This window comes from Aegilops tauschii, chromosome 5 (assembly GCF_002575655.3).
Source record: "Aegilops tauschii subsp. strangulata cultivar AL8/78 chromosome 5, Aet v6.0, whole genome shotgun sequence".
NCBI lineage: Eukaryota > Viridiplantae > Streptophyta > Magnoliopsida > Poales > Poaceae > Aegilops > Aegilops tauschii.
This window is the reverse complement of record NC_053039.3, coordinates 558,482,897-558,543,844: the sequence shown is the minus strand read 5'-3', so window position 1 is coordinate 558,543,844 and position 60,948 is coordinate 558,482,897. Positions and strand designations below refer to the sequence as shown.

At 45.5% G+C, this 60,948-nt stretch overlaps 1 protein-coding gene across 1 annotated transcript; it reads left to right on the top strand.

Moving 5' to 3' along the window:
• The first annotated feature begins 5,427 nt into the window (after positions 1 to 5,427).
• Positions 5,428 to 6,312, top strand: LOC141023162 (uncharacterized). Its single transcript, XM_073499496.1, has 2 exons — positions 5,428 to 5,895; positions 5,995 to 6,312. The coding sequence occupies exons 1-2, from the start codon at positions 5,428 to 5,430 to the stop codon at positions 6,310 to 6,312; spliced, it is 786 nt and encodes a 261-aa protein (XP_073355597.1).
• The last annotated feature ends 54,636 nt before the right edge of the window (positions 6,313 to 60,948 follow it).

Below are 60,948 nucleotides of genomic sequence, written 5' to 3'. Positions count from 1 at the left end.
TACTGTCTGCTCTAGATATGTTTAGTTACAGTTCATATATGAAGATGCTGTTTACCTTCTCTTTGTCAAATCGCATGGCTTGTTTTATCACTACTATTCTGGTCATTCTTTATCTAGTATTTCTGTTAATAAAATCATTCGGTAAATTGCTCATATTTCCAACAATCCAAAAACCTTATTATAGGCAATTTACACCAAGTGGTTTTGCTGCTTCCATGAGACCTCCTATGTTTGAGGGTATCCACTATAAGAGGTGGCGCGTGAGAGCAGTCTTATGGTTTCAAACCATGAGTTGCTATGACGCCACTCTCGGCAAACCTGAAGGAGAGCTTGATGCTTAACAGGGACAAGCTTTTCAGAAAATGGATACTCTGTTTAAGGCTGCTCTCTTGAGTGTTCTTAGTGAGAACATAGTTGATGCTTATGCGTCAATTGATAATGGAAAAGATATGTGGGATGCACTCAAGGCCAAGTCTGGGGTCTCGGATGCTGGCACTGAGCTGTACATCATGGAGCAATTCTATGATTACAGGATGACTGAAGAGCGCTCCGTGGTTGAGCAAGCTCATGAGATACAGTCATTTGCTAGAGAACTTGAGCACTTCAGTTGTATGCTACCGGACAAGTTTGTTGCCGGAGGTATCAGCAATAAGCTTCCTCCTTCATGGAGGAACTTTGCTACCTTACTGAAGCATAAGAGGCAGGAGTTTTCCATTCCGGATCTCATTGGCACTCTTGATGTGGAAGAAAAGGCGAGAGCAAAGGACACACGTGCTCGAGGTATTGAGGGAGGATCTAGTGCCAATCTGGTACAGAAGAAGAACTTCCAGCCCCACAAGTTCAAGAACAAGGGCAAGTTTGATGGTAAAGCAAAGTTTGATGGGAAGAACAAGGCTGTGCAACACACGAACTTCAAGAAGAAGAATGACAAGAAGAAAGGTGCTTGTCATGTGTGTGGGGATCCTGATCATTGGGCTCCTAGTTGCCCTAATCGCTATGACAAGCGTCATCCTGGGAAAGGCGGCAAGACCGCTAATGTTGTCATTGGAGACACTGACATAAAGGATGCTGGGTATGGTATATTTCCCACTATTCTTTCAGTATGTCATTCTCCTGATTGGTTGATTAACACGGGTGCTAATGTGCATGTATGCGGTGATATTTCCATGTTTTTGTCTTATCAGACCGCAGGGACTTCAACCGTGCTGATGGGCAACGGTTCAAGTGCTTCTGTTCGTGGTGTTGGCACGGTCGATCTGAAGTTTACTTCGGGGAAGATCGTGCGGCTGAAGAACGTGCATTATGTCCCCTCCGTCAATAAAAATCTTGCTAGCGGATCTCTTCTGTGTAGAGATGGCTACAAGCTTGTCTTTGAGTCAAATAAATTTGTAATATCCAAGTATGGAACCTTTGTTGGTAAAGGTTATGAGTCAGGAGGCCTGTTTCGTTTATTCTTATCAGACCTTTGCAATAAAGTTGTTAATCATATTTGCAACAATAGTGAATCAAATGTGTGGCATTCACGTCTTTGTCATGTTAACTTTGGTTGCATGCCGCGACTAGCGAAGTTGAACTTAATCCCTAGTTTCACCACTGTCAAGGGATCTAAGTGTCAAGTGTGTGTGCAAGCTAAGCAACCTCGTAAGTCTCACACGACTGCGGAAACGTGAAATCTTGCACCACTAGAGCTCATACATTCAGATCTATGTGAAATGAATGGTGTTTTGACAAAAGGTGGAAAGAAATATTTCATGACGTTAATTGATGACTCCACTAGATACTGCCGTGTGTATCTTCTGAAAGGCTTTGAACTTTTTCATGATCTATAAATCTGAAGTGGAAAACCAACTTGATCGAAAAATCAAGAGGCTTAGGTCCGACGGTGGTGTAGAGTATTTTTCCAATGAATTTGATGCTTTTTGTGCGGAACATGGTATAATCCATGAGAGGACGCCTCCCTATTCACCTCAGTCAAATGGGGTGGCCGAAAGAAAGAACCGTACTCTAACTGATTTGGTTGACGCCATGTTAGACACATCGGGTCTCTCCAAGGCATGGTGGGGGGAGCCGATATTGATGGCATGTCATGTCCTAAACCGAGTTCCCACAAAGAACAAAGAGATAACTCCATTGGAGGAATGGGAGAAGAAAAGGTTAAAACTCTCTTATCTACGAACATGGGGTTGTTTGGCGAAAGTCAATGTTCCAATTCCAAAGAAGCGGAAGCTTGGACCAAATATTGTGGATTGTGTTTTCCTGGGATATGCTTTTCATAGCATTGGCTATAGATTCTTGGTTGTAAAATCTGAGGTACCTGACATGCATGTCGGTACGATCATGGAGTCGAATGATGCGACTTTCTTTGAAGATATCTTTCCCATGAAGGATATGTCTACCTCGTCTAATCAGGAGATACCTAGTTCATCGAATCAGGAACTAGTTACAATTACCGAACCTGCCATTTCGATGGAACACTTTGAAAATTCTGTGGAGGAGAACAATGAAGTTCCTACTAGGAGCAAGAGACAGAGGATTGCGAAGTCCTTTGGTGATGATTTTCTTGTGTATCTCATAGATGACACTCCTAGTTCTATTTCAGAGGCCTGTGCATCTGAAGATGCTGACTACTGGAAGGAAGCGGTTCGTAGCGAGATGGATTCCATCTTGGCGAATGAAACTTGGGAGATAACTGATCGTCCTTATGGGTGCAAACCTATAGGATGCTGTGACGCCCCCGATTCAATCGTACACTAATCATGCACGCAAACGTGTACGATCAAGATCAGGGACTCACGGGAAGATATCACAACACAACTCTAAAACATAAATAAGTCATACAAGCATCATAATACAAGCCAGGGGCCTCGAGGGCTCGAATACAAGTGCTCGATCATAGACGAGTCAGCGGAAGCAACAATATCTGAGTACAGACATAAGTTAAACAAGTGTAGGCCTCCTGCCTGGGATACATATCGAAAGAGGCGCAGGCCTCCTGCCTGGGATCCTCCTAAGCTACTCCTAGTCGTCGTCAGCGGCCTGCACGTAGTAGTAGGCACCTCCAGTGTAGTAAGAGTCGTCGTCGACGGTGGCGTCTGGCTCCTGGGCTCCAGCATCTGGTTGCGACCACCAGGTAGAAGGGAAAGGGGGAAAGAGGGAGAAAAGCAACCATGAGTACTCATCCAAAGTACTCGCAAGCAAGGAGCTACACTACATATGCATGGGTATATGTGTAAAGGGCCATATCGGTGGACTGAACTGCAGAATGCCAGAATAAGAGGGGGATAGCTAATCCTATCGAAGACTACGCTTCAGGCCACCTCCATCTTCCAGCATGTAGAAGAGAGTAGATGGTAAGTTCACCAAGTAGCATCGCATAGCATAAACCTACCCGGCGATCCCCTCCCCGTCGCCCTGTTAGAGAGCGATCACCGGGTTATATCTGGCACTTGGAAGGGTGTGTTTTATTAAGTATCCGGTTCTAGTTGTCATAAGGTCAAGGTACAACTCCGGGTCATCCTTTTACCGAGGGACATGACTATTCGAATAGATAAACTTCCCTGCAGGGGTACACCACATAACCCAACACGCTTGATCCCATTTGGCCGGACACACTTTCCTGGGTCATGCCCGGCCTCGGAAGATCAACACGTCGCAGCCCCACCTAGGAACAACAGAGAGGTCAGCACGCCGGTCTAAATCCTATGGCGCAGGGGTCTGGGCCCATCGCCCATGGCACACCTACACGTTGCGAACGCGGCCGGAAGCAGACCTAGCCTAGCAGGCGTTCCAGTGCAATCCGGCGCACGCCGCTCAGTCGCTGACGTCACGAAGGCTTCGGCTGATACCACGACGTCGAGTGCCCATAACTTTCCCACGTAGTTGGTTAGTGCGTATAGACTAAATGCCCAGACTCAGATCAAATACCAAGAACTCGTTAAGCGTGTTATTTTTAAGTATCCGCAGACGCCGACCAGGGCCAGGCCCACCTCTCTCCTAGGTGGTCTCAACCTGCCCTGTCGCTCCGCCACAAAGTAACAGTCAGGGGCCGTCAGGAACCCAAGCCCACCTCTACCGGGATGGAGCCACCTGTCCTTTCAGCCCCCTCATCAGAATCACTTGCGGGTACTCAACGAGCTGACCCGACTTTAGTCACCACATGTGTCATGTATATAAAGTATACAGTATATACCCGTGATCACCTCCCTAGTGATCATGGCCCGATAGTATAGCATGGCAGACGGGCAAGAGTGTAGGGCCACTGATGGAACACTAGCATCTTATACTAAGCAGTAGGATAGCAGGTAAGGGTAAAAACTGTAGCAACAATGACAGGCTATGCAGCAGAATAGGATTAACCGAAAGCAGTAACAGGCTACACTACTCTAATGCAAGTAGTATAGAGAAGAATAGGCGATATCTGGTGATCAAGGGGGGGGGGGCTTGCCTGATTGCTCTGGCAAGAAGGAGGGGTCGTGGCCGCCTCACTGCAACACCACATCGGGCCCATCCGCTTGGAGGACCACTCCTCCAAGCGCTGGTCCCGACCAATGGTACCTTCCGTACACCCTTCCCCACCATTCCCATCCCAAATCCATATGAACAGGGCAACACTAGTGGGTTCTCTGATGGTAGATCAGGCAATTCTATGGTCGAGTATCCTGAGTTTATTGGGGACAATCCTACGGGGTGGAAAATTTGCTGTGAGGCTTGTTTTAGGATTGGAGCGGTGGATCCCTCGGTTTGGGTGGATACTGCTGCCATCAATTTCACTGGGGCGGCGGTGTTTTGGTTAGAGTGGTCGTAGGCTCATATCAAATCTACTAGTTGGGATCAATTTGTTGCCTCTGTCTTAGACAAATTTGGTAGGTCTGAGTTTCCGCAACTCCTTCATAAATTTTCCCGGCTTAAGCAGCAATGGGCAGTGTTAGAATATGCAGAACAGTTTAATGTGGTGATGCATAGTTTGCTTGCACAGCATGGGTCGTGGGATCCGTTATTCTTCACCACTCATTTCTTAGAAGGGCTGCAACATGATATTAAAATTGCTGTTATGCTTCATCGTCCACAAGATTTGGATACTACTGTGGCTCTTGCTGAATTACAGTAAGAGGTGGTGGAGCTGACGCGCCAAGAGCACGAGGCGGTAACAGCAGCTCGGGGACCGGCTACGGTTGCTCGCACAGGGCGATTTTCAGCGCGACCCCTCTGCCAGTGGTGCTGCCATCGACCCCGAGCACCTCAAAACGCGTAATTCTCTCACCAGGGGCGCCTCCAACAGATGGAAGGCACAGTCCCGACTCGGCGCGTATTCCCATCACTAGATCTTCGGTGGATGACAAGCTCTGAACGCTCTATGCCTATCGCAAGGCGCGGGGACTCTGCTTCACTTGCGGTGAGCGTTGGTGGCCGGGCCATGTGTGCACAGCCATGGTTCCCCTGCATGTCGTCGAGGAGCTGGTGGGTCTGCTGACACCACCATCAGCGCCAGAATCACCCGGGTCTCAAGAAACTTCTAAAGATGACCTCTGCCTCCTGTCTGCAGCTGCCATGACAAGAACCGAAGCACCTAAAGCCTTCCGTATGCTGGGCAAGTTGAATGGCAAGTCCTTACCAATGTTGGTCGATTCAGGTTCTTCTCATGGCTTTATCAACTCCGACGTGGCGAGCAATTGGCATGGGGTGCATCCTATGGCCAAGAAACTGAGAGTAAAGGTGGATGATGGTGCAGTGACCACTTGTGATATGGAGTTGCCGGTGTGTGAGTACCAAATTCAAGGGTATCAGTTCAGATCGACCTTGAAGCTGTTTCCACTGGGCAGCTACGATGTGATTTTGGGTATGGACTTGCTAGAGTCTCGAGGGCTCATGACTGTTAATTGGAGCAGCAAGTACATGGTTTTCAAGCATCAAGGCCAATTCATTTAGTTGCATGGAGTTTCAGCGTCGTTTCAAGACTGTCCGCCGATCTCAACAATCTAACTACATCTTCTGCAGGTTCAAGAACCAGTGTTACGTGTGGTGCACTTGTGTTCAGCTAAATCAGATGCCGAGGAAACTGTAATTCCCGAGGCAGTGACAACGTTGTTGGAGGAATTTGCAGAACTGTTTGAAGAGCCTCACGGATTGCCACCACAACGGTCCTTCGATCATGCAATTGATTTGCTACCTGGAGTGACACCGGTCAACATCAGACCCTATCGGTACAACCCAGTGCAGAAAGATGAGATTGAAGCGCAAGTTGTTGATATGTTAAATCAGGGGATCATCCAAATCATTGGCAGTCCCTTCGCATCTCCTGTGCTATTGGTGTAGAAAAAAGACGGCGAGTGGCGATTCTGTATTGATTTTCACCATCTCAACACCATCACTATAAAAAATAGGTACCCGTTGCCGGTCATTGATGAGCTCTTGGATGAATTGCAAGTAGCCAAATGGTTCACAAGCCTGGATTTGCGCTCAGGATATCACCGGATCCGTATGAGGCCTTCGGATGAAGAGAAAACGACCTTTCAAACGTATCACAGCCATTTTGAATTCAAGGTGATGCCATATGAAGTTACCAGAGGGCCAGCGAATTTCCAAGGGGGGATCAATATCATGCTGAAGCCATATTTGCGCAAAGGTGTTCTGGTCTTTATTGATGACATCTTAATGTACAACATCACATTGGAAGAGCACATACAGTTGCTGCGATCAGTGTTCCAGATTCTGAGAGAGAACCAAATGAAGGTTAAGAGAAGCAAGTGTGTGTTTGCGTGTAACTAACTGCGGTACCTGGGGCATGTTATCAGTGAAGAAGGCGTGCAGACAGACCCAGCCAACATTGATAAAGTGCGAAACTAGCCAAGCCCTCAATCCGCAAAAGAGGCGCGTCAATTCCTGGGGTTGGCTGGTTATTACCGGAAGTTTGTGAGGCATTTTGGCATTATTAGTCGACCTCTGACAGAGTTGCTTAAGAAGGGAGTGGTCTTTCACTGGACACCACTTCATGAAGAGTCATTCCAAGCACTGAAAATGGCGCTGACCACTGCACCGGTCCTCGCATTGCCCAACTTTGCGAAACCCTTTGTGGTTGAAACTGATGCCTCGGACCGTGGAATTGGCGCAGTCTTGATGCAAGAATAACACCCGATTGCATTCTTGAGCCAAGCCTTGGGGCCATGACCGCGACATCTTTCCACCTATGGAAAAGAAAGCTTGGCAGTGCTTATGGCAGTTGAGCGGTGGCGATCTTACCTGTTAACCAACGAGTTCATTATCTAGACAGATCACTGCAGCCTCTCATGCTTGGATGAGCAGCGGTTGACCACTCCATGGCAGCAGAAAGCGATGACCAAGCTGCTAGGGCTGCGCTACCGAATCGAGTACCGGAAGGGGGCACTAAACCAAGCAGCGGATGCACTGTCACATCACCCGGAAGCGGCTGCGTGTGCCATCTCGGTCTGTGTGCCACGGTGGCTAGAGGAGGTGAAACAAGGCTATGCGCAAGATCCAAAATGCACCAGAATGTTAGCATTCGCAGCAACAGGAGCAACGCTGGATGGCCCCTTTCAGGTGCAGGATGGCCTTCTTCGCTACAAAGGGCGTGTGTGGATAGGTAACAACGCAGTCGTCCAGTAGAGAGTATTGCAGGAACTTCACTCCGGTGCTTTGGGAGGTTATTCGGGGATTCAAGCAACCTATAGCCGTGTCAAGCAGCACTTTGCATGGTCGTAGCTAAAGAAGACTATCAAAGCCTACATCTCCGAATGTTCAGTATGTAAACAGGCAAAACCGGAGCATGTGAAGTACCCCGGCCTACTGCAGCCCTACCAGTACCCAAGCAAGCGTGGGAGATGGTCACCATAGACTTTGTTGAAGGGCTACCAACCTCTAAAGGATTCAATTCTATACTGGTCGTGGTAGACAAGCTCACCCGTTATGCTCATTTCATACCACTTCGACATCCCTTCTCAGCGTTGCAAGTGGCTAAAGCATATATGGATAATGTCTTCAAACTGCACGGGCCGCCGGATGCAATGGTTTTTGACCGTGACCAAATCTTCACTAGCAAGGTATGGCAAGAACTTTGCAAGCTCACTCACATCAGGCTAAACATCTTCTCGGCTCGACACCCGCAAACGGACGGCACAACGGAGCGTGTGAGCCAATGCATGGAGTTGTACCTCAGGTGTTTCATGCACAATTACCCCAGCAAGTGGGTCGAGTGGATTTCCTTGGCCGAATTCTGGTACAATACCTCTTATGACTCTACTCTCAAGTCGACCCCATTCGAGGTGTTATATGGCCACAAGCCGAGATTCTTCGGTATCACTAATGTGTCGGACGCAGCAGTGACAGATTTAGCTCAGTGGACCCGGGACAGAGCAGCCGTGGTGGCTTTACTACGACAACATCTCAACAGAGCCCGGTAATGGATGAAAGAGAAGGCTGATCAGCATCGCTCGGACCGGACGTTTGCAGTCAACGATTGGTATCTGAAGCTGCAGCCATATGCACAGTCGTCGGTGGCGGCACGGGCTAATCATAAACTCGCCTTTCGTTATTTTGGACCGTTTCAGGTACTCCAACGGGTGGGTGAAGTGGCGTACAAGCTGGCATTGCCGGAGCAAGCTCAGATTCATCCAGTCATACATGTTTTCCAGCTGCGCTCGGTAATTCCTCCCGTGACAACGATCTTGCCGGAGCTGCCGACGTTGGATGAAGACCTGCTGCAATTCCAGGTGCCGACGGCCATTCTGCAACGACGCATGGTGCAGCGGGGCGTGCGACAGGTCGACCAGGTGCTTGTCCACTGGTCTGGCTTCCCTCCGTCGCTGGCATCCTGGGAAGATGTGATTCCATTGCAGGCACGTTTTCCCCGGGCATTGGCTTGGGGACAAGCCAAAACTAAAGGGGGAGGGAATGTCATGGGAAGTACTGTGGTGGACCCAAAGGCCGACTCCAAGATAGCCCAGCCCAGGCCCAAGCGGGAGAGAAGGCCCAGCACACGCTTCACTGGACCGACCTGGAGCAAGTGAGGCTATATATATCGTGTGTGGTGCGAGTACTAGGGTATCGATTGGTCACAGACTGGCGGCGCCGCTGGGCGATGTACCTCTCCTCCCACCTCCGGCTCTAATCCCGATCCCCTTCTCTTGCCTGATCCAAAACTTAGCTACCAAATTGTACTCGAGATTTGATAATTGGGAGTAGATCGAGAGCTTGAAACCTAGACTCGTATCAGAGGGAGAGGCGGGCTTGGCAGTTGGCACCACCGAAGCCCGGAGCGAGCGGCCGAGCCTGGCCACCCGAGTGGCCGCTGGAAGAAGGTGCTGGCGCGGGTGGCTTGTGCTAGACGGCGAGGGCACTGTGGGTGGCACCGCCGGTGAAATCGGCCCCGATCTCGTCCTGCATAAGCATCCCGACATCAACATCAAAGGGAGTAGGTGTAGGAGATTTCTCAATGATCTTCGCCGTGGTTTGATGCCGGTCCTTGTTGACGCCGCGGAGGAGCTTGGATGACGAGTTCATCGCCGTCCAACACCTTGCCGCAGAGAGTTGGCGACCGCCTTGAGGCGGGCACAGGACAAGGAGACGGGGCGTCCCCTTGTTTGACGGCATAAAGCTCGGTCTTGTGTTGAAACTTGAAACCGCCGTGACCGGAGATTGTTGACGAAGAGAGCTTCAATGGAGGCCTAGGTCCGGCCGGCGGTGGCCTGCCGGTGAAGGATGATAGGAACCACCGCTTGACCGCCTTGTTGACGATGTTCCACGAGGCCTCCCTGCGGTGGTCGGCGAAGTCCGGCGAGATCCAGGGTGCGACGTCGTATTGGTCAATGACCTCGAGCATCAAGCCACGCCAGACGGTGTAGTTGGCCCCGTTCATGGCCAGCCGGACGCCGAGGTCGTTGATGCTGGCGCCCTCGACCCTAGGCGGGCGATGGGAAGAAACTGGCGGCCGGCGGCGACGAGGGAGCGGCGTGGTGGCGACGAGCAGAGGAGAGGTTGCAGGAGGAGGAGCATGGTTGTGAGGGGTGTGAGGAGAAGAGGCCGCCGGAGAGGGAGCCGCGGCACCGCTAGCGGCGAAGGCGGCGTTGCGCTCAGTGGCCATGGTGGAAGCGGGGAGTAGATACCATGCTAGAAATAGAACTAGGGTTGCGATGCATCACTTGCTTGTATTCATCCGCAATGGGGTAGTAAATATAGAGTACAAAGGGGAAGAAGAGATACACAACACACGCACTCAACAGAAACAAGCATCTGGAATTCTGGAGGCGCTGGCCGTTGCCTTGCATGCGCCATGCAAGGGCGGTGGAGGAGGGGGCGCTTGAAGACCGACACATGGAACTTGAAACCGCCACATGGTCATCAGCGTGCTTCATGTAGCGGAGCTCCTCTCTCTTTCTGCCCCGGCGAGACGGCGACGTGTAGTGACAATGGCTTGCGGTTTCTCCAGCGTGCTTCATGTTAGCAGTTTAGCACACGCACGCGCTTATCTGGTGTTTCCTTGTATTGTGTCTGTTCGGCGCGCTTCCGTCTAGCGTCATCATCGCTAGTCGAAATGACGCCGCCATCACAAAGATCGACTGGCTGTACTTTGTATATACTCTGTCTAGTATGTTATAGGATACGACATGTATATACGTACACGGTCTAGTATGTTAATTAGGATCCAACACGTATATGTTAGTCTGTTAGACTCGGCCGAGTTCGTGTCTAAAGCAGAATCATATGAGGCCGGCAGGGCCCGAGTCGGTCTGTATTTGCCGTGCCCAGCTCTATATCTTCCTTGCTCTATAAATAAAACATAAGCCTACCAGCTGCCTACGTACAGTACGGTCCATAAGCCCACACACGACATACGTCCGTCTGTGAAGCCGTGAACCACCGACACAAAGAAACAAAGAAACCATGAACTGCCTATTACGGAACTCGCGCCGCCTCCTCCTTGTCTGTAAGCAGGCAGGCGGCGTCCGTCGACTGGCTTCGCTGCTGCCGCCCCATGCAAACCAGGTGCTCCGCTTCAGTCAGTTGTACCGTAATCCGCGTACGGTCGCTGCGGTGGCGGCCGTCGCCTCAGGTGCCGCGGCTATGGCCGCCTTGGGCCGGTACGATCGCGAGGTTGTGCCTTACACGAACCGCACGCACATGGTCATCAGGTCTCCCCAGGCCGAACGCCAGCTCTGGGAGTCCCGTTACACAAAGGACAAGAAAATATGGGCTTCCAAATCATGGATCGTCGACCCGCTTCACCCAGACAGCGTTCGTGTACGTCGGATCGCCGAGAAAGTTATTGGCGCCACCTATCGTACCCTCCCTATCAACAGCAGCCACGATGTCACCAAGAGCCCCAAGCCACAGACAAGTCATCTTGAGGGGTTTGAGTGGGAGGTGATACTTATCAAAGACAACAGGCCCAATGCATTCTGCGTCCCTGGTGGCAAAATTGCAGTATTCACTGGATTGCTCAAACATTTTACAGATGCCGAGATTGCCTTTGTTATTGCGCATGAGGTATGTAGGTCTAACATTTTTTATACTAATGAGTTTTATGTGTGTGGATTCCCAGTGCATATTTTCTGAGTTTTTATGTAGGTGCATAATGTTCTCTCCTTTCTTCTTTTTCAGATTGGGCACATCGTTGCCAGGCACTGCTCGGAAATTTGGTACGCCAAGTGGTTTCCGTTACCCTTGATTTTGCCTTTCTTTCAAAGGTACGTATCACTGCAATTAAATAAATACACACACGCACACACGCGCGCGCCCACACACACACATTATACTTATATTATATGCCACATAAATCATTTAGTCTTTAGGCTGCGCCTCTTAATTATTTAGTTGTGCTGCGCCTGAGCTCTTATCCTCAAATTGGAGTTTCACTTTGGAGCAGCAGCAAGAACAAGCATGGTAGATAATCCATATAAGCACATATATAACCCTGAAAATCAGAGTGTGGTTTCAAAATAACAAGAACAATGGGCAATTAAAAGGTTAAGTTATTGTAAAATTATACTTCCTCCGATCCACATTAAATGTCACAACTTAGTAAAAATTGTATTAAAATTGCGACAATTATTATAAATCAGAGGGAGTAGTACTAGAATTGCACACACAAAAGATGTTAGCAAATTGCTACCTCGCAAGGGACCTGGGCACCCACCGTGAGCGGACCGGTGCGCCGGCGGCGTGGTGAGCTGACAGGTGCGCAGCGCCGTCACGACCATGAGCTGCAGCCTACACCGAGGCCACCGGCAGGCACGTCGCTCACCACGCCGCTGCCGGGGATTTGCTGCCGAGCTGCCGCCTACAACGAGGCCACCAGCAGGCACGTCACTCACCATGTCGCTGACCGGGACTTGCCGCCGAGCACCACGCCGTCGAGCCCACCTGCCACTCACCGTGTACGATATGCTGTGGAAATTCGAAACCGATCCTACCTGATTATTATTAGAACAGAAATGGGGAGTGGGCGAGCACATAATCCCCACGACCAACAAGAGATAACCGTTTGCGAGTAACCTTAACAGAAAGGCGGAAATTTCTTCGGTACGGATGAAATTATACATCTTAGCTCGGTCGAATGATTGGACCCTAGGTTACTAACAAAATTCTCTGTATAAATATATAAACCACGACAACATGGAACTCCCTCTTCAGCCAAGCTTAATTGCTACAGTAGGATAATCCTGAGCAACACATGTGTTGTTCTATAACTTTGCCGTGTGCATTATGTTCTGATGATCGATGTTGCCTGTATATGCAGGACGGAGATGGAGGCAGATCACATTGGAACGCTTCTACTTGGAGCTGCTGGTTTCCATCCATACGCGTCCCTCTTGTACTTCCGGAAGGCCGCAATGATTGAAAGAGCGTCCTGGACGCCAGAAGATCCCATCCCTCTTCATCCTTCAGATAAGAGAAGGGTTGAGCGTTTGTATCAACCCAAAATCATGGAGGAGGCGATGAAGTTATATAAGGAAGCTCCGCCCGACGAAGACACCAGCTCACAAGCCACCGGTGAAGGTTTTTCCTTTCGACAAACCCTGGGAGATGCATGCAAACTTATATCGACAAGCCTGAGACGAGCACTTACGGGGGGATCAACATATTAGAATGCCCAAGTTGAAGAACCACGCACAGACACATCTTCAGCACGTTCCGATATGAATGGACATACAGGGCAAGTCTGTTTGACGGATGCTGCCATAACTATCCTAATTTTATATATATAGTAGCGGTGTTTTTATATTTGTGCTGAATGTTGTTCTTGTGCACTATCGTGAACTGGGTTATATAGCATGTATTTTGTGTCTGGGCATATATTTTTCAGAATGTATTTGCTAATTCTCATCTAGATGAAAATTAGTTATGTCACATCTAGGTCCTCCACCACACCATCAAACACTATAATTTTCGTGCAGAATTACGATCGCCCGCTGCTGCGTAGGTTCCTTCTGCTGTTTCGCACGCGCGTGTGGCCTGTTGTCACTTTTCTCACCTTGTCTGGGCGTTGTCTATGCGGTCAGATGGGCCTTGTTTGTGCTTTGTTTTTCAGAGGCTGGAGAGAATTGGAAGAGCGGAAGCGAGCAAATTTTCATTTGTTCCCATGGCCACTCTCTCTCACTCACATTTTCCTTTTTCCTCTAGATCGATCTTCGTCTACTTTGAGAAGAGCTTGTGAGGGAATGCTAATGCAGTGAGTATTACTGTCCCAAAACTTGGTAGCATGACTATTTTCAAGTTTCAACACATAGATGCTTCCATCCTACTCCTCAAAAAGAAAAAAATATTCCATACAGTTGCATGTTCATGTAATCTGTGTTCAACCTAGTTGCATGTTCATTCTCAATATGTAACTTGTGCCCGATCCAGTTGCATGCCCACACCTTCGATGCGCAACTTGCCTCTGACCTCGATCTAGTTACATGTCCAACCATAGTATGCAACTCACCCGATCCAGTTGCATATCCACCCTCGACATGCAACTCTCACGCGATGCAGTTGCATGTCTAGACTTTCACATGCAATTCATGTCCGACCTAGTTGCATGTCCTTCCTCGACATGCAACTTGTCTTCAACTCCGATCTAGTTGCATGTCCACCCTCGACATGCAACTTGTCCCCAACCGTGATACGGCTGCATGCCTACCCTCCACATGCTACTTGTGTTCGATCCAATTACATGTCCACCCTCGCCAGATGAATCATTAGAGCCCCGTGTGACATGCAACTATGGCCTCGCCTTTTTTTGTTTGTCTTTGTTGAAAGTCCAACCTCGACACGCAACTAGGTCAAAACCTTATATATTGTCCTAGTTACAAGTCCATCATCGACACGCAATGACCCTTATGTCCTAGTTGCAACTCCACCTCTGACATGCAACCGGGCGGGCACCATTTTTTTTGTCTCAGTTACAAGTCTACCATCGATATGCAGCTAGGCCATACCAAGTTTTTTCTGAGTTGCAAATCCACCCTCGACAGGCAACTAGGGGGAACCATTTTTGTCCCTAGTTGCAATTCCACTCCCGACATGCAATTGGGGGGGGGGGGGAGGGGGTGCTTTCTTTGTCCCAGTTGCAATTTCATGCTCAAGGCGCAACTCGCCCAATCAAATTTTGTCTCATTTGCAAGTCCACTCTCGACACCCAACTGGGAGGGGGCGGCCAATTTTGACCCAATTGCAACTCCACCCCGACATTCAATTGGGCCCCCGCTTTTTTTTCTTGTCCCAATTGCAAGTCCACCACTGACACGCAACTGGGGCCCAACCCATTTTTGTCCTAGTTGCAAGTCCAACTACACCCCATGCAATTAGGGCCCGCGTCTTTTTTCCCCAGTTGCATGTCCACCCTCGACATGCAAATGGGCTCACCTCTTTTTTTGGCCTAGACGCAAATCCAAACTTGATATGCAAATGTTTTTTCTGGTTCCAAATTCTCCCTCGACATGCAACTAGGGGGGTGACCCACTTTTTACCTTACTAGCAAGTCTACCTCGACTCGCAACTAAGCCCGACCCTTTTTTTATCATTTGCAATTGCACCCTCAACTCACAACCAGACCCAAAGTGTGTTGTCCTAGTTGCAAGTCCACCGGTGACTCGTAACTGGGCTCCAACTGGGCTCGGACATATTTTTGCATCAGCTGCAAAGTCACCCTCAACTTGTAATTGGGCACAACCTTCTTTCGTCTCAGTTGTACGTCCACCCTCGACTCCAACTGGAACCAGTTTTTTTATTTTGCCTTTGTTGCAAGTCCATCCTGGACTCGCAACTGTGCCCGAAGTTTTTCTCAGTCGCGAGTTGACAATCAACTCACAACTGGTCTCGGCCCCAACCCCTTTTATTCCTGCAGTTGCAAGTCCACCCTCGACTCGCTACCGAGTACAACTACTTTTTTTTACCTCAATTGCAAGTCCACCCTCGACTCGCAACTGGCCCCTTTTTTCTGAGTTGCAAATTAACCATCGACTCGCAACTGGGCTTTATCTGGGTCCAAACCTTTTTTTGCCTTACTTGCAACTCTACCCTCGACTCGCAACCGAGCTTGATCTTTTTGTATATAGCCTCCGCTGCAAGTCCACTCTCAACTCGCAAATACGCCCCAAGTTTTTTTCCCCTAGTTGCAAGTACATTGTCGACTTGTAACTGGGCTCCAAGTGGGCCTGACCATTTTTTTCTTAGTTTCAAAGTCACCCTAAACTTGCAAGTAGGCCCGAACCTTTTCTTTTTGCCTCAGTCGCAGGTCCACCCTCGGCTCGCAACTGGGCCCAGTTTTTTCTTCCGCCCAGTTAAGCTAAAATGTCTATTATTTGAATAGGTTCATCATATATTAAATAATTGTTCAATATGTATTTGAAAAATGTGCAATGTGTACTAAGAAATTATTCAGTGTATATTTGAGAAAAATGTTCACCGTATATGAAAAAATGTTCAGTGTGAATTTGAAAAATGTTTAACATATATTAGAACAATGTTTATAATGTAGAAAAGTATACAAAAGAAAAAAACTAAACCTGAAAGAGAAAATGGAAAAATCAGAAGAAAAAAAGCAAAAAAAAACACTTACTACATACGCTGCAGTGGGTATGAGCGGCTCTCCTGTTAGCCCTCGCAATAAGCAATGTACAGCCACACCAAAAAAAGGCAAGGCCCAGGCGATGGACAACGGTAAAAATGAAAAACAACAAAGAAAAAAAGCCATAAATGATGATGATGTCAATGTAGATGTGACATAGTTATGTCACATCTAAATGAGCCTTAGACACACCCTTTTCAGAAATGCATTGAAACATTCTTGTAAGCAAGTAAAAACCTTAGGTGGGGAGTTTTTTAATGTAGACTTAACATTACCTTTAGTAGCATAGGGAAGAACTTGAGCATGTAATAGTGGAGATTTGTATCTTCCTTAGCAAAAATTCTAGCAACTTCCTACCCCCGCCCCTACGCACACACCCACGCTGCCCCACTCGGGCGACTCGGGCACGAAAACCCTAGCTGCTCTGTAGCCCCCCCCCCCACACACACACCCATGTTGCCCCGCTCGGGCGACTCGGGGGCAATAACCCTGGCCGGTCCGTAGCCCTCCATCTCCCTTGCTGCCGCCTGAAGCAGTTGTCGGACAAGCCGGAGGCTCCGCCAAGGAAGGTGGCGGCGGCACATCTACTTCCTCCGCTTCCCCCCAATGGGCTTCGGGTTTGGGGCACCACCGGCTCTGCTGCAATTCCTCAACTTTAGCAAAGTGATTTATAGCCGTTTTCATCTTCCACCTTCATCACCATCATAGTTCTCTGCCATCTAGTCATACTTGTAATCGTTACTACACGCGACATCCATTATAAAACATATTATCAATCAATCTACCTTCATGATGTGTTCTTCCTGTGATCTGGTTTCCATGTATGAGTAGTCCGGTAAAGTATGGATTGAGGCAGGAGCCTTGGAACCCGATATATTTGTTGGAGGATTAATGGACATGCTTTGAATTAACGTCTCTTATCTATGAAATAAAATTGTTCCATAGTTGTTTGTTGTCTCGTTTGCGTTCTTCATCCCTATAGGTACCTAGGGATCATGGAGAATGAGTCACTAAGGGCAGGGAGGCCGTGAAGTGTTATTTTGAACACCAGTGATAGAGGTTTAGTACGGTAACATATGTCCTAACACTGAGGATTCAAGAGGTGTAGTCATTAAATTCCAAATGCTTTTGTCTGTTTATTGCAATCTTAATTATCAAGGCAACGCCGTGCGACGGATAAGGCCTTCGGTTGGACACTGTTGATGCGGGATGCGTGTCGGTCAAGATGTAATTTAGTCAGGATCCTCACTTCGGTTCATAACAAGCACATCTCGATAGGTGACGTGCATGGCACAAATTAAGGTCATATTTGGTCCCTTCAATAATATATGGTTGTAAACATTAAGTCCTCATACCCGTATCTATTTATATTATAAGTGTTTGTAGTGTGAAGATTGATTTATGATCTGGTCAAAATTTGAAATTAATTCTTTACCATAAGCTTGTTTGAGACCCTAGCTTAAAATTCCACCGTCCTCCCTTAGGTTCGACAACTCATGGTCACCTCTGAGGAAAAATACGATAATCTTCTCTGCTCCATTTTTGAATCACCAAAGTATTTAGTCAACTAGTCAAAGTGGAACCGCAATCATAGGGGTTCTCCCATGCAACCCTTAGCCGAACTATAGGAAACGTAATGGAAAAACTTAGGAAAGAGGCAACCGCTTGCCCAAAGACACAAGCCAACGATTAGAGCATACACATTTTGGTAAAAACCGACTGTCATGGTTTTGTCACGGCAGATGCCCTAGTGAAAGGACTTAGGTGTGGAGCCATCGCAACGTAGGTTAGCTTGAAGGGGTTGAGCTGGATGAAAGGCACAAGGTTTACCCAGGTTCGGCCCCTCATAACGAGGTAAAAGCCTACGTCCTTCTTATACTCTATTGATTGTGTATCGATTACAAGGGAGCGGAATCGCTTGACCTAGCTATCGATTGATTGTTCCTTGAGTTAACCCGCCGCAGGATCTCACCTTTATATACGCAGGTCGAGGTCCTGGGCTTACAAGAGTCCAAGTCGGATCACACAATGTGTCCAACTCGGGTTCTAAGTCGCCTTGCTTTGCTAGGCGAGCCACTCTCGGGCAGCTCACATCTCCGGATTATAGCACCGTCGCCTGGTCTTGGGCCTTCAACAGGCCCGCCTCATGAGCCGCCTCCAGTCTTCATGTCTCCTTCTTGGGCCTACTTAAGATTTCTCTATTGAGTCGCCAATGGTGTAACCCGGCCCCTCCTGAGCGGGTCAAACCGCGGGGTTATATCCCCAACATTAGGCCCCAGATTGATTTGAACTTGTTCATGTCAATCTTCACCCTTCTGGTTGGCGAGTCTTCTTCCATTCTTGTAAAACATGACCTTGAACATATCCTCATAACCCGCCATAAGAAGAAGTTGACGTCATATTATTAAATTTAGAAGAATCGTCGTGACATCACAATGGATCTTTGCATTAACTGGTCATCAGAGAATCGAGGCACCTTCACTATTGAGATAATCATGACGCCTCCTTGATTTCCGCGCCTGCCATTTTACTGCTTCACTTTTTCCTTATAATAGGGACGGGGGCTCCCTTTTGCACTTTTACCCCCGTCTCCCTCTCTTCTTCTTCTTCCTCGCGCCGCCCGTTCCAACCGGAGTTCCGCCGTCACCGCTGAGCTGCGTTAACCGCTCCGTCGAGGTCGCTACATCATCCTGTTCGGACCAGAGAACTGTGGCGCCCCTCCGCTCTTCACTCAAATCTCCAGGTAATGCTCCTTCCTTGGTTCAGATCCACATTAGGATGCCCTAGTTCGCGGAGTTCGTCGCAGTTCGTTGCAGTTCATCCAAGTTCATCCATCTGTTGCTTAGAAAACGTAGCTCAATCCAAAAATTATATATAGCTGGAGAGGCCGTTGTTTTCAACCTCTATCTTGCATCTTAGATAAATCTTATTTCTCTTTGAATCAATACGTAGCTCGCTAGTTCTTCTCTGCTGCATCTCAGGTCTAGAAATAGCTCTTCTTGTTGAGCTGTCGTAGATCCATAAATATAGTTGCATCCTGTGAAACTTGTTTGTCCAACACTTACAAACATTTCATCAACCTTGATTTCAGAGACAACGGACCCGCCATTCTTTATCCGGGCGGCTTAAATAATGACTTTGTAACCCACCAACACCTAGCCGGCTTAACCATGAATCTGTAACTCGCCATATATCAGTTACCCTGAGAGTCATCTTACCCTCTAACAAGGGCAGCTTATGGTTTCTCCATGCTTTATAATAATAATTCAGCTTGTATCCATAATCAGCTTGCAACTACTGAATTATCAGTATAACCTTTAAATGGCTTATCACCACAATATTAACCCGTCATGCTTTTACCCCCAGGTCGTATCTTTTAACCCGCCAACAGTGACTAGGGTTCCCACTTCTTGCAACTGGGCTGCTAGCAGAGTCTCCGAGCTCACATTAGGTGAATATGTAGACATGGGAGTTCTGCCATCCAAAGAGGTTATTCACTGGCGGGTTCCCGGCTCTGAAACTATTCCTCAACCCCGAGAAGGCGAACTTATTGTCTTTTCAGATCACCTCCTCTGTGGCTTCTCACCACCCAGGTCAAAGTTCTTCTGGGATGTTTTGCCTTTTATAACCTTCATCCTCAAGACATTGGTCTTAATTCCGTCTCCAACATATGCAACTTTCATGTTGTCTGCAAAGTGTAACTTCAACAAGAGGTTGAGGTTGACCTATTCAGAGAATATTTTTATCTCAACCGCCAAACTGAGATGACAGATGGGCCTAGTCTCAAACTTGGTGGGATTTCCATTCAGAGACGAAGAGACGTCATTTTTCCTGCAGCCACACTGCCTAGTCACCCCAAAGATTGGAACTATACTTGGTTCTACTGCCAAGATACCTCTCCACCAGATGAGAATCCCCTCTCGGGTTTCCGTCCTTTCCGGCTCAGCCCTAGCCACGAGCTTCCAGATCGTATTACTGTTGCGGAGTGGGCTAAATATTCATCAACATTTTCAAAGATAAGGGCTTTGGTAGCTAAAGGTTTATCTGGATCTGGTCCGCTGTTGGGTCTCGTGGAGAATTTTGCCATTGAGCCAGTGCAGCGGCTTAATGTTTAAATACATCGGTGATCAGAAGGATCCTCAGCGCTATAACCAGACATCCTTGACTAATAAGGAGACCACTGACATGGTTAAAACATTGCTTGGAGAGCCTCTGGAGAATTGCCGTAAAGTGGGATTGAACCCCTTCTGCACACTTAACCCAGCTCCAGCTGTAAGTATATTGAACGAACCCTTCTCCTTATTTATATCTATCTTTTGTGTTGTATATCCTTAACTTATTGCACATATGTACCTGTATATGATAACCCACAAGTACAGGAGATCGCAACAGTTTTCGAGGGTAGAGTATTCAACCCAAATTTATTGATTCGACACAAGGGGAGCCAAAGAATATTCTCAAGTATTAGCAGTTGAGTTGTCAATTCAACCACACCTGGATAACTTAATATCTGCAGCAAAGTATTTAGTAGCAAAGTAATATGGAAGTAACGGTAACGGTGGCAAAGGTAACGGTAGCAGTTTTGTAGTAATTGTAACAGTGGCAACGGTAAAGTAACTAAGCAAAGAGTAATATGTGAAAAGCTCGTAGGCATTGGATCGGTGATGGAGAATTATGTCGGATGCGATTATTCATGTAACAGTTATAACATAGGGTGACACAGAACTAGCTCCAATTCATCAATGTAATGTTGGCATGTATTCCGGATATAGTCATACGTGCTTATGGAAAAGAACTTGCATGACATCTTTTGTCCTACCCTCCCGTGGCAGCGGGGTCCTATTGGAAACTAAGGGATATTCAGGCCTCCTTTTAATAGAGTACTAGACCAAAGCATTAACAATTAGTGAATACACGAACTCCTCAAACTACGGTCAGCACCGGGAGTGGTCCCGATTATTGTCACTTCGGGGTTGCCGGATCATAACACATAGTAGGTGACTAATGACTTGCAAGATAGGATCAAGAACTCATATATATTCATGAAAACATAATAGGTTCAGATCTGAAATCATGGCACTCGGGCCCTAGTGACAAGCATTAAGCATAGCAAAGTCATAGCAACATCAATCTCAGAACATAATGGATACTAGGGATCAACCCCTAACAAAACTAACTCGATTACATGATAAATCTCATCCAACCCATCACCGTCCAGCAAGCCTACGATGGAATTACTCATGCACGGCGGTGAGCATCATGAAATTGGTGATGGAGGAAGGTTGATGATGACGACGGCGACGGATTTCCCTCTCCGGAGCCCCGAACGGACTCCAGATCAGCCCTCCCGAGAGAGATTAGGGCTTGGCGGAGGCTCCGTATCGTAAAACGCGATGAATCCTTCTCTCTGATTTTTTGTGAATATATAGAGTTGGAGTTGAGGTCGGTGGAGCTCCAGGGGGCCCACGAGGCAGGGGCGCGCCCAGGGGGCAGGCGCGCCTCCCACCCTCGTGGACAGGGTGTGGGCCCCTGGTCTTGATTCTTTCGCCAGTATTTTTTACAAATTCCAAAAATATTCTCCGTGAAGTTTCAGGTCATTCCGAGAACTTTTATTTCTGCACAAAAATAACACCATGGCAATTCTGCTGAAAACAGCGTCAGTCCGGGTTAGTTCCATTCAAATCATGCAAGTTAGAGTCCAAAACAAGGGCAAAAGTGTTTGGAAAAGTAGATACGTTGGAGACGTATCAGTATACAGGACGAATCTTCTTTCTGGAAGAAGAATTACAAGCCGCTGTGCCAATTAAAAAGGCTAAAGGAAAGACTCGCGCATCGGCTCGCCGCAAGAAACCAACAGCTAAAGAGCTGCTCAAACTTGATGATGAATCAGAGGTAGAACTTGACTCTCTTGGTATTTTATTTATGCAACTTATTGACATTGATCCCTCTCAGGAAGAGGCAGAGACCAGTCATGCCAACGCAGCAGAGATAACTATAATTTCCTACGGCTCGGAACTTTTGCCAAGACAAAAAATCGGCGGGTCATCTGGAAAGTAAAATTTTGACATCCACTTGCTCATTTGGACCCCAACTTTGTTTTGAAGAAACAACAACATGAATCGACGCGTAAGACCTGGAGCGATGGTACTAAAGATCTCATGTCCAAACTGGATTTAGAGAGCTATTCCTCCTTTAGCGCAGGCGATGTGTATGCGGGCTATCTGAGTCGCCTTCACATGAGCCGGGATATGGAAGTCGGGTTAGTTCAGCTTATGAAGCAGAAATATGAGGTATGAAATCACCCCCTCCTCTTTAGCCTTGCTGATATACTTATATCCATATTAGCCCCCAAGTATGGAGTATAGGAAGTATTGAGTATGCTTTAGGCTTGTTTTTTTTCCAAAGTGTAGCCCCCAAGGGCCGGCTTAACTTAACAAGATGAGCCGGGACTTATAGTCACTGAAGAAACCAAATATGTAGCCCCCAAGGGTCGGCTTAACTTAGGAAGATGAGCCGGGACTTATAGTCACTGAAAACCAAATATGTAGCCCCCAAGGGCTGGCTTAACTTGACAAGATGAGTCGGGTCATAATAAAAATTTAAATAACCTACATTAGCCCCCAAGTGCCAAATATATTGCTTGTAATGTGCTTGGGCCTTAAATAATTGTATGATATTGACATTGTTCATTGTGTAATAACCATTATTGTTATCTCTTACTGCAGGAAGCTTTGAATGCTAAAGAGTCACAGCTTGGCAACTTAAAGAAGAACATAGAGCTTCAACAAGCTGAAACTTCCAAGGCCAAATCAAAGCTGAACACCTCATTGGAAGAATTTGAGAAGATCAAGGCAAGTTTTGACGCTAAAAGAACTGCCTAGGAAACTGACAAAGCTGCATTGCAAAAAAGAGCCGAAGATGTTGAAGCTAAACTTAAGCCGGTAACTGAAGAGTTAGCCGGCTTGAAGCAACACATATTGTCAGATGTCAGCCGCCATCTTTGGTAAGCTTAATATGCAACTTCACCATCTGTTTTGATATTTCTTTAACCCGCCCGGTGATTCATAATATATGATTGTTAACCCGCCTGGCGATTCTTGTGCAAAAAATTGAACAGGCCCCAGAAGCGTCAGTCTTGGTCAGAATATGCTGCTCAAACTAAAGGCGGCTTATTCATTGACTGAGCAGTTATATGCTGGAACATTGCACAGCCATGCAGCTCTGTCAGGTGGAAAGAAGCCTCCAACTCTTATCAAGACGGTCATGGAGCAACTGTCAATGACGCCGGCTCAAATCGAAGAAATTAAATTATCAGCTGCCCGTGCCGGAGCCATTGTTGCTCTGAGTCGGGCTAAAGCTTGGCAACTAGAGCTTGACCCAGAGGAAATGGCCACCGGATGCCCAGAATTCAAAGACGACGGGTCAACCTTTGAAGAGGAGGACTTCAACAAATGTGTCAGGGAAATGCGCCCCTTGGCATGTAAGCTGACAGAAGAACTGGATTTAAACAAGTACCAGTCGGCTTACGATGAAAATAACAACAAGATTAAGCTACCCACGCATGAAGTGATGGACCTTGTTCCTCGAAGGCGTAAGCATATCTTCACATCTGATCTTGAACCTTCCATTATACTTAATGATGAAGCCACATTCGATGCTTTAACCGGCATCGACTACACATCGGCTGACCTCCAGATGGTCGAAGAGGAAGAGCCAGCGCGGGATGACCCGGAGCCTTCAAGGTGTCAACAAGAGAACTAGCTGTGGTGATCATAAGCCGGACGGCTCTGAGGCCGGGTTACAAGAGTACAACTCCAAAAAACACTTGATTTGAAATCTTTTGGGCCCAATTTGAAGCCTTGTAATAGGGTAGCTTAAAACAGTGGTCCACTCTGTCATGCCTTCGAGCATGTTTATCTGAACCTTTGATATAGCATACCTTTGTTGCATGGTTAATGGAATCAGTCATATGAGCCTTGCCATGACTCTTGTTTTCACCAGAAGTCTTGTATGTTTTGCAAAAGACTAGTCAACATATACACTAGTGACTTAAAAAGTCCAAAAAACCAGGGCGGGTGACAACCCAAAGACTTGTTGTTCAAGCCAAAACATACTGGCGACTTAAAGTCAAAAACCAGGGCGAGTGACAACCCAAAGACTTGTTATTCAAGCCGAAACATACTGGCGACTTAAAGTCAAAAACCAGGGCGAGTGACAACCCAAAGACTTGTTATTCAAGCCGAAACATACTGGCGACTTAAAGTCAAAAACCAGGACGAGTGACAACCCGAGATATTCAGACATGAACAACATAACTCGGAGCCTCATGACCCGGGTAGTCAAAATTTGCACAAAGCAAAAACCTTGAGAGCATAAAACATCAAAGTAGAAAATATGCTAATCTCAAACTTTGGTAAGCCAGATTGCAAAATTCAAATGAAAAAAAGTTGTCTCACAGGTCTCATATTTGCTTTCAAGGCCGCATAGCCGTGGTTTATCCTAGCTCACTGTAAGCCGGCTCTCACATGATACAAAACCGCCGTTTTAACCTTGACAAGTTCAGGGTCTTTGAGAAGATTGGCTTGCCAAGAGTTCGGCGGGTCACCTAGCGGAGTAGCAAGTTGCAAACAGGCAGGTATAACCCATAAAGTGGCATTTCATGCCGGTCAAGAGGGTATGAAAGCTAAACCCGGTGGGTTGGAAAAGCCCCAAGTGACCTTATGATCAATCAATAAAGACTCAGATGCACAGAAATGAAACGACAGAGGCCCCGAATTTTAGGGATGCTGGCTTTATTATATTGATCATAAATATATATATACATCGACAGAGGTATATACAATGATAAGAGTCGGTAGCTCAAGTATAGTAAGGCCGAAGATGAGCAATGTTCCACGGTTGGCGTGTCTCCTCTTCCGACTTGCGGGAATCCTTATCCTCTCGCACATCAATGAGGTAATTGCTACCTCTTGAGCACTGCGTTGGTTTTCCCTTGAAGAGGAAAGGGTGATGCAGCAAAGTAGCGCAAGTATTTCCCACAGTTTTTGAGAACCAAGGTATCAATCCAGTAGGAGGCCACGCACGAGTCCCTCGCACCTACAAAACAAATAAAATCCTCGCAACCAACGCAATAAAGGGGTTGTCAATCCCTTCACGGTCACTTACGAAAGTGAGATCTGATAGATATGATAAGATAATATTTTTGGTATTTTTATGATAAAGATGCAAAGTAAAATAAAAGGCAATAAAAATAGCTAAGTGTTGGAAGATTAATATGATGGAAAATAGACCCGGGGGCCATAGGTTTCACTAGTGGCTTCTCTCGAGAGCATAAGTATTACGGTGGGTGATCAAATTACTGTTGAGCAATTCACATCATTGAGCATAGTTATGAGAATATCTAGGTAGATCATGTATATAGGCATCACGTCCGCGACAAGTAGACCGACTCCTGCCTGCATCTACTACTATTACTCCACACATCGACCGCTATCCAGCATGCATCTAGAGTATTAAGTTCAAAAGAACAGAGTAATACTTTAAGTAAGATGACATGATGTAGAGGGATAAACTCATGCAATATGATATAAAACCCATCATGTTATCCTCGATGGCAACAATACAATACGTGCCTTGCTGCCCCTGCTGTCACTGGGAAAGGACACCGCAAGATTGAACCCAAAGCTAAGCACTTCTCCCATTGCAAGAAAGATCAATCTAGTAGGCCAAACCAAACTGATAATTCGAAGAGACTTGCAAAGATAACCAATCATACATAAAAGGATTCAGAGAAGATTCAAATATTGTTCATAGATAAACTTGATCATAAACCCACAATTCATCGGTCTCAACAAACACACCGCAAAAGAAGATTACATTGAATAGATCTCCACGAGAATCGTGGAGAACTTTGTATTGGGAACCAAAGAGAGAGAAGAAGCCATCTAGCTAATAACTATGGACCCGAAGGTCCGAGGTAAACTACTCACACATCATTGGAGAGGCTATGGTGTTGATGTAGAAGCCCTCCGTGATCAATGCCCCCTCCGGCAGAGCTCCGGAAAAGGCCCCAAGATGGGATCTCACGGGTACAGAAGGTTGCGGCGGTGGAATTAGGTTTTTGGCTCCATATCTAGTAGTTTGGGGGTACGTAGGTATATATAGGAGGAAGAAGTACGTCGGTGGAGCAACGTGGGCCCCACGAGGGTGGAGGGCGCGCCTGGGGGGGTAGGCACGCCCCCCTACCTCGTGCCTTCCTGGTTGATGTCTTGACGTGGACTTCAAGTCCTCTGGATCACGTTTGTTCCAAAAATCACGTTCCCGAAGGTTTCATTCCGTTTGGACTTCGTTTGATATTCTTTTTCTGCGAGGCAAAAAACAACAATTCTGGGCTGGGCCTCCGGTTAATACGTTAGTCCCAAAAATAATATAAAAGTGTATAATAAATCCCATTAAACATCCAAAATAAAATATAATATAGCATGGAACAATCAAAAATTATAGATACGTTGGAGACGTATCAAGCATCCCCAAGCTTAATTCCTTCTCGTCCTCGAGTAGGTAAATGATAAAAACAGAATTTTTGATGTGGAATGCTACTTAGCATAATTTCAATGTAATTCTTCTTATTGTGGCACGAATGTTCAGATTTGATATGATTCAAGATAAAAGTTTAATGTTGACATAAAAAAAAATACTTTAAGCATGCTAACCAAGCAATTATGTCTTATCAAAATAACATAGCCAAAGCAAGTTATCCCTAAAAAATCATATAGTCTAGCTATGCTCCATCTTCCCCACACAAAATATTCATATCATGTACAACCCCGGTTTTATCCAAGCAATTGGTTCATACTTTTTAACGCGCTTCAGCCTTTTCAACTTTTACGCAATACATGAGCGCAAGCCATGGATATAGCACTATGGTGGAATAAGGTATAATGATAGGGGTTATGTGGGAAGACAAAAAAGGAGAAAGTCTCACATCAACGAGGCTAATCAACGGGCTATGGAGATGCCCAATCAATTGATGTCAATGCAAGGAGTAGGGATTGCCATGCAACGGATGCACTTAGAGCTATAAGTGCATGAAAGCTCAAACAAAAGAAACTAAGTGGGTGTGCATCCAACTTGCTTGCTCACGAAGACCTCGGGCATTTGAGGAAGCCCATCATTGGAATATACAAGCCAAGTTCTATAATGAAATTTCCCACTAGTATATGAAAGCGATAAAACGAGAGACTCTCTATCATAAAGATCACGGTGCTACTTTGAAGCACAAGTGTGGTAAAAGGATAGTAACATTGTCCCTTCTCTCTTTTTCTCTCATTTTTTTATTTGGGCCTTTTTTATGGCCTCTTTTTTTAGTTCGGAGTCGCATCCCGACTTGTGGGGGAATCATAGTCTCCATCATCCTTTCCTCACTTGGGACAATGCTCTAATAATGATGATCATCACACTTTTATTTACTTACAACTCATGAATTACAACTCAATACTTAGAACAAAATATGACTCTATGTGGATGCCTCCGGCGGTGTACCGGGATATGCAATGAATCAAGAGCAACATGTATGAAAGAATTATGAATGGTGGCTTTGCCACAAATACAATCTCAACTACATGATCATGCAAAGCAATATGACAATGATGGAGCGTGTCATGATAAACGAAACGATGGAAAGTTGCATGGAAATATATCTCGGAATGGCTATGGAAATGCCATAATAGGTAGGTATGGTGGCTGTTTTGAGGAAGATATAAGGAGGTTTATGTGTGATAGAGCGTATCATATCACGGGGTTTGGATGCACCGGAGAAGTTTGCACCAACTCTCAAGGTGCGAAAGGGCAATGCACAGTACCGAAGAGGCTAGAAAATTGCGGAAAGGTAAGTGTGCATATAATCCATGGACTCACATTAGTCATAAAGAACTCATATACTTATTGAAAAAATTTATTAGCCCTCAAAGCAAAGTACTACTACGCATGCTCCTAGGGGAAGGGTTGGTAGGAGTTAACCATCGCGCGATCCCGACCGCCACACAAAGGATAACAATCAATAAATACCTCATGCTCCGTCTTCGTTACATAATGGTTCACCAGACGTGCATGCTATGGGAATTACAAACTCCAACACAAGTATTTTTCAATTCCACAATTACTCAACTAGAAAAACTATGATATTACCACCTTTATATCTCAAAACAATTATCAAGCATCAAATTTCTCATGATATTATAATTAATGCAAATTGCCATGCTATTTTAAGACTCTCAAAATAATATAAGTGAAGCATGAGAGATCAATAGTTTCTATAAAAAAAATCCACCGCCGTGCTCTAAAAGATATAAGTGAAGCACTAGAGCAAAACTATATAGCTCAAAAAATATAAGTGAAGCACATAGAGTATTCTAATAAGTTCCAATTTATGTGTGACTCTCTCAAAAGGTGTGTACAGCAAGGATGATTGTGGTAAACTAAAAAACAAAGACTCAAATAATACAAGACGCTCCAAGCAAAACACATATCATGTGGTGAATAAAAATATAGCTCCAAGTAAAGTTATCGATGGAAGTAGATGAAAGAGGGGATGCCTTCCGGGGCATCCCCAAGCTTTGGCTTTTTGGTGTCCTTAGATTATCTTGGGGTGCCATGGGCATCCCCAGTCTTAGGCTCTTGCCACTCCTTGTTCCATAATCCATCAAATCTTTCACCCAAAACTTGAAAACTTCACAACACAAAACTCAGCAGAAAATCTCGTGAGCTCCGTTAGCGAAAGAAAACAAAACACCACTTCAAGGTACTGCAATGAACTCATTCTTTATTTATATTGGTACTAAACCTACTGTATTCCAAATTCTCTATGGTTTATAAACTATTTTACTAGCCATAGATTCATCAAAATAAGCAAACAACACACAAAAACAGAATCTGTCAAAAACAGAACAGTCTGTAGTAATCTGTAACTAACGCAAACTTCTGGAACTCCAAAAAATCTACCAAAATAGGCCGACCTATACAATGTGTTTATTGATCTTCTGCAATTGGAATAAATATTTTATCACGTTCTGGTGATTTTTAACAATTGTTTTCGTGAACAGAAAGTTTCTGGAATTTTCAGCAAGATCAAATAACTATCATCCAAGAAGATCCTATAGGTTAAACTTGGCACAAACACTAATTAAAACATAAAAACAAATCTAACCAGAGGCTAGATACAATATTTAATCCTAAACAGAAGCAAAATCAAAAAACTAAAAATAAAATTGGGTTGCCTCCCAACAAGCGTTATCGTTTAAAGCCTTCTAGCTAGGCATAGGATTTCAACGATGCTCACACAAAAGATAATAATTGAAACACAAAGAGAGCATCATGAAAAACATGAAAAACACATCTAAGTCTAACATAGTTCCTATGCATAGGCATCTTATAGGCAAACAAATTATCAAGGCAAGCAAAAACTAGCATATGCAAGGAAGCGGAAAGAAACAATAGCAATCTCAACATAACGAGAGGTAATTTAGTAACATGAAAATTTCTACAACCATATTTTCCTCTCTAATAATAATTACATGTAGGATCATAGGCAAATTCAACAAAATAGCTATCACATAACCTATTCTCAACACGATCCACATGCATGCGAAGTTTACACTCTTCCAAAATAGTGGGATTAACATTAACTAAAGTCATGACCTCTCCAAACCCACTTTTATCAAAAATACCATAAGATTGAACATTCTCCAAATATGTGGGATATAAAGTTGACACTCTTCCAAACCCACTTTCAATATTATTGCAAACATTATTATGAATCTCATATTCATCATGGGGCTTAAATAAATTTTCAAGATCATAAGAAGAATCACCCCAATCATGATCATTGCAACAAGTAGAGGACATAGAAAAACTAGCATCCCCAAGCTTAGGGTTTTGCATATTATTAGCACAATCAACATCAATAGAATTTATAATAAAATCATTGCAATCATGCTTTTTATTCAAAGATTTATCGTGAATCGCTTCATAAAGTACTTCATCACAATTTCCATATTCACGAATTTCAAGCAAAACCTCATAAAGATAATCTAGTGCACTCAACTCACTAGCAATAGGTTCATAATAATTGGATCTCTTAAAGAGATTAGCAAGTGGATGAGGATCCATAAATTCTTAGAAAGCGAAGATGCAAGCAAAAAGAAGGCACATGGTAACACAAGATTGAATGGAGGAAGGGCGAATAAAACGGCAAGGGTGAAGTGGGGGAGAGGAAAACGAGATGCAAATGGCAAATAATGTAATGCGGGAGATAAGAGTTTGTGATGGGTACTTCGTATGTTGACTTTTGCGTAGACTCCCCGCAACGGCGCCAGAAATGGCTCATTGTCGGGAGTCCAAATCTTTACTTGACCTTGCGTAAGCCTCCCCGGCAACGGCGCCAGAAATCCTTCTTGCTACCTCTTGAGCACTGCGTTGGTTTTCCCTTGAAGAGGAAAGGGTGATGCAGCAAAGTAGCGTAAGTATTTCCCTCAGTTTTTGAGAACCAAGGTATCAATCCACTAGGAGGTCATGCACGAGTTCCTCGCACCTACACAAACAAATAAAATCCTCGCAACCAACGCAATAAAGGGGTTGTCAATCCCTTCACGGTCACTTACGAAAGTGAGATCTGATAGATATGATAAAATAATATTTTTGGTATTTTTATGATAAAGATGCAAGGTAAAATAAAAGGCAATAAAAATAGCTAAGTGTTGGAAGATTAATATGATGGAAAATAGACCCGAGGGCCATAGGTTTCTCTAGTGGCTTCTCTCGAGAGCATAAGTATTATGGTGGGTGAACAAATTACTGTTGAGCAATTGACAGAATTGAGCACAGTTATGAGAATATCTAGATGTGATCATGTATATAGGCATCATGTCCGCGACAAGTAGACTGACTCCTGCCTGCATCTACTACTATTACTCCACACATCGACCGCTATCCAGCATGCATCTAGAGTATTAAGTTCAAAAGAACAGAGGAACGCTTTAAGTAAGATGACATGATGTAGAGGGATAAACTGATGCAATATGATATAAACCCCATCTTGTTATCCTCGATGGCAACAATACAATACGTGCCTTGCTGCCCCTGCTGTCACTGGGAAACGACACCGCAAGAGTGAACCCAAAGCTAAGCACTTCTCCCATTGCAAGAAAGATCAATCTAGTAGGCCAAACCAAACTGATAATTCGAAGAGACTTGCAAAGATAACCAATCATACATAAAAGAATTCAGAGAAGATTCAAATATTGTTCATAGATAAACTTGATCATAAACCCACAATTCATCGGTCTCAACAAACACACCGCAAAAGAAGATTACATCAAATAGATCTCCATGAGAATCGTGGAGAACTTTGTATTGAGAACCAAAGAGAGAGAAGAAGCCATCTAGCTAATAACTATGGACCCGAAGGTCTGAGGTAAACTACTCACACATCATCGGAGAGGCTATGGTGTTGATGTAGAAGCCCCCCGTGATCAATGCCCCCTCCGGCGGAGCTCCGGAAAAGGCCCCAAGATGGGATCTCACGGGTATAGAAGGTTGCGGCGGTGGAATTAGGTTTTTGGCTCCGTATCTGGTAGTTTGGGGGTACGTAGGTATATATAGGAGGAAGAAGTACGTCGGTGGAGCAACGTGGGCCCCACAAGGGTGGAGGGCGCGCCCCCCTACCTCGTGCCTTCCTGGTTGATGTCTTGACGTGGACTCCAAGTCCTCTGGATCACGTTTGTTCCAAAAATCACGTTCCCGAAGGTTTCATTCCGTTTGGACTCCGTTTGATATTCTTTTTCTGCGAGGCAAAAAACAACAATTCTGGGCTGGGCCTCCGGTTAATAGGTTAGTCCCAAAAATAATATTAAAGTGTATAATAAAGCCCATTAAACATCCAAAACAGAATATAATATAGCATGGAACAATCAAAAATTGTAGATACGTTGGAGACGTATCAGTAATAAGACCCGTTGTTGAGATTTTTGCTGACCAAAAAAGTCCCTTCCAAAGGAGGGGAGAGCTTATGCATCCCTGCTTGGTCTTGAATCAAACAGAGCACTAAGTCACCTTCCTGAAACGCCCAAGTCTTGACTCTACGGCTATGATAGCGATACAGGTCTTGCTGGTATATTGCCGAACAAGCCGCCGCAAGGTCGTGCTCTTCATCCAAAGCATCAAGTGCGTTCTGACGTGCCGTCTTTATCAGCTTCAACATAACTCGCCACTCTAGATGAGTCATGACGGATATCACTTGGGAGAACCGCTTCTGCACCATAGACCATGAAGAAAGGCGTATAGCCTGTTGACCTGTTAGGGGTGGTGTTGATACTCCAAAGCACAGAGGGTAGCTCCTCAACCCAACAACCCGGTGTTCGCTTCAAAGGAACCATAAGCCAGGGCATGATGCCTCTCAAAATTTCTTGATTAGCTTGTTCTGCCTGACCATTGGACTATGGATGAGCCACTTAGGAAACGTCAAGACGAATATGCTCCCTTTGACAAAACTCCTTCATAGCACCCTTAGAAATATTAGTGCCATTACCAGTGATGATACTATGAGGGTATCCAAAATGGAAGATCAGCTTCTTAACAAATGAACAGTTGTGGCCGCCTCACAATTGCTAACGGGTTTCGCCTCAACCCACTTAGTAAACTTGTCAACCGCCACCCAAAGGTGGGTCTTCTTATATTTAGATCTCTTGAACGGTCCAATCATATCAAGCCCCCACAATGCAAACGGCCAAGTTATTAGGATCATCCGCAATTCTTGAGCCGGCACATGAGCCTATCTTGCAAATTTCTGACACCCGTCACACTTGCTAACGATGTCCTCCGCATGAGCATGAGCCGTCAGACAATAAAACCCTTGACGAAAAGCTTTAGCCACTAATGACTTAGAGCCGGCGTGATGACCACAATCGCCTTCATGAATCTCTCGCAAAATTTCATGGCCCTCCTCAGGAGAAACACAACGTTGGAACACGCCTGTCACACTACATCGGGGTAACTCGCCGTTGATGATAGTGATAGACTTAGATCTCCTAGTTATTTGCCTTGCAAAAGTTTCATCCTCAAGTAACTAACCTCGAGTCATATAAGCCAGATAAGGCAAAGTCCAATTAGGAATAGCATGAAGAGCCACCACCAACTGCGCCTCCGAGTCAGGGACAGCAAGATCTTCTTTAGATGGTAACTTGACCGAATGATTGTGTAATACATCAAGAAACACATTAGGAGGCACCAGCTTACGTTGAGACCCAAGCCGGATTAAGGCATTAGCCGGCTCGCTTTTCCGTCTGTCAAGGTGACCCACCTGATAACCCTTGAAATGACCAGCAATATTGTCAACCGCCTAGTGATAAGCTGCCATTAGCGGGTCTTTAGAGTCCCACTTTCCAGAGACTTGCTCAGCCACAAGATCTGAGTCACTCAGACACCTGATCCGGCTTAAATTCATCTCTTTGGCCATATGAAGGCCATGGAGTAAAGCTTCATACTCAGCTGCATTATTAGTACAGGGAAACATTAGCCTCAACACATAACACAATTTGTCACCTCGTGGGGAAGTCAAAATAACTCCAGCCACCGAGCACTCTAATTGCCTAGACCCATCCAAGTGGATTGTCCAATATGTGTTGTCAGGCTTCTCCTCAGGTGTCTGTAACTAGGTCCAGTCATTTATGAAATCCACCAAAGCCTGAGATTTGATGGCTATCCTTGGCACATACTTCAAACCATGAGGTCCAAGCTCAATTGCCCACTTGGCAACCCGGCCTATAGCTTATCTGGTCTAGATAATATCCCCTAAAGGAGCTGAACTGCCCACAGTAATAGGTTGGCCAAGAAAATAATGCTTCAGCCTGCGACTCGCCATGAACACCCCATACACCAATTTCTACCAATGTGGATATCGTTGCTTGGACTCAATCAACACCTCACTGACATAATAAGCCGGCTGCTGAACAGAGTATTCCTTACCCGCCTCCTTGCGCTCCACAACTATTGCCACACTGATAGCCTTACTAGCCGCAGGAGCAAAGGCTCTTTCTCAACAGGAGCCGCAAGGACGGGCGACTCAGCTAGCTGTTTCTTAAGTGCCTCAAATGCCTCATTGGCAGCATCACTCCAGACAAAGTGATCTGTCTTCTTCATCATCTGGTGTAAATGGATTGCCTTCTCTCCCGAACGGCTTATAAACTGGCTCAAAGCCGCAATACGACCCGCCAAATGCTGGACGTCGTTGACACTCGCCGGCTTAGCAAGTGAGGTGATAGCTTTGATCTTCTCCGGGTTAGCTTCAATGTCTCTTTCTGAGACCAGAAATCCTAATAGTTTACCTGTGGGCACACCAAAGACACATTTGGCCGGGTTAAGCATCATTTTATAGACCCGGATATTATCAAAAGTTTCCATTAGATCATCTAGGAGAGTCTCCTTCTTTCTAGACTTAACCACAATATCATCCACATAAGCATGAAAGTTTCGCCCAATCTGACTATGAAAACAATTCTGAACACAGCGTTGATAATTCGCCTGAGCACTTTCGAGCCCATAGAGCATAGAAACATAGCATAAAGCTCCAAAAGGGGTGATAAATGACGTCTTCCCTTGGTCCTTAACTGCCATCTTGATTTGATGATAACCAGAATAAGCGTTCAGGAAACATAAACTCTCACGACACGTCGTGGCATCAATAATCAGGTCGATACGAAGGGAGAGCAAACGAATCAGCCGGACAAGCCTTGTTAAGATCTGTGTAATCAACACACATACGCCAGGTGTCGTTCTTCTTGATTACAAGCACCGGGTTAGCCAACCACTCAGGGTGAAAAACTTCAACGATAAACCCAGCCGCTAAGAGCCGGGCCACCTCTTCTCCAATAGCTTTACATCGCTCTTCATTGAAACGATGAAGGAACTGTTTAACTGGCTTAAACTTAGGATCTATATTAAGAGTGTGCTCAGCGAATTCTCTCGGAACACCCGGCATGTCAGAAGGTTTCCATGCAAAGATATCCTGATTCTCATGGATGAACTCGATGAGCGTGCCTTCCTATTTAGGATCCATGTTAGCCCCCACTGTGAACTGCTGAGATGAGTAGCCTAGGACAAAATCAATCTGCTTAGTATTGTCAGTTGACTTAAACATCAACAAAGGTTCTTGCTCAGTTGTGGGCTTCTTCAAAGGGGTCATATCCGCCGGGTCAACATTATCCTTATAAAACTTAAGCTCCTCAGTAGCACAAGCCGACTCTGCATAAGCCGCATCTCCTTCCTCACATTCCAAGGCGACTTTCCGATCACCACGGACCATAATTGTCCCTTTTCTGCCTGGCATCTTGAGCTGCAAATAGACATAAGAAGGGCGAGCCATGAACTTGGCATAAGCCGGCCATCCGAACACGGCATGATACGGGCTCTTGATTTTGGCCACTTCGAACCACAGTGTCTCGGCTCTGTGGTCATAGTCATTACCAAAGGCAACTTCGAGGGCAATCTTTTCGACAGGATACACCGACTTACCAGGCACCTCACCATAGAAAACTGTAGAAGACGGCTTAAGATCCTTGTTAGTTAAGTTCATCCGACGAAAAGTGTCATAATACAAAATGTTGATACTGCTACCGCCATCCGTAAGCACCTTCGTGAATTTTTAACCCCTGACTTGAGGGTCTACCACCAAAGCCAGATGACCCGGATTCTCAACCCGGGGTGGGTGATCCTCCCAACTCCACATAGTTGTATGTTCTGACCACCGCAAGTACTGAGGCACCATCGCCTCAATAGTGTTGACCACGCGTTTATGAACCTTTTGATCTTGCTTACAAAGACTTGTGGTGAAAGCATGGTATTGGCCAACATTGAGCTGCTTTGGATTACTCTGGTACCCTGACTGATTACCCTGTTGCTGGTTGCCCTGACCAGATTGTTGGTTATAACCTCCCTGACTGTCTTAGCCTTGATAACGAGAACTTGAGCCGCCACCAAAGTTGGGCCCATGTGAACCGGATCCTGACCCATCGGGCGGCCCATTATTATTACTATGATTCTGATTAAAATTAGAATTCTTGTACTCTCACATGATAAAACAATCCTTCTAGGCGTGACTCGCCGGCTTATTAGGCAGACTGTGCTTTGGGCAAGGTTCATTGAACATTGCCTCAAGATTGAAGTTTTTTCCTCCAAATGACGGCTTGCCATTACCGTTGCGGTGGTGGCCAATATACACAGTGTTGGTATTAGCCACTAGATCTGACCCGCCGTCGGGGTGTCTGCGCTTACCACCATTCCTTGGTTGTTTCCATTATTCATCGCCATATTCTGCCGCTGACCTTTACCATTGTTATTCTTTTTACCCTTATTGGACTTGTCATCATCAGATCCAGGGTCCTTGGTGTTATCAGAGTCTGCATATTTGATAAGAGCCACCATACGCTCACTCATATCATTACAATAACGCTTAAGCCAGCCAAGCTTCTGCTTAAGAGGGGTAAAGTGACAGTTCTTCTCCAACACATGAACCGCTTGACCCGCCGCAATGCTATCCGATGAGTGAATAATAGCTGAGACCCGCCGGACCCAATGGTGGGCCGACTCATCTTCATGCTGCACACAATTATCCAGAGCAATGATCGTCAGAGGCTGCTTGCACATCCCTGAAAAATTCTTAATGAACCGTGATTTCAACTCTGCCCATGAATTGACGGAATTAGGAGGCAGCCCTTTTAACCAGGTTCGAGCTGGCCCATTGATAACCCACAAGTATAGGGGATCAATTGTAGCCTCTTTCGATAAGTAAGAGTGTCGAACCCAACGAGGAGCTAAAGGTAGAACAAATATTCCCTCAAGTTCTATCGACCACCGATACAACTCTACGCACGCTTGACGTTCGCTTTACCTAAAACAAGAATGAAACTAGAAGTACTTGGTAGGTGTTTTTGGATAGGTTTGCAAGATAATAAAGAGCACGTAAATAAAAGCTAGGGGCTGTTTAACTAAAGACACAATAAAGTAAATATAGCGAGTGTGGAAAAGTGGTGTTAGGAGTTGCGAAATTGTCCCTAAGCAATTGACTACTTTACTAGACCGATAGCAAGTTTTATGTGGGAGAGGCCACTGCTAGCATGTCATCCCTGACTTGGAATTCTATGCACTTATGATTGGAACTATTAGCAAGTGTCCGCAACTACTAATGTTCATTAAGGTAAAACCCAACCATAGCATTAAGATATATTGGTCCCCCTTCAATCCCGTATGCATCAATTTCTATGCTAGGTTGAAGCTTCTGTCACTCTTGCCCTCCAATACATAGTCCTATCAACATACAACTAACCCTATGGTGTGATCCACGCGCGCGCTCATATGATGGGCACCAAAGGACAGCAACATAACCACAAGAAAATTAAATCAATCATAGCAATTCATCAACCACCGATAGGACAACGAAAATCTACTCAGACATCATCATAGGACGGCAACACATCATTGGATAATAATATGAAGCATAAAGCACCATGTTCAAGTAGAGGGTACAGCGGGTTGCGGGAGAGTGGACCGCTATAGATAGAGGGGGGAAGGTGATGGAGATGTTGGTGAAGATGATGGATGTATTGGTGTAGACCGCGGTGATGATGATGGTGGCCACGGCAGCGTTCCGGCGCCACCGGAGGAGAGGGGGAGAGGGGCCCCCTTCTTCCTCTTCTTCCTTGACCTCCTCCCTAGATTGGAGAAGGGTTTCCCCTCTGGTCCTTGGCCTCCATGGCATGGGAGGGGCGAGAGCCCCTCCGAGATTGGATCTGTCTCTCTGTCTCTCTCTGTTACTGCGTTCTCTGGTTCTGCCCTGGCACCGTTTCTTTTATATCTGGAGATCCGTAACTCCGATTGGATTGAAACCTTCGCCCAGATCTTTTTCCAAAAATTAGCTTTCTTGCGGCCAAAGTAGAGCATCAACCGCCTTACGGATGGCCCGCGAGGGTCAGGGGCGCGCCTGCCTGGAGTGGGCATGGGCCCCACCCTCGTGGCCACCTCGGGCACGGTCTCGCGTTGATTTTACTTCCCAAAAATCACAAATATTCCAAAATCATTCTCCGTCCGTTTTTATCCTGTTTGGACTCCATTTGATATGGGGTTTCTGCGAAACGTAAAACATGCAACAGACAGGAACTGGCACTGGGCACTGGATCAATATGTTAGTCCCAAAAATAGTATAAAAAGTTGCCAAAAAGTATATGAAAGTTGTATAATATTGGCATGGAACAATCAAAAATTATAGATACGACGGAGACGTATCACCCATCCAACATCATAGTAAAGTATTTGGCACATACAACATCGTTAACCACTACTGTAGGATGCTGCTAACGCGACACTACGATTAGAGACCCTTTGATGAAACTGTGTGCGATGCATTAATCGCAAAAGGTGATGTAAAAACCGTCAAAAAAGGTGCAAAACGTTTGTGATGATGGATGCATCAAACATGGTTCCGATTTTAGTTGTGTGTGCGATGCAGGGCATATGGTTCAGTTCAATGAACTGTTTGTGATGAGGAAGAAGAATAGAAACGAGCAGCCAGATGAAGGCGTGTGTGATATATGGCATACAGTTCACTCGGATTATCTGTTTGTGATGAGGAGGAACAACATAAATGGGCAGCTAGATAAAGGTGTGTGCGATTGAGGGCATACGCTTCTGAAGGATTAACTGTTTGCGATTAGGCAGCATAACAGAAATGGACAGCCAGATCAAAGTGTCTGCCATTGATGGCATACACTTCACACGGATGAACTATTTGCGATTAGCCACAACAAACAAAAACAGTTAGACATATCAACGTGTGTGCGCTTGACGAGTACACATTCTAATTAAAAGAAGCGTGGGCGATGGTAATAACGACCGCGCACGCTTGTTGGAACAAGGCGTGTGCTGACATTGCCTATTGCGGTGCACCCTATGGTGCAAACGCCACGTACGCGGCCAAGAAAGCGTGCCCACGTTACGCCATCCGGGAATAGTGCCGCACTTAGAAATTATAGAACCGTCAATAAATTTTGAGTCTGCGTCCTGTCACATTCCAAATTACTACCATGCTATATTTAATTGCAAACATGTTCACACCAATCAAAACCTAAACGGTTTCCCACTTAGGAGCGTATTAGTACTCGGTTATAAATACTATTACTCCAAGATGACTGCACATTCCTCCTCAACTCCTCATCCACAAAAACAAACAATTCATTCATCATCATTCCCTTGCGCCTGCCATGGCCAGCATGAGTTCTGGGTCGAGAGATTGCCACCAGGGAGAGGCGAGCATGGAAGCGGAAGCACGAGAGATATCCTGCCTCGCCGCGAAAGCAGCCGACATGTCCCGCCGCACGGCCGTAGCAGCACAGAGGTCTCGCCGCACCGCCGAAGCAGCACGGAGGTCCCGCCGCGCCGTCGATGCAGCAGACTAGTCTGGCCGCGTCGCAGAAGCAGCAGAGATGTCCCGCCGTGCCGCGAATGCAGCAGAGATGTCCTCCCGCACTGCGGCAGCCTGGGAAAATGTCTCGCGGGTAGGCGAGGACTCTTACAGGCGCATGCATGCGATCATCCATAGCCAGATGGATCAGATCTTCGGCTCGGCGAGGTTGGAGGACGACATGAAAGCCTCATTTGAACAGGCTACCGGCGTCATCCGGCAACTAAGGGATGGCAATGAGAAGCTCCGGGCGGAGCGTGACCTGCTGAGGGCGAAGATCGTCGGAAGTGCGGAGCAGCAGGAGGAGACCACTGCCTTGTTCAAGAGGACCGGCGTCATCGTTAAGGAACTTATGGACGAGAATGACATGCTCCGCATCGAGCGCCAAAGGCTGGTGGAGGAATCCGTGGATGCTCTCAAGCAGCATCTTGAGGACATGAAAGAGCTCACCGCCGCTCGCCACGGAGACTAGTTCCCGCGGCCTGCAGCAACGCATCAAGAAAGTAGAGATCAGTGAGCCAGATCGTTGTCTTCCTTCTTCTTTTGCCCTTGTGTATTTCGGGCGTTGCCGCATGTGGCTTTTTTAATTATGTTCCTAAATATGTAAGACAATTATTATCCACTGTCATCGTCCTTATATTCATCAGTCTTGCTATAAGTCGTAGTCGATGCTATATAGGTCCATCAGACCTTACATCAAGATCCGTGCAAAACTTTCTTTTCAGATTTTCTTTTTTCTCTCTTAAATCTCAGTCCAGTGAGACATAGCCACACCGTGAAATAGGGGCTCGGGCGCCATTAATGGAGACGTTGGGATGGAGGCTGATGTCTACTACGCAACTTTATTCTTGTAGACACGTGTTGGGCCTCCAAGCGCAGAGTTTTGTAGGACAGTAGCAATTTTCCCTCAAGTGGACGACCTAAGGTTTATCAATCCGTGGGAGCTGTAGGATGAAGATGGTCTCTCTCAAAGACCCTGCAACCAAATACAAGAAATCTCTTGTGTACCCAACACACCCAATGCAATGGCAAATTGTATAGGTGCACTAGTTCGGCGAAGAGATGGTGACAAAATTGTAATATTGATGGTAGAAATATATTTTTATAATCTGAATAAATAAAATCAGCAAGGTAGCAAATAGTAAACAGGCACAAAAACGGTATCGCAATGCTTGAAAACAAGGCCTAGGGTCCGTACTTTCGCTAGTGCAATCTCTCAACAATGCTAATATAATTGGATCATATAACCATCCCACAAAGTGCGATCAAGAATCACTCCAAAGTTTCTATCTAGCGGAGAACATAAGAATAAATTGTTTGTAGGGTACGGAACCACCTCAAAGCTATTCTTTCCGTTCGATCTATTCAAGAGTTCGTACTAAAATAACACAAAGATATTCTTTCCGTTCGATCTATCCTAGAGTTCATACTAAAATAACACGAAAGCAAATTTATATTTATAATACTCAATCTAACACAAAGAACTTCAAAGAGTGCCCCAAGATTTCTACCGGAGAAACAAAGACAATAACGTGCATCAACCCCTATGCATAGATTACCCCAATGTCACCTCGGGAATCCGCGAGTTGAGTGCCAAAACATATATCAAGTGAATCAATACAATACCCCATTGTCACCACGAGTATTCGATTGCAAGACATATATCAAGTGTTCTCAAATCCATAAAAGTATTCAAACCGATAACAACGAAATCTCAAAAGGAAAACTCAATTCATCATAACAAGATAGAGAAGGGACAACACCATATGATCCGACTATATTAACAAAGCCCATGATACATCAAGATCGTGACATCTCAAGAACACGAGAGAGAGAAATTAAACACATAGCTACTAGTACAAACCCTTAGCCCCGAGGGTGGACTACTCCCTCAACATCGTGGTGGCCGCCGGGACGATGAAGATGGCCACCGGTGATGATTCCCTCCTCCGGCAGGGTGCCGGAAAGGGTCTAGATTGGTTTTTGGTTGCTATAGAGACTTGCGGCGACGGAACTTCTAATCTAGGTCTACTTCAGGTGGTTTTGGTATTTATAGGATTTTTCAGAGTTGGAATCACGCGAAGATGGGCCTCGAGGTGAGCACAACCCACCGGGGAACGGTCGGCCCACCAGGCGCGCCCTGGTGGGTTGTGCCTCCTCGTGGTTCTTCTGGCCCTCCCACAAAGCTTCGAGGGTCTCTTTTGTTCCAAAAAAAATCATCAAAAAGTTTCGTCCAATTCTGAGAACTTTTATTTCTTCACAAAAAACAACACCACGGTAGTTTTGCTGAAAACAGTGTCAGTCCGGGTTAGTTCCATGCAAATCATACCAAAACCATATAAAATTGTTGTAAACATGGCATAAATACTTCATAAATTATAGATACGTTGGAGACGTATCAGCATCCCCTAGCTTAATTCCTACTCGTCCTCGAGTAGGTAAATGATAAAAGAAATGATTTATGAAGTGTGAATGCTAGCAGAGTGCATAAGTTTGATCAATGATAATTTCATTCACTTTTCCTAGCATCATAACAGTAATTCTTTCTTATAAAACTTCTCATGTTAAAGTAGCAACCAATTCACATGTTAAGGTTCAAACAATGAATTCTCTTGAAACCCAACAACCTATGTTCTCAGTCACCAAGCCATTGCAATTCAACTTATTCAACAGAGCTTAAGTAAGAGCTCCACATACTCAACCATCTTATAGTCTTCTATGATTGCTAACACTCACCGCATACACATGAGCAAAACGTTTCAACCAGACACATAGAAAGATAGGGGTGATACGTCTCCAACGTATCTATAATTTTTTATTGTTCCATGCTATTATATTATCCATCTAGGATGTTTTATATGCATTTATATGCTATTTTATATGATTTTGGGACTAACCTATTAACCTAGAGCCCAGTGCCAGTTTCTGTTTTTTCCTTGTTTTTGAGTTTCGGAGAAAAGGAATACCAAACGGAGTCCAATTGACCTGAAATTTCACGAAGATTGTTTTTGGACCAGAAGAAGCCCACGAAGCATCAGAGATGGACCAGAAGAGTCCCGAGGCCACCATGAGGGTGGGGGCCGCGCCCCCCTATCTCGCGGCCATCTCGGAGACCCCCCTGACTTGTTCCCAATGCCAACACCTCTTATATATACCCAAACTTCCAGAACATAACCGAGATCGGGAGTTCCGCCGCCGAAAACCTCCAGAGCCACGAAAAACCAATCGGGACCCCGTTCCGGCACCCTCCCGGAGGGGGCATCCATCACCGGTGGCCATCTTCATCATCTCGGCACTCTCCATGACGAGGAGGGAGTAGTTCACCCTCGGGGCTGAGGGTATGTACCAGTAGCTATGTGTTTGATCTCTCTCTCTCTCTCTCTCTCGTGTTCTTGATTTGGCACGATCTTGATGTATCGCGAGATTTGCTATTATAGTTGGATCTTATGATGTTTCTCCCCCTCTACTCTCTTGTAATGGATTGAGTTTTCCCTTGAAGTTATCTTATCGGATTGAGTCTTTAAGGATTTGAGAACACTTGATGTATGTCTTGCATGTGCTTATCTGTGGTGACAATGGGATATTCACGTGATCTACTTGATGTATGTTTTGGTGATAGACTTGCGGGTTCAGTGACCTTGTGAACTTATGCATAGGGGTTGGCACACGTTTTCGTCTTGACTCTCCGGTAGAAACTTTGGGGCACTCTTTGAAGTTCTTTGTGTTGGTTGAATAGATGAATCTGAGATTGTGTGATGCATATCGTATAATCATACCCACGGATACTTGAGGTGACATTGGAGTATCTAGGTGACATTAGGGTTTTGGTTGATTTGTGTCTTAAGGTGTAATTCTAGTACAAACTCTATGATAGATCTAACGGAAAGAATAGCTTCGTGTTATTTTACTACGGACTCTTGAATAGATCGATCAGAAAGAATAACTTTGAGGTGGTTTCGTACCCTACAATAATCTCTTCATTTGTTCTCCGCTATTAGTGACTTTGGAGTGACTCTTTGTTGCATGTTGAGGGATAGTTATATGATCCAATTATGTTATTATTGTTGAGAGAACTTGCACTAGTGAAAGTATGAACCTTGGGCCTTGTTTCCTAGCATTGCAATACCGTTTACGCTCACTTTTATCATTAGTTACCTTGTTGTTTTTATATTTTCAGATTACAAATACTCATATCTATCATCCATATTGCACTTGTATCACCATCTCTTCGCCGAACTAGTGCACCTATACAATTTACCATTGTATTGGGTGTGTTGGGGACACAAGAGACTCTTTGTTATTTGGTTGCAGGGTTGCTTGAGAGAGACCATCTTCATCCTACACCTCCCATGGATTGATAAACCTTAGGTCATCCACTTGTGGGAAATTTGCTACTATCCTACAAACCTCTGCACTTGGATGCCCAACAACGTCTACAAGGAGAAGGTTGCGTCGTAGACATCAAGCTCTTTTCTGGCGCCGTTGCCGGGGAGTTTAGTGCTTGAAGGTATATATTTAGATCTTGCAATTGAATCTTTTAGTTTCTTGTTTTATCACTAGTTTAGTCTATAAAAGAAAACTACAAAAAATGGAATTGAGGGTACCTCATTTGCTTCATCTTTTTAATGTCTTCCGTGAAAATAAGGAAGAATGCATTAAAATGTTTGGCACTAAATCTTTGAATGATGAGCATGATAGCAATGTTGTTAGTATGAATTCTTTGAATACCCATGATGCCAATGATATGCAAAGCCACAAGCTTGGGGATGCTATGTTTGATGAAGATGATATTTTTTGTCCCCCAAGTTTTGATGAGCAAATTTATTATGATGAAAGCATGCCTCCTATGTATGATGATTATTGTGATGACACGTATGCTATAAAGAATAAAGATAACCATGAAACTTGTTGTCATGATTTTAATTTCCAATTGGATTATGCTTCACATGATAGTTATATTGTTGAATTGATTCTTGATGCTACTGAAATTTACTATGAGGGAGGAACATATGCTTGTAGGAATTGCAATAATATCAAGTTTCCTCTCTCATCATCATGCCTAGCTAAAAAGGCAATAAAGAAAAGCGCTTGTTGGGAGACAACCCAATATTTACCTTTACTGTTTTTGTGTGTTCACTTGATTATGCTACTTTAGTAATCATGTTTTATAGCTTTTGTTTCAATAAAGTGCCAAGTAAGACCTTTAGGATAACCTACAGTTATAGCTAATTTGATCTTGCTGAAAAACAGAAACATTTGCATGCACGAGATTAGTTTTCATAAATCACAGGAACATGCTTTTCAGTTGATTCTTTTTGCAGAAGATTAAATAACAAATTTCTTAGGACTTCCTAATTTGGTAGAAATTTTGGAGTTCCAGAAGTATATGTTTGATACATATTACTACAGACTGTTCTGTTTTTGACAGATTCTGTTTTCTATGTGTTGTTTGCTTTTGATGAATCTATGAGTAGTATCGGAGGTTATGAACCATGGAGAAGTTGGAATACAGTAGATATTACACCAATATGAATTTAGAATGAGTTCATTACAGTAACTTAAAGTGGTGATTTATTTTATTATACTAACGGAGCTTACGAGTTTTCTGTTGAGTGTTGTGTTGTGAAGTTTTCAAGTTTTGGGTAAAGATTCGATGGACTGTGGAATAAGGAGTGGCAAGAGCCTAAGCTTGGGGATGCCCAAGGCACCCCAAGGTAATATTCAAGGACAACCAAGAGCCTAAGCTTGGGGATGCCCCGGATGGCATCCCCTTTTTCGTCTTCGTTCATCGGTAACTTTACTTGGAGCTATATTTTTATTCATCACATGATATGTGTTTTGCTTGGAGCGTCACTTTCTTTTGTTAGTATTTGCTTGCTGTTATTTAGAATAGTGTTTTGCATCTCTATTTTCAATAAAAATGTCAAGGATAGCCTTTACCATGCTTATTTTGCAAGTATACATGTTGCTGTTTCAAAATAGAAAGTTTATCGTTGTTGCAAAAATTCCCTAGAAAAGCCAGAATATGATAAAATGTTGAAACTTTTTGCATAATAAGCTCTGATAAATTTTCTACAGTGTGGTAGAATTTCATAATGTTTGGAGTTAGGGAAGTATTGATACTCTTGCATTCTTTACAGACTGTACTGTTTTGGCAGATTGCTGTTATGTTTGCATTATTTGCATATGTTTGCTTGTTTAATGATTCTATTTGAGAATAGGAGTATTACATATACAAAGACATTTAGTATGCAATGTTGAATAATAATTTTTGTGATTTGCTACAGTATAAAAGGTTTTTGCATTGGTTTATACTAACTTATCTCACGAGTTCTTGTTGAGTTTTGTGTGGATAAAGTATTTGAGATTTAGGGAAACCAAGATATAAAAGGAATTAAGGAGACACAAAAGCTCAAGCTTGGGGATGCCCATGGCATCCCAAGATAATATTTCAAGAATTCTCAAGCATCTAAGCTTGGGGATGCCCCAGTAGGCATCCCACCTTTCTTCTTCAACAATTACTTGTTAGTATCGGTTGAACCTAAGGTTTTGGTTCTTCACATGAGTTGTGCTATCTTTGAAATGTTATTTTATTTTGTTTTGATTTCTGTTTGAATAATATCTCAAGATCTGAAATGTTTAAATGTTAGAGAGTCTTCACATAGTTACATAATTATTCGACTACTCATTGATCTTCACTTATATCTTTCGGAGTAGTTTGTCGTTTGCTCTAGTGCTTCACTTATATCTTTCAGAGAACGACGGTGGTTTTATTTTGAAGAAATAGATGAACTCTCATGCTTCACTTATATTATTTTGAGAGTCTTTTAGAACAGCATGGTAATTTGCTTTGGTTATGAACTTAGTCCTAATATGATAGGCATCCAAGAGGGATATAATAAAAACTTTCATATAAAGTGCATTGAATACTATGAGAAGTTTGATTCTTTATGATTGTTTTGAGACATGAGGATGGTGATATTAGAGTCATTCTACTATGCCCTCCAAGCGCAGAGTTTTGTAGGACAGTAGCAATTTTCCCTCAAGTGGATGACCTAAGGTTTATCAATCCGTCGAAGGCGTAGGATGAATATGGTCTCTCTCAAACGACCCTGCAACCAAATACAAGAAATCTCTTGTGTCCGCAACACACCCAATACAATGGCAAATTGTATAGGTGCACTAGTTCGGCGAAGAGATGGTGATAAAAGTGTAATATTGATGGTAGAAATATATTTTTATAACCTGAATAAATAAAAACAGCAAGGTAGCAAATAGTAAACAGGCACAAAAACGGTATTGCAATGCTTGAAAACAAGGCCTAGGGTCCGTACTTTCGCTAGTGCAATCTCTCAACAATGCTAACATAATTGGATCATATAACCATCCCTCAAAGTGCGATCAAGAATCACTCCAAAGTTCCTATCTGGCGGAGAACATAAGAATAAATTGTTTGTAGGGTACGAAACCACCTCAAAGCTATTCTTTCCGTTTGATCTATTCAAGAGTTCGTACTAAAATAACACAAAGCTATTCTTTCCGTTCAATCTATCCTAGAGTTCGTACTAAAAAAACACCAAAGAAAATTCATATTCATAATACTCAATCCAACACAACGAACTTCAAAGAGTGCCCCAAGATTTCTACCGGAGAAACAAAGACAAGAACATGCATCAACCCCTATGCATAGATTGTTGGGGAACGTAGCAGAAATTCAAAATTTTCTACGCATCACCAAAATCAATCTATGGAGTAATCTAGCAACGAGGGGAAGGGGAGTGCATCTACATACCATTGTAGATCGCGAGGCAGAAGCGTTGCAAGAACGCGGATGAGGGAGTCGTACTCGTAGCGATTAAGATCGCGGTTGATTCCGATCTAAGCACCGAAGAACGGTGCCTCCGCGTTCAACACACGTGCAGCCCGGTGACGTCTCCCACGCCTTGATCCAGCAAGGTGAGAGGGAGAGGTTGGGGAAGACTCCGTCCAGCAGCAGCACGACGGCGTGGTGGTGGTGGAGGAGCGTGGCAATCCCACAGGGCTTCGCGAAGCACCGCGGGAGAGGAGGAGGAAGAGGGATAGGGCTGCGCCAAGAGGAAGATGAACTTCGTGTATTGGGCTGCCCCTTTGCCTCCACTATATATAGGGGAAGAGGGAGGGCTGGGCCCCCTCTAGGGTTCCACCCCAAGGGGTGGCGGCCAGCCCTAGATCCCATCTAGGGGGGCAGCCAAGGGGAGGAGAGGGGGGGGCGCCACTAGGGTGGGCCTTAAGGCCCATCTGGACCTAGGGTTTGCCTCCTCCCACTCTCCCTGCGCCTTGGGCCTTGGTGGGGGGCGCACCAGCCCACCTGGGGCTGGTCCCCTCCCACACTTGGCCCATGCAGCCTTCTGGGGCTGGTGGCCCCACTTGATGGACCCCCGGGACCCTCCCGGTGGTCCCGGTACATTACCGATAACACCCGAAACTTTTCCGGTGACCAAAACAGGACTTCCCATATATGAATCTTTACCTCCGGACCATTCCGGGACTCCTCGTGACGTCCGGGATCTCATCCGGGACTCCGAACAACATTCGGTAACCACGTATATCTATTCCCTATAACCCTAGCGTCATCGAACCTTAAGCGTGTAGACCCTACGGGTTCGGGAACCATGCAGACATGACCGAGACGTTCTCCGGTCAATAACCAACAGCGGGATCTAGATACCCATGTTGGCTCCCACATGTTCCACGATGATCTCATCGGATGAACCACGATGTCGGGGATTCAATCAATCCCGTATACAATTCCCTTTGTCTATCGGTATGTTACTTGCCCGAGATTCGATCGTCGGTATCCGGATACCTTGTTCAATCTCGTTACCGACAAGTCTCTTTACTCGTTCCGTAACTCACATCATCCCGTGATCAACTCCTTGGTCACATTGTGCACATTATGATGATGTCCTACCGAGTGGGCCCAGAGATACCTCTCCGTTTACACGGAGTGACAAATCCCAGTCTCGATTCGTGCCAACCCAACAGACACTTTCGGAGATACCTGTAGTGCACCTTTATAGCCACCCAGTTACGTTGTGACGTTTGGTACACCCAAAGCATTCCTACGGTATCCGGGAGTTGCACAATCTCATGGTCTAAGGAAATGATACTTGACATTAGAAAAGCTCTGAGCAAACGAACTACACGATCTTGTGCTAGGCTTAGGATTGGGTCTTGTCCATCACATCATTCTCCTAATGATGTGATCCCGTTATCAACGACATCCAATGTCCATGGTCAGGAAACCGTAACCATCTATTGATCAACGAGCTAGTCAACTAGAGGCTTACTAGGGACATGGTGTTGTCTATGTATCCACACATGTATCTGAGTTTCCTATCAATACAATTCTAGCATGGATAATAAACGATTATCATGAACAAGGAAATATAATAATAACTTATTTATTATTGCCTCTAGGGCATATTTCCAACAGTCTCCCACTTGCACTAGAGTCAATAATCTAGTCCACATCACCATGTGATTAACACTCATAGGTCACATCACCATGTGACCAACATCCAAAGAGTTTACTAGAGCCAACAATCTAGTTCACATCACTATGTGATTAACACTCAATGAGTTCTGGTTTGATCATGTTATGCTTGTGAGAGAGGTTATTAGTCAACGGGTCTGAACCTTTCAGATTCGTGTGTGCTTTACGAATATCAATGTCATCTTGTGGATGCTACCACGCGCTATTTGGAGCCATTTCAAATAATTGCTCTACTATACGAATCCGGTTTACTACTCAGAGTCATCCGGATTAGTGTCAAAGTTCGCATCGACGTAACCCTTTATGACGAACTCCTTTTCACCTCCATAATCGAGAAAATTCCTTAGTCCACTAGATACTAAGGATAAGTTCGACCGCTGTCATATGATCCATTCCCGGATCACTATTGTACCCCTTGACCAACTCATGGCAAGGCACACTTCATGTGCGGTACACAGCATAGCATACTGTAGAGCCTACGTCTAAAGCATAGGGGACGACCTTCGTCCTTTCTCTCTCTTCTGCTGTGGTCAGGTCTTGAGTCTTACTCAATACTCACACCTTATAACACAGCCAAGAACTCCTTCTTTGCTGATCTATTTTGAACTCCTTCAAAATCATGTCAAGGTGTGCGTTCTTTTGAAAGTATCATCGGGCGTCTTGATCTATCTCTATGGATCTTGATGCCCAATATGTAAGCAGCTTTATCCAGGTCTTCCTTTGAAAAACTCCTTTCAAACAACCCTTTATGCTTTCCAGAAATTTTTACATCATTTCGGATCAACAATATGTCATTCACATATACTTATCAGAAATGTTGTAGCGCTCCCACTCACTTTATTGGAAATACAAGTTTCTCATAAACTTTGTATAAACCCAAAATCTTTGATCATCTCATCAATGCGTACATTCCAACTCCGAGATGCTTACTCCAGTCCTTAGAAGGATCGCTGGAGCTAGCATAGCTTTTAGCATCCTTAGGATCGACAAAACCTTTCTGATTGTATCACATACAGCCTTTCCTTACGAAAACAGATAAGGAAACTTGTTTTGACATCCATCTGCCAGATTTCATAAATGCAGCTAATGCTAACATGATTCCGGCGGACTTAAGCATCGCTACGGATGAGAAAATCTCATCATAGTCAACTCCTTGAACTTGTGAAAATACTCTTTTCCACAAGTCGAGCCTCATAGACGGTAACATTACCGTCCATGTCCGTCTTCTTCTTAAAGATCCATTTATCTCGGATTTCATGGCTTCTAACCATTTGTCGGAATATGGGCCCACCATCGCTTCTCCATAGCTCGTAGGTTCAGTATTGTCCAACAACATGATATCTCAGACAGGATCACGTACCACTCTGAAGTAGCACGTATCCTCGTCGTCCTACGAGGTTTGGTAGTGACTTGATCCGAAGTTCCATGATCACTATCATAAGCTTCCACTCCAATTGGTGTAGGTGCCACAAGAACAACTTCCTGTGCCCTGCTACACACTAGTTGAAGTGACGGTTCAATAACCTTATCAAGTCTCCACCATCCTCCCACTCAATTCTTTCGAGAGAAACTTTTCCTCGAGAAAGGACCCGTTCCTAGAAGCAATTACTTTTGCTTCCAGATCTGAAATAGGAGGTATACCCAACTGTTTTGGGTATTCTATGAAGACGCATTTATCCGCTTTGGGTTCGAGCTTATCAACCTGAAACTTTTTCACATAAGCATCGCAGCCCCAAACTTTTAAGAAACGACAACTTAAGTTTCTCTAAACGGTGTCGTCTCAACGGAATTGCGTGGTGCCCCTTTTAAAGTGAATGCGGTTGTCTCTAATGCCTAACCCATAAACGATAGTGGTAATTCGATAAGAAATATCATGGTATGCACCATATCCAATAGGGTGCAGCTATGATGTCCGGACACACCATCACACTATGGTGTTCCAGGCGGTATTAATTGTGAAACACTTTCCACAATGTCTCAGTTGTGTGCCAAACTCGTAACTCAGATACTCATCTCTATGATCATATCACAGACATTTTATCCTCTTGTTCACGACGATCTTCAACTTCACTCTGAAATTACTTGAACCTTTCAATAATTCAAACTTGTGTTTCATCAAGTAAATACACTCAGCATCTACTCAAATCATCTGTGAAGTAAGAACATAACGATATCCACTGCATGCCTCAGCACTCATTGGACTGCATACATCAAAGTGTATTACTTCCAATAAGTTGCTCTCTTGTTCCATCTTACTGAAAACGAGGCCTTTCAGTCATCTTGCCCATGTGGTATGATTTGCATGTCTCAAGTGATTCAAAATCAAGTGAGTCCAAACGATCCATCTGCATGGAGTTTCTTCATGCATATATACCAATAGACATGGTTCGCATGTCTCAATCTTTTCAAAAACGAGTGAGTCCAAAGATCCATCTACATGGAGCTTCTTCATGGGTTCTATACCAATATGACTCAAATGGCAGTGCCACAAGTATGTGGTACTATCATTACTATTTTATATCTTTTGGCACGAACATGTGTATCACTGCGATCGAGATTCATTTTAGGTGCAAGACCATTGAAGGTATTATTCAAATAAACAGAGTAACCATTATTCTCCTTAAATGAATAACCGTATTCCGATAAACATAATCCAATCATGCTCAACGCAAACACCAAATCTCGATAGTAGAGGGAGCATGCGATGCTTGATCACATCAACCTTGGAAACACTTCCAACATACATCGTCATCTCACCTTTAGCTAGTCTCCATTTATTCCGCAGCTTTTATTTCGAGTTACTAACACTTGGCAACCGAACCGGTATCTAATACCGTGGTGCTGCTAGGAGTACTAGTAAAGTACACATTCATATAATGTATATCCAATATACTTCTGTCGACCTTGCCTGCCTTCTCATCTACCAAGTATCTAGGGTAGTTCCGCTTCAGTGACCGTTCCCGTCAATACAGAAGCACTTAGTCTCCGGTTTGGGATCAACCTTGGGATTCTTCACTAGAGCAGCAAATGATTTGCTGTTTCATGAAGTATCCCTTTTGCCCTTGCCCTTCTAGAAACTAGTGGTTTTACTAACCATCAACAATTGATGCTCCTTCTTGATTTCTACTTTCGCGGTGTCAAACATCGCGAGTTGCTCAAGGATCATCATCTATCCTTGATATTTATAGTTCATCACGAAGCTCTAATAGCTTGGTGGCAGTGATTATGGAGAACCATCACTATCTTATCTGGAAGATTAACTCCCACTCGATTCAAGTGATTGTAGTACTCAGACAATCTGAGCACATGCTCAACGATTGAGCTTTTCTCCCTTAGTTTGCAGGCTTAAGAAACTTGTCAGAGGTCTCATACCTCTTGACGTGGGCACTAGTCCGAAATCCCAATTTCAGTCTTCAGAACATCTCATATGTTCTGCGACGTTTCAAAACCGTCTTTGGTGCCACAATTCTAAACCGTTAGCATTACGCACTGAACTATCACGTAGTCATTAAAACGTGTATGTCAGATGTTTCGCAACATCTACAGACGACACTGAGGTTCAGCACACCGAGCGGTGCATTAAGGACATAAGCCTTCTGTGCAGCAATGAGGACAATCCTCAGTTTACGGACCCAGTCCGCATAATTGCTACTACCAACTTTCAACTAAATTTTCTCTAGGAACATATCTTAATCAGTAGAACTAAAGCGTATGACATAATTTGCAAAGACCTTTTGACTATGTTCATGATAATGAAGTTCATCTGATTATTTAATGAACTCCCACTCAGATAAACATCCCTCTAGTCATCTAAGTGATACATGATCCGAGTCAGACTAGGCCATGTCCGATCATCACGTGAGACGGACTAGTCATCATCGGTGAACATCTCCATGTTGATCGTATCTACTATACGACTCATGTTCGACCTTTCGGTCTCTTGTGTTCCGAGGCCATGTCTGTACATGCTAGGCTCGTCAAGTCAACCTAAGTGTTTCGCATGTGTTCCGAGGCCATGTCTGTACATGCTAGGCTCGTCAACACCCGTTGTATTCGAACGTTAGAATCTATCACACCCGATCATCACGTGGTGCTTTGAAACAACGAGCCTTCGCAACGGTGCACAGTTAGGGGGAACACGTCTCTTGAAATTAGTGAGGGATCATCTTACTTACTACCGTCATTCTAAGCAAATAAGATGCATAACATGATAAACATCACATGCAATCAAATAGTGACATGATATGGCCAATATCATTTTGCTCCTTTGATCTCCATCTTCGAGGCACCATGATCATCTTTGTCACCGGCATGACACCATGATCTCCATTATCATGATCTCCATCATTGTGTCTTCATGAAGTTGTCACGCCAACGATTACTTCTACTTCTATGGCTAACGCGCTTAGCAATAAAGTAAAGTAATTTACATGGCGTTTATTCAATGACACGCAGGTCATACAAAAAATAAAGACAACTCCTATGGCTCCTGCCGGTTCTCACACTCATCGACATGCAAGTCGTGATTCCTATTACAAGAATATGATCAATCTCATACATCACATATATCATTCATCACATCTTCTGGCCATATCACATCACATAGCACATGCTGCAAAAACAAGTTAGACGTCCTCTAATTGTTGTTGCAAGTTTTTACGTGGCTTGTATAGGTTTCTAGCAAGAACGTTTCTTACCTACGTAAAACCACAACGTGATATGCCAATTTCTATTTACCCTTCATAAGGACCCTTTTCATCGAATCCGTTCCGACTAAAGTGGGAGAGACAGACACCCGCTAGCCACCTTATGCAACTAGTGCATGTCAGTCGGTGGAACCTGTCTCACGTAAGCGTACGTGTAAGGTCGGTCCGGGCCGCTTCATCCCACAATGCCGCCGAAACAAGATAAGACTAGTAGCGGCAAGAAGAATTGGCAACATCTACGCCCACAACTGCTTTGTGTTCTACTCGTGCATAGAAACTACGCATAGACCTAGCTCATGATGCCACTGTTGGGGAACGTAGCAGAAATTCAAAATTTTCTACGCATCACCAAAATCAATGTATGGAGTAATCTAGCAACGAGGGGAAGGGGAGTGCATCTACATACCATTGTAGATCGCGAGGCGGAAGCGTTGCACGAACGCGGATGAGGGAGTCGTACTTGTAGCGATTCAGATCGCGGTTGATTCCGATCTAAGCACCGAAGAACGGTGCCTCCGCGTTCAACACACGTGCAGCCCGGTGATGTCTCCCACGCCTTGATCCAGCAAGGTGAGAGGGAGAGGTTGGGGAAGACTCCGTCCAGCGGCAGCACGACGGCGTGGTGGTGGTGGAGGAGCGTGGCAATCCCGCAGGCCATCGCCAAGCACCGCGGGAGAGGAGGAGGAAGAGGGATAGGGCTGCGCCAAGAGGAAGATGAACTTCGTGTATTGGGCTGCCCCTTTGCCTCCACTATATATAGGGGAAGAGGGAGGGCTGCGCCCCCTCTTTGGTTCCACCCCAAGGGGTGGCGGCCAGCCCTAGATCCCATCTAGGGGGGCGGCCAAGGGGAGGAGAGGGGGGGCGCCACTAGGGTGGGCCTTAAGGCCCATCTGGACCTATGGTTTGCCTCCTCCCACTCTCCCTGCGCCTTGGGCCTTGGTGGGGGGCGCACCAGCCCACCTGGGGCTGGTCCCCTCCCACACTTGGCCCATGCAGCCTTCTGGGGCTGGTGGCCCCACTTGGTGGACCCCCGGGACCCTCCCTGTGGTCCCGGTACATTACCGATAACACCCAAAACTTTTCCGGTGACCAAAACAGGACTTCCCATATATGAATCTTTACCTCCGGACCATTCCAAAACTCCTCGTGACGTCCGGGATCTCATCCGGGACTCCGAACAACATTCGGTAACCACGTATATCTATTCCTATAACCCTAGCGTCATCGAACCTTAAGCGTGTAGACCCTACGGGTTCGGGAACCATGCAGACATGACCGAGACGTTCTCCGGTCAATAACCAACAGCGGGATCTAGATACCCATGTTGGCTCCCACATGTTCCACGATGATCTCATCGGATGAACCACGATGTCGGGGATTCAATCAATCCCGTATACAATTCCCTTTGTCTATCGGTATGTTACTTGCCCGAGATTCGATCGTCGGTATCCGGATACCTTGTTCAATCTCGTTACCGACAAGTCTCTTTACTCGTTCCGTAACTCACATCATCCCGTGATCAACTCCTTGGTCACATTGTGCACATTATGATGATGTCCTACCGAGTGGGCCCAGAGATACCTCTCCGTTTACACGGAGTGACAAATCCCAGTCTCGATTCGTGCCAACCCAACAGACACTTTCGGAGATACCTGTAGTGCACCTTTATAGCCACCCAGTTACGTTGTGACGTTTGGTACACCCAAAGCATTCCTACGGTATCCGGGAGTTGCACAATCTCATGGTCTAAGGAAATGATACTTGACATTAGAAAAGCTCTGAGCAAACGAACTACACGATCCTGTGCTAGGCTTAGGATTGGGTCTTGTCCATCACATCATTCTCCTAATGATGTGATCCCGTTATCAACGACATCCAATGTCCATGGTCAGGAAACCGTAACCATCTATTGATCAACGAGCTAGTCAACTAGAGGCTTACTAGGGACATGGTGTTGTCTATGTATCCACACATGTATCTGAGTTTCCTATCAATACAATTCTAGCATGGATAATAAACGATTATCATGAACAAGGAAATATAATAATAACTTATTTATTATTGCCTCTATCTAGGTGATGCATAGCAACAAGAGGGGAGAGTGTTGTCTACGTACCCTCGTAGACTGAAAGCGGAAGCGGTATGACAACGCGGTTGATGTAGTCGTACGTCTTCACGATCCGACCGATCCTAGCACCGAAGGTACGGCACCTCCGCGATCTGCACACGTTCAGCTCTGTGACGTCCCATGAACTCTAGATCCAGCTGAGGTTGAGGGAGAGTTACGTCAGCACGACGGCGTGATGACGGTGATGATGAAGTTACCGATGCAGGGCTTGCCTAAGCACTACAATGATATGACCGAGGTGGAAATCTGTGGAGGGGGGCACCGCACATGGCTAAGACAATTGTCAACTTGTGTGTTCTAGGGTGCCCCTGCCCCCGTATATAAAGGAGCAAGGGGGAGGCTGGCCGGCCCTCATAGGGCGCGCCCCAAGTAGGATTCCTACTAGGAATCCTATTCCTAATAGGTTTCCAACAAGGGAAGAGAGGGGGAAGGAAGGAGAGGGAGAGGGAGAAGGAAAGGGGGGCGCCGCCCCCCTTCCCTAGTCCAATTCGGACCCAAGGGGGGGGGCATGCTGCCTGCCCTAGCCGCCCCTCTCACTCTCTCCACTAAGGCCCATGTGGCCCATTAGTTCCCCCGGGGGGTTCTGGTAACCCTCCGGCACTCCGGTTTTATCCGAAACTTCTCCGGAACATTTCCGGTGTCTGAATATAGTCGTCCAATATATAAATCTTTATGTCTCGACTATTTCGAGACTCCTCGTCATGTCTGTGATCACATCCGGGACTCCGAACTACCTTAGGTTCATGAAAACGCATAAACTCATAATACCGATCGTCATCGAACATTAAGCGTCCGCACCCGACGGGTTCGAGAACTATGTAGACATGACCGAGACACTTCTCCGGTCAATAACCAATAGCGAAACCTGGATGCTCATATTGGTTCCTACATATTCTACGAAGATCTTTATCGGTCAAATCGCATAACAGCATACGTTGTTCCCTTTGTCATCGGTATGTTACTTGCCCGAGATTCGATCGCCGGTATCTCAATACCTAGTTCAGTCTCGTTACCGGCAAGTCTCTTTACTCGTTCCATAATGCATCATCCCGCAACTAACTCATTAGTCACATTGCTTGCAAGGCTTATAGTGATGTGCATTACCGAGAGGGCCCAGAGATACCTCTCCGTAACACAGAGTGACAAATCCTAATCTCGATCTATGCCAACCCAACAAACACCATCGGAGACACCTGTAGAGCATCTTTATAATCACCCAATTACGTTGTGACATTTGATAGCACACTAAGTGTTCCTCCGGTATTCGGGAGTTGCATAATCTCATAGTCATATGAACATGTATAAGTTATGAATAAAGCAATAGCAATAAACTAAACGATCATAGTGCTAAGCTAATGGATTGGTCAAGTCAATCACATCATTCTCTAATGATGTGACACCGTTCATCGAATGAGAACACATGTCTATGGCTAGGAAACTTAACCATCTTTGATTAACGAGCTAGTCATTGTAGAGGCATACTAGTGACACTCTGTTTGTCTATGTATTCACACATGTACTAAGTTTCTGGTTAATACAATTCTATCATGAATAATAAACATTTATCGTGATATAAGGAAATATAAATAACAACTTTATTATTGCCTCTAGGGCATATTTCCTTCAGTCTCCCACTTGCACTAGAGTCAATAATCTAGATTACATTGTAATGATTCTAACATCCATGGAGTCTTGGTGCTGATCATGTTTTGCTCGTGAGAGAGGCTTAGTCAATGGGTCTGCAACATTCAGATCCCTATGTATCTTGCAAATCTCTATGTCCCCTACCGGCACTTGATGACGGATGGAATTGAAGCGTCTCTTGATGTGCTTGGTTTTCTTGTGAAATCTGGATTCCTTCGCCAAGGCAATTACTCCAGTATTGTCACAAAAGATTTTCATTGGACCCGATTGAGGGAGTCCTGGATTAGGGGGTCCTCGGACAGTCGGACTATATACTTTGGCCAGACTGTTGGACTACAAAGATACCAGATCGAAGACTTAGTCCCGTGTCCAGGTGGGACTCTGCTTTGCATAGAAGGCAAGCTTGGCAATTCGGATATGTAGATATCCTCCCTTGTAACCGACTCTGTGTAACCCTAGCCCCCTCCGGTGTCTATATAAACCGGAGGGTTTAGCCCGTAGGACAACAACAATCATAATCATAGGCTAGCTTCTAGGGTTTAGTCTCTACGATCTCGTGGTAGATCAACTCTTGTAATACTCATATCATCAAGATCAATCAAGCAGGAAGTAGGGTATTACCTCCATCGAGAGGGCCCGAACCTGGGTAAACATTGTGTCCCCCGCCTCCTGTTACCATTAGCCTGAGACGCACAGTTCGGGACCCCCTACCCGAGATCCGCCGGTTTTGACACCGACATTGGTGCTTTCATTGAGAGCTCCACTGTGTCGTCACGATAAAGGCTTGATGGCTCCTTCGATCATTGGCAACGATGCGATCCAGGGTGAGGTTTTTCTCCCCGGATAGATCTTCGTATTCGGCGGCTTCGTACTGTGGGCCAACTCGCTTGGCCATCTGGAGCAGAAGATAGCTACGACCCTGGGCATCAGGTCAGGTTTGGAAGCTTGAACTATACTGCCGACATCCGCAGAGACTTGATCTTCGACGGATTCGAGCCCATGTCAGGTGCGCTGCACAGTCACGACGAGCATGACTTAGCTCTACCGTCGGACGGTGTTCGGGAGATCACACCTGCGGCTACTCCGGCCCTCAATCCGGAGCAGATCGTGCCATCCGAGGACGGGTGGATGGACCCCGCCACGAAGGCCGCACACTCAGCGGCGATACAGCCGAATACTGACTTCACCTCCTATGAGACCTGTGTCATCGGACCCTTGGATTCGTCCACGGCCACAGGCTCCGAACCGCTCGCGTCCGTGCCTATCGAATCTGATTAGGCACCGATCATGGAGTTTACCTCCGCGGATATCTTTTAGCACTCGCCCTTGGGCGACGTGCTAAATTCATTGAGATCTCTCTCCTTGTCAGGAGACCCTCGGCCGAACTATGTCCGGCTTGAGTGGGAAGCGGACGACAAAGAAATTCGTTCCCCACCCACCACCCACTTAATAGCCACTGTCGACGACTTAACCGACATGCTTGATTTCGGCTCCGAAGACATCGACGGTATGGACGACGATGCAGGAGAAGACCAGGAACCACCGCCCACAGGGCGCTGGACAGCCACCTCATCATATGATATATATATATGGTGGACACCCCCAAAGAAAGCGATGGCAATAAGGCAACAAAGGATAATCCCCTTGAGAAGCAATCTAAGCACCGGCGTCATCGGCGCCGCTCTAAGCCCCGACATAGCAAAAGCAGCGATACTGGCACAAGAGACAATGACGCTGCAGATAGTGCCGAAGACGAAGACAATCCCCCCAGCCAGGCTTCGAGCGGGAGGATGGGCAAGCTAGCTCTAAGGAACAGGTGACAGACGGAGAATCAGATGATGACAATTACATGCCCCTCTCCGAAGACGAGGTGAGCCTCAGCGATGAAGAATTCATCGTGCCTGAGGATCCCGTCGAGCAGGAGCGCTTCAAGCGCCGGCTTATAGCCACAGCAAAAAGCCTGAAGAAAAAGCAGCAGCAGCTTCAAGCTGATCAAGATTTGCTAGCGGATAGATGGACCGAGGTCCTGGCAGCCGAGGAATACGAACTCGAGCGCCCAACCAAAAGTTACCCAAAGCGCAGGTTGTTACCCCAACTCGAGGAGGAAGCATTAAAGCCTACACTACCAGCGTATGATGCGTCTGACCGGCCACCTCGTGGCCAAGACAAAGCGGCGTATCAGCCCGAAGTCCAGCCCGCACCCCGTCGCCAGTCAAACAAAAACACCAAGGCCCGGGGCTACACGCAGGACCTGCGAGACGTATTGGAAAACAAAGCAGGACATACAAGATCGATCTACGAATCACGGGGGCGCGCCCCAACGCGTGACGATGACCGTCACGCCGGATATACTAAAAGCAAATCCGGCCGGGCCGAATACAGCAGACAAGACTCATATGAACTGCGTCGTGATATAGCCCGGCACAGAGGCGTCGCACACCCCCTATGCTTTACCGACGAAGTAATGGATCACGAATTCCCAAAAGGGTTTAAACCCGTGAACATTGAATCATATGATGGTACAACAGACCCCGCGGTATGGATTGAAGATTTCCTCCTGCACATCCACATGGCCCGCGGTGACGATCTACACGCCTTCAAGTATCTCCCACTAAAACTCAAAGGGCCGGCTCATCATTGGCTGAAAAGCCTGCCGGCAAACTCCATTGGCAGTTGGGAGAACTTGGAAGACGCATTCCTTGACAACTTCCAAGGCACTTATGTGCGACCACTGGATGCTGATGACTTGAGTCACATAACCCAATAGCCCGGGGAGTCACCCAGGAAATTCTGGACTCGGTTCCTAACTAAAAAGAACCAAATTGTCGACTGTCTGGATGCCGAGGCCTTAGCGGCATTTAAGCATAACATCCGCGACGAGTGGCTCGCCCGACATCTCGGCCAAGAGAAGCCGAAGTCCATGGCAGCCCTCACGACACTCATGACCCGCTTTTATGCAGGCGAGGACAGCTGGCTAGCTCGCAGCAACAACACATCAAGAAATCCTGGCAATTCAGATGCCAGAGATAGCAACGGCAAGCCACGTCACAACAGACACAAGTGTCGCAACAATGGCGACAACGCCGAAGACACGACAGTCAATGCCGAATTCAGTGGCTCTAAGTCCTGTCAGCGGAAAAAGCCGTTCAAAAGAAGCAATCCGGGCCCGTCCAGTTTGATCCGCATATTCGATTGCTCGGTTCAAATTCACGGCACCCCCGATAAACCAGCCAACCACACCAACAGAGAATGCTGGGTGTTCAAACAGGCCAGCAAGTTGAATGCCGAAAACAAGGAAAAGGGGCTGCATAGCGATGACGAGGAGGAGCCCCGGCCGCCGAACACAGGAGGACAAAAGAAATTTCCTCC

Bases quoted from the DNA above. Each gene is read 5' to 3' on its own strand.
- LOC141023162 (XM_073499496.1), top strand. From the start codon at position 5,428: ATGGTTCCCCTGCATGTCGTCGAGGAGCTGGTGGGTCTGCTGACACCA. The intron at 5,896-5,994 runs GTTTTCAAGCAT...CATCTTCTGCAG, and splicing joins ATTGGAGCAGCAAGTACATG to GTTCAAGAACCAGTGTTACG.